The sequence below is a fragment of the Myripristis murdjan genome, chromosome 23 (assembly GCF_902150065.1).
Source record: "Myripristis murdjan chromosome 23, fMyrMur1.1, whole genome shotgun sequence".
In the NCBI taxonomy this organism is placed as follows: domain Eukaryota; kingdom Metazoa; phylum Chordata; class Actinopteri; order Holocentriformes; family Holocentridae; genus Myripristis; species Myripristis murdjan.
Genome location: NC_044002.1, coordinates 11657321 through 11729409, shown reverse-complemented (window position 1 = coordinate 11729409; position 72089 = coordinate 11657321). Strand labels below are relative to the sequence as shown.

The 72089-nt window shown below is 41.3% G+C and overlaps 1 protein-coding gene across 4 annotated transcripts; it reads right to left on the bottom strand.

Moving 5' to 3' along the window:
* Positions 1 to 13111: 13111 nt before the first annotated feature.
* Positions 13112 to 31163, bottom strand: nrf1 (nuclear respiratory factor 1). 4 transcript variants are annotated; one of them, XM_030045447.1, is made up of 12 exons: positions 31013 to 31163; positions 28598 to 28718; positions 28084 to 28228; positions 27128 to 27242; positions 26817 to 26943; positions 26109 to 26249; positions 23225 to 23383; positions 22021 to 22236; positions 21749 to 21847; positions 21145 to 21302; positions 18839 to 18963; positions 13112 to 14334 (listed from the first exon to the last, which is right to left on the bottom strand). In XM_030045447.1, the coding sequence occupies exons 2-12, from the start codon at positions 28673 to 28675 to the stop codon at positions 14174 to 14176; spliced, it is 1524 nt and encodes a 507-aa protein (XP_029901307.1). In that variant the 5' UTR covers positions 28676 to 28718; positions 31013 to 31163; the 3' UTR covers positions 13112 to 14173. The 4 variants fall into 4 exon arrangements, with proteins under 4 accessions (XP_029901307.1, XP_029901309.1, XP_029901310.1 ...); XM_030045449.1 differs by having other exon boundaries at positions 28607 to 28718; XM_030045450.1 differs by having other exon boundaries at positions 28607 to 28714; positions 31013 to 31150.
* Between the last annotated feature and the right edge of the window lie 40926 nt (positions 31164 to 72089).

The following is a 72089-nucleotide window of genomic DNA, read 5'->3' as shown; positions in this document are numbered from 1 at the left end:
AAACTAATCCTGGGATGGGGGCTGGGAAGATGCGCCACTAGCCTATATGCTTGGTTTAATTTCTGAAATGCAGCACTGGTCTGTATTGTATGGATCATTAGTGAGAAACCCAACCCAGTGTTTTATTTACTCCCGCATTAATGATCTATTTGTTCTATTCCTTTTTGTTCTGCTATTTATTGGGAGAGAGCAAATGATCCACCAGGGTTAAAAAAAAAAAAAAAAAAAAAAAAAAACACGAAGAGTAATTAATAAATGGATAAAAGAATGCTTTGTAATATAGGCCTAAGTTATTATGCAGCAATAGTTATTATTTTCCCACAGCAGCTTTCATCTGTTATGGCAAAAATATGACGGTGACGGTCATCCTCTCTCTCTCTCTCTCTCTCTCTCTCTCTCTGTTTAGTCTGCAGGTGGTACAAAGGTAAACTCTAAACCTATACATGCAGCATGGGCCTGCAGGCCTCTGTTTGAGTGGAGGCCTTCTGCAGAATCGTGAGAAATGGTATCTGGGCCGTATTTGGGACAGAAATAATTTATCATGGCTGCACTGAATACAAGACGCAGTGGCTTTACTGTGTGTAAAGAAGCATAGTGATCCTATAATACGTTTTAGAAAGATAGGGCCCATTTACAACAATCACAGCAAAGCTATAGGAATATTTCCCATAGTTAAAAATATAAAGGCATAATAAAGGTCTCTTTAAACTCACTGTCCACAGACACACTATGAATACGTATGGGAATTTTACATTGATATTGTAGCATACCATAAACTAGAGACAAAAATATAGAGGTTGGAACAGAGTTTGTTTTTACATATATATATAATTTTGTCTTAACTAAAATGTACAACGCCTGTTTTATTTCCATGTAGCCTTTTTGATACGCCTTTGAATGTTAAAAAAAAAAAAAGGGGGAAAGAAAAAAAAAAAAAAAAAAAAAAAAAAGAAACAGGCTATTCTGAAAATCATGCCGAATGTGGCTGTCCCGACCCGAGAAAAGCGTGTGTCTTGTTAAGTGGAGCAATTGACTAAAGAGGGGGTTGGTCCAAATTATTCGCCAGGAAATCGTTTAATCCGGAGAGACAAAACCAATCCTCATCTGCTCAGCCTGCTGCAGTCCTCGAGTTAAAACACCAGCACTCTTAAGGTCGCATTGCTTCCAGGGAGATCCACCTTAAAGAGAGGAAAAAAAGGCCCTGCACCTGAGGTAAGAAACACCGCATGGAGGGACAGAGTCGGCCTGGATTATTGCTTTGGTCCGGGGGTAAGATGCTTACAAACTAATTGTCTTTCCACTGGGTAAATCCTCGGACTTGCAGCACAAACCAGTAGCTGAAGTGGAGGGAGACTGGACGGAGGCTGTGCGGTTCCCGCTTCTACAGGCGGTGGCAAACCGTCCACTGTTAGAAAAAATGGTACACACTGTACCATTTGGTACAGTGTAGCGCGTTTAAAGGTTATTGCTGTAGTTTTCTTCATTTTTTATCCACATCTTCACAAGGGTAACTGTATTTTTTTTGTTGTAGTTTTGCCACATAGGCCTACCATTTAAAACGGTAGGGGGATTTGTTCCCACTAAGGCTAAAAATGCATGGACTCATGCTGTAAACAGGCACTTTGGGTAAAAGGTGCTCCAAATGACATAAATATGCATGTGATTTTCCCGCTGTGCCATCAGTCACTGCAGTTGTAGGCCATTTTAAAGGTAAAAGGCGCACCTGGTGATATTTTATTTATCTCTGTAGGGCTGTAGCTTTATCCCTGCTGTAACCTGTTGTTGCAGCAGCGCACTCTTGTGTCACTGTACCTTTAAAAAGGTGCGCCGTGCATCTGTCTTTCTTACTGTGTGGAGCTGGGCGCGCAGGTAAAAGGGAAGGAGGTTGAGTGTGGAGGGAGAGGGAGCCGGTAGGCGAGAGGAGCGCAGAGCATAGGAGAGGAGAGGAGAGGAGAGGAGAGGAGAAGAGGGCTGAAATTGACATTTGATACTCAGGAAGTTCAGGACGCCGCTTGGATTTCTTTTGTTTCATTGTAATTCTGCAGTTCTGCTGCGGGCAACACAGACCGGAGGCTTGTGTTGGCTCAATACAACTTGAATAGTGGAAAACCTTAAAGATAATAATAGGTTAAGGACTATTATACCTGCCGGGTCCTTTCTTCAGTCCACTTTGTAGCTTATCAACCAAAAATATGACGCACGACGATGGATCGAGGACGGGGTATGAACTGCATTTTACATTTTTAATTTTAATCACTAGGCTAGACACTGAAGTATTTATAGACAAACTGTCCTCAAGGAAGGCACGCAAAGTTCCGTATCAGCAATACGAAGGCCGAGTAATGATATGCCACAAATATAACCTAATTTACTTCCAAAATAACCGAATATTGCTGCGGTTGAGCTCTGATCATGTCGCAGTCCTTTCATTCTTTTAATAAAATTGCCCTGTAGGCCTAGTCTGGGGGACTTAATGGAAACAAGGGATATTTTTAAATACAGTAGAGGCCTTGGTCTTGTTTAGCCTAAATGTAATCCGGTGCAGAATGTATTTTTCTTCACTATCTGGCTTATCGCACAAAATAACCCGAGCACTTTGAATTAGGTTTGGGGAAAATGCCTATCTAAAGAAACGAATTACATTAAATTCTTCTTGCCACCGTTAACTAACGATGCTGTGGCCATTTTAATAGCCTGTAGTCACTGTGGATAACGCTGTGTAGGCTTACAATGCCCCAGCAGGTGTAGTCTTATAAACCTACTGCACCTGTTTAGTGCGTTTCTGCATCTCACTGGAATAAACAGCCGAGGAAGCTGAGGTGGCCCAGGTCAAGCCTCGGGCTGGGAAATGTTGATTTCACTGTCTGTATTTTTTTCTTCCCCCTTTTTATTAATTTTAAACGAACTGTAGTAATCCCACAATAGCCTATAGGCCTATTTTAGAAGAGTATAAACTGTTATTATGGGAATAGGCCATTCTAAAGATTCCATGGGAGATTAAAAAATATTATAAAGTATGATAATGTCTCTTTAAATTTCTTACTGAGACATATACACGCCATACGTTCCTAGAGGAATATCATAGAGATACCAAACAGGTTTTAAATAAAAATAAAGTAAAGTCAGGTTATATTTACTATTTGGAATTCAGCGTTAGGCCTACATTAAAGTCACGAAGGACAAAAAGAATATTATGGCAATAAAGTAAGGTGGTTGTTATTTATTTATCTGAAATGTTTATTTTGTACTTCTTGTTTTTTTTTTTTTTTTTTTTTTTTTCACGTAGGCCTGGTCCAGTTTAGCCCTGGCATATTTTCAAATATTCCAGATTGCATGAGAACAATTTTGCATCAGTGATAAATCCTCCTAAAATAACCGTGAAGTTGAGGACTTGGAGACTCCCTATTCAGACAAATGCGATTAACTGAAGGGGCTTTGGAGTTGCCTCTGAGGTTAAATTAACGATGGCTGACCAGAGACAAAAGGCACCTCAAGGCATGTAGTGTTACCCTCTCAACAGGATGAAATGCACTGGTAAATTCACATGCTGCTTAATAATGAGGCGAAAATGGTTAGTATTTTCTAAGCGTAATAAAAATGACTGGAGATGTACATCGACTCTGCGGTGCTGAGTTTATAGTGACATTGTATAGGCCTAACCATGTTTTCCATCACCTATGGCGTCGTTCTCAAATAGGGATGTGCATTTGTTTTATGTTATATTTTAATATTACTACTACTGTTTTTCTTAATAAGATAGACCAAATTGAGAACCACATTTTCATCTATATTCCTATACAAACAGCATTTCATGGAAAATTCTATACCACTAAAAAAATTTTGAACGAATAATATAAATTCCTAAATTCTCATTTAAAAAAAAAAGGGGTTTCTCATCTTGAATAGGTTACTTGCAGATGGGCCTTCTATTTTGACAGCTGGTCTTGATGGCACACCAGAACAAGAGTTTGTATGCCATCTGTAATAACCCATAGAAAACAAGTATTTACAGAGAGATCAAGTAGAAGTAGCACAGCAGGCCTGCTAATTGTTATGGTGGCCTTATTGTAGAAAGAACCAAAATTTTTCCTATACTTAAGAGCTTAGAACAAATACACAACTAGAATCAATCATGTAAAACACATTACTATATTAGATTTTTTTTTCACCCAGCTTAAAATCTTTAAGTGATGATATACTGCAAAAATAAGAGCAAAAAAATAATAATTCTTAAGTCATTAAGGTATGGAAAAACAGGACAGACAAACCTTAAAAGGACACAGGTTCTTTTCAACTTGGCTTTTTAGTGGTATTGATTTCTCCAGGAAATGGCAATGGGAGTCTTGCTCAGGGAGCCATTTGGGCGTCTGAGGAATCACTTAGTACATGGTTTGATCGCTGGAATCAATGGGAGCTCCGTGCACTGCAGGGCCCAGGGTGAGGGAGCTAATGGCTGAGCCAAGGGTGGGGCTGCTGGGCCGGACAGAGCCCTAGAGCCCAGGATGCCGAGCTTCCCACACTCAGATTTTCTTCAGCTCGGAGATGCTTTTGACAGCACATCCAAGGTCAGAGGACAGACTGAAGGTTGCTACATGTAGTAGCATTTATCATTTGTAAAGACTTATTTTTCGTACTGAGTTGTTGATGATGAGCTGAGAGAAGGATATGATCTGAGAGGGAAATTGTCTGGACTAAATTTTTAGTCGCTCTTTTGTGTTTTGCCTTGTGTACCTGTTGGAGAGATTCTTTGAAGCTGTAAAATTGTCAAGTGTCCGCATCTCCGTCTGATGGCAGCCATTTTCCTGGGTGTGAGGTTGGTGTAGTAGAGACAGGAATTGGCTACTCGTGATCCACTGTCTTGATATCAGCACAACAGCATCATGCCAGATACTAGTTTAGGTTCCACTGAGCTTATATATTAAGTGGGATGGGCTGTAATGAACTGGTGTGCAACAAAAGCCTCAAGCTGGCTGTTTATTTTACTTAAGTAGAGTTGCAATATTTTCATATGCACTTAAGAAAGGTCGGTTTGTTATGACAGATGAGAAGTAAAGAAAAATTCACCCAGTTTATCCAAAATGGACATAAAGGGATGTATAACTTATAAATGTCTAAATAAATAGATTTATTTCATTGGATCTGTCTTAAGTGAAAAATAATCCATATGCTTATCTCCAAAAAAAAACAAAAAAACACCTCCCCTACAATTGTACTACATTTCCATTAGAAAAGTGTAAAGATGAAATGAGCCTAATTCTTACTTGCAGGGTAGTGGAAGAGGAGGAGGATGAGGAGGAGGATGTGTCACAGTAGCTGTGGCACATCGCTGTCATCTTGGCATGAGGAACAGTGTAACATGGGTCAGTGTAACAACTGGTAATCTGCTGGTACTGGTAATCTGAGGTCAAGTTTAGGGTGTCACTCAATAGACAATGTCAAGAGGGACAGAGGCAGGGCCTAAAGAGATTACCCATAAACTCTAGGGGTTCTTGAGGACCACCAGCCTGTCCTCCAAGCCACATTTCACACGTCCTCTCAGAGGATGAACATCGGCGGCTTTGATAATGTTTCATTTGTCCTTGTGTCTTTCTGAAAACTCAGAAATTGGATGCATTATTTATCAGTGGCATTCAGTGTTTGCCCACTGGAAAGTCATTTTGTAATGCAGTATGAATGAAATATAGAATACCTGACTTTATTGTTGTTATTGTCAATATGTTTCAGTTGGGATAATTGTTAAAAATCAGTCTTTTTGGTCTGGGGTTTTAATTTGTCCAGTTTTGATGGATGTGGATGCAAATGAACCAACAATATTTTAGATTTAAAGTTTTACATTGCTCTATACAAAGCGTCAAACCCAATAAAGGTAGGAAAATGCATGAACTGTGATTTTTGATGCGGGATGAGTAGGCAGGATCTCGGGATTTTGGCCAAGGTCTTTTTGGATTCTGGCCTACTGGTGCTGTATTGCAGAATAATCTTGCAAGTAATTCTTGCTGTGCTGTTCATGCTTCCAACAAAACTGACAGTATTCAACTGGAGGATTATTTCTCAATGCAGCTGAACTGACAAACCTATGCTGTAGAAAAATGATAATTAATGTGTTACACGTGTTTATAATTGTCTTATATGCTTATTAATATTTTATGGCTGAATAATCTGTGCATGTGCTTATCAGTATATAATGGATAAATAGTCTGCATACAAGCATGTGCCTTATAGTTTTGTAAAATTGCAATTTGTTGCCATCCATTTCCTTGAAATCTAAAGAAAGCAGTATAGGCGATTAGCCGTAAATAATCAGATGAGGACATTCACGCTTTCCTAGAATTGACTGGACTTATAGTTAGCTCGCCATGTTGAGACATGCTAGCCTTTGACCTGTTACTCAATGCCTGGATCAATCCACTGCAGTGCGGTGTGTCTTGGGCTAAGCTGCGTCACTGCAACAATGTGGGTATATTGCTGAACATGGACGCTCCTTTACCTGCTCTAGATCATGTCTCCTAGTGCTGCTAGCTCTCCTTCAGTCCCCTTCGCTTTTTCTCTCACCATGCTCCTTTCTTTCTGCTCTCCTTTTGTGGGTCCGTGGTCTGGTCTGCATAGTTTTGCTTTGCCGGGCTGACTATCCTAACAGACTGACTGGCTGGCGTAGGTGTTGGGGTGATGATGACTCCTGTTCTGTGTATGGCACTGGTAGAATTCACTGTGAAAGCTCACTATCAGTGAATTACCATAGGGCCATAAACAGAGCAGAGAAAGAACCACTTGATGATGCCCATCCATAGCGGCTTACTGTGTGTGCCTCCCATTATCCTCTCCTGTGCTTGTGGGTGGGGTGATTGTGATGTAATGACTCTGGCGTGGTTGCATGAGCTGAGTTGCACACCTCTCGCTGGGTACTTCAACATCTCTCTGGTCTGATGTATCTCTGTAACAACGGCTGCTTGCATTTGGATGTCCCAACCACTCCTCTTCTTTGCCCATTTTGGCACTAGCACATTTTTGCTTCTGTATATATACTTTGAGCAATTATGTGTAGTGCCAATATAGGACAAGATAGACTTTCGCCGCTTTCATATCGCCTTGGATTGCAGTCATCGCTGTATTAGCACCACCACAGCTTGGTATCTGTCAATCAGGGGTTACTCATGGTTGATCCTTGAATTCTCCTCAGTCCTCCCTTGTAGGTCATTTTCTATTTCCAGTTATCCCGCAAAGTGTAATCTGAACCTTAATATCTGATTTGACAAACAAAAAATCCAGTAGACGTGGATCACTTTTTAAAGACTTTCTGCTGACTGTTCTTGTGCTTCAGTCTCATATACTATTCTGTCATAACATGATGCAGGACGATTGCAGCAGGACACAGCCTGAAAGATGCCTGAGTCTAGCAATGTGTGTGCATGATTAAAAAATATCAATTGGTACTTCGCTTGTTTCTCGCTGTCAACACATTCATCTTTGTTGAAGATTATTTACCATACTTAACCATTTCAAATTCAGATTCGTCTGATCTATATATTGCTGTACCACCCAATGAATGATGCTTACTATTCAGATATGCCCAAGGTGGCCAAGCAGCTCTCTGGCGGTGTTTGGCAATGGTAGAACTCACACTGGTGAGGTAGATGGATCCGGTGGTTCTAGACTTGCCAACTACTGCTCGAGAGTGTCCACCAACTGAGTCCAGTGTACAGGAGCAACCAGCCTTTCTGTCTGAAGTGAAGAAACCTCTAAGGACATGTAGTCAGTGAGTGAGTGGCTGAGGGTGATGAAGGGGGGGTGAAACTATGTGGTCCTCCCCTGCGCCCCCCAGTCTCAAAGCTCCAGTGACTCTTTTAAGGTCAGTCTTTGCTCAGGTCAAGACCTAGAACACATACCTGACTATGGTCCAACAGTCTTTTCACCTACACTGCATAGTATTCGATCCAGGTGCATCCATTGAGTGCACAAAATGTTAGAGACCCTTACTGTTTTCAAGAAGCACTCTGATGAGGTGACTCCAGGTGAAAGCAGTGACCTCTAAGTGATTGAATTCAAGTAGATAAAGAAAAGAGAACTACAAAAAATCGATATCTCCTGCACAGACAATTACTTTCTTCAGGTGCCGGTCAAAAACTAAGAGAAGTTAGAGAAGGATTTTTAAGCTTTGACACAACATAAGATGTGGACTGCAAAAAAAGGGGCTGCAACTCAAGATCAAGAATATGTCTGTAACATTTCGCACACTTGGTGAATACATGATATGTTTGTTATGATAGGATGCTTCTCATCTGATATTATGGGACCCCTGTTTATAAAGTGTAGTACAGGCTGTCTTTTGGGGTGAAGTCTCCAGTATAATCAATGCAAAAATGCATGTCATTAATTCCCAAAAAGCTGCTCTGTGCATCTCTCACAGGATAGTGCTTGACCTTCACTAACTTAATTTATTAGTATTAATGCATTCAATGGATAAACAGGCTGATAGCTCATAGTTTCTGCCCTGCTGTTGACATTGGATGTATTTTTCTGTTTATCAAATAGTAAGTAAAGTGAACAGCCTATGATTTCCCAATATCCAGATTTGTCCAATCTGAGACTTAAAATGTCTTATTCTACCAATTCATTTGACACCAGGTTTGGCTATATAAGTGCATTTCTGCACCGTGAGCCTGTACCCTTTACAGGTGGGACGGTGAGAGGGACTTGATGGTCACCTGCAGGTATAAAGGGTCACCTATTCTGCCTTCACCAACCAACAGGGGGTGCCTCTCTCAGCTCCATGGCATAATTGGCAAGGCGTGTGGTGTCATTTTACCCTCCTCTTTCAATGCAGCCTTTTTCCCTCCTCCCTTCCCAAATGTGCTTGGGGAAAAGGGTGGAGATTGAGTTAGTCTTTCTCAGATGTTGGTTTGGTTTGCTGTAACAGTCCATTGACAGTGTGGCTCGGAAAGCTGCTACATACTGAGCTCCATATATCTGGGTCAGGGTCTGTTAATGTAGGTGACAGGGGGATCTGGGGATTAAAACCTCTTTATCTGCCTTTGCATAAATCCTACTTTATAGCCTACACTTCAGCTTCAGCTAATATGATTTGTATTGTTACTAGCATGCCCCCTAGGCTTGCTATATTTGATCTGTGCAGACATTGTCACCGGAACTGTCCAGAGGCTTTCACTGCTTTTGTATGGGTTGGCCATTGAAAGAGAAAGAGTATGTAAGTGCTGAGATTGTGGTGATACACGGTACGACTAACTCACATAAAGGAGCTCAGCTCAAGACGGTATTCATCAGACAACTGATTCAGGTGGACTGTTGTCAGGTTGAGTCTCGTATTGCAGAACATGCCACACACAAGCGACATGTTCATGAGCACATGCAACCAGAAAGCACATTCCTGAGTTTTGATAATTTGATGTGAATGTAAGTGGTGAACACGTTTTACTCTATACTGTATATACATCTGTTGACCTTTTTATTCCTCAAATGATGTGCTGTTTTATCATACAAATCCCCATATCTGTGATGCAAATAAATACTTTCAAAAGACTGATCTATTGTGTCAGACTCCCTGTAATGATCTTCTCTGCAGCAAAGTGCATTGTGGGATAGCCCTTGTCAATGCGAGGCCTTCTCCAGATGGGCCAAGCATCTCAGGTTACACCGCATTTTTCAGCCCCCCCCCCTCCCCACCTATCCCACAGCCCCCCACCCGCCCCCTTTCTCTCTCTCTCTCTCTCTCTCTCTCTCTCTCTCTCTCTCTCTCTCCCACACACACACACACACCCACACACACACAGAGTTTCCTGGGTGGGTAGAGACAGTGCTGTGTCTGTGTTCTAATGCAGGCTGCAGAGCATTAGTGAAATGAGATTAAGTCTCATCGTTCTTACGCAGTGTCTGGGCTGGAGGTGGACAGAGGTGTGAGTTGGGAAGGTGAGGATGCCATTATTAGACTGGTATGGGTGTGGGCGCTTCATCAGCAACAAGGCTTATGATGATATTAGAACAGGAGCTGGCATCAGGTGATTCTGTTTGGGGCCCAAATGCCTTCATTTAGATTGAGATGTAATGCTTTCTTCTTTTCCATTAAGCATTTATACTCTTCCATAAAAGGAAAGTACTGAGGTTAGACTCAGGAGGCAAAGCTCTATTAGAATTCAGTTCTAGGCCAGTAAGGGAAGACATGAATTTGAAATTTATTTTGTAGACAACCAGTATGAGATATATAAGTACTCATCTGTTAGCAGCAGTAAAATTTGGTGGGTTAGGGAGTCCATCTCCTTGTGTGAGGGTTCTCAACCCGTGGCTCCAAACCCCACTAAGGACGAGGGCTAAGAGATTATCTTGTGTTAGAGCAAGTGGGGGCTTGGGCTTCAAGCAGCATGTGTACATGTGTGTATGCCCATTTGTGTGTGCATGTGTGCGGGGGTGTAGGGCCTGGGATGCACGTATTAAGAAACGATTAGTGGAGATTAAAGCTCTGCCCTAGAGTCTGCCTGCACGACTCCGAGCAACAAGAATGACCAACCCCTCCCTTCCCAACCTCCCGTCCCCCCTGTGGAGCCAGGCCACTGAAGCCCAGGCTAGGGCCTTGTCCGCCGACCAGGGAGAATCAATAGCATTGCCTCCCCTCTAGCCAGTGATCCCACTACTGAAGATACTGTCCCCAGGACAGAAGGCACTCACAGTGTAGCCTAAATGCCTGGATTGGATGTTTTTAAAGGCATTCAATCAGGTTCAAAGTCACTTGATGGAAGGCGTATGTAATGATTTGAAGACTGTGGTGTGGTGTGCTGTGATGCATGGTGACGTAACCGCAATGCAGCACAAGCTGTTACTTTTCAGTAGCGTGGCTATTAGACCTACGAGGAATTCAATGCAGGTAAAATCCTTAACCAATAACAATGAATATTCTCCCACCAGATTTCAGTAATGAATCTGATGTCACACGATATGTTCCTGAGAGCATGTAGCCTGTCAGCAGCTACTACTTGGGTGTGATTTGTGCATGGCTGCAGACCAGGAAAGGCATGCTGGGTTATAGGAGCTCTCTGTGTCGCAGGGTCCACATAACTAAAGGGTTCTTTGTGATTGAGATTCCCTAATTAATGATCAGTTAAGTGAATATGGTAAAAAGTAAAGCTATATTTGATATTCAAAACTAAAATGATGACAGAAAATTATTTCTGTCTAAGAAAATGTAAGGGGCTAATTTGGGCTAAAACACAGGATTTGGCCATAAGCACAAAATGTGTGTGTAAGAAATTTGTACCTGTCACAAGGCTGGGACAAATCTGTCCTTGTCTTTCTGTTAGAGAGGTTCTGTAAGTGAGATCAAGAGCATTAAGGCATTTCCAAAAACAGTGAAATTTAAAAGAAAAATGTGCACAGTGAAGAGCTGACTCAAGACAGAAAAATATGAAAATATGAGCTAAATTTTGGTTCCATTCCAAAATACTACATTTTTATCTAGTTTTGACAGACAGTATCATTTGCTGAAGTTCACCAGTCCTATCTCTACCCCAAGGTTTAATCTTGGGTCCTCTACTGTTCTCAATCAATAACACAGAGCTAAATATCATGAAATTGCATACACCAACTTCATTTCTTTTTCTAATATCTAATTGGTTTCAGACTATGCATATCTGTAGATTGAATCATACAAAAACTGAAAGGTTAACCAATTTCATATTGGAAATATGGCTGTTCTGTACCAAAATATAAGAAGATTATGACTTTTTTTTTTTTTTTTTTTTTTTTGAAAGAAACACAAACTACTGACTTACCTCACTTGTTTCCTGCAGTATAGCAAATTAGCCTGTCACACTCATGATCATGTCACTCTGGAGATTTTGGCTAATACACAGCTTTTACAAGGGGCAATTGTAAGACACATACTTAATATTCTTATTTCACCATCCCAGATGTTTCAATACAACATTGCAGTGTGAACTTGTTTTTGCTATGACACACTGTACTATTTGTCAGATCTTGTAATTGTCTGTGCTGTTATCATTATTTATGATTTTGTAATTATTTTATGTATAGGTTTTTACCCTGTTCAGTCGCCACCTCTGCACTTGCCAGGCTCTACAACACTGCTTTAAAACAAGTCCATTTCTTTTTGAACCTGTGCCACTCCAACAGTGTGTGAGTGGGCTTACAGCAGTGTCTAGCCAATACCTGATCTAAGTTCAGCTTTAAAGATACAGTTGAAAACACACTTTGTGTAAGTGTGGCTGAGTGGATGGATGGTGCAGATATGGTGATGGAAGAGGGAGTGGAGTAGGCCTGCTTCCAAGAAAGCATCCTATTAAGGCCTCCTTAATCTGCAGTGTTACGTGCATGTCTGCCACGCACCTACAACTCTCCACCCCTCCCCGCCAGCTGCTATGAATGAAACACAATACAAAATCTTCTCCAGCTTAGACACAACACACACATATACCTGTACACACTCAATGCTCTTTAACTTTCTTTGAGCACATACAAGGGGTCCCATCTGAAAATGACAGGGCGAGAGGGGGCAAACATAAAACAAGATGGAAATGGGATCTTTTCATCTGTGAATGCAACCTGCTTCCGCTTTAATCTGGAGGAAGAGCGGGATATACACTGACGCCTGACAGATTAAGGCCTGAACGTCTCTCTCTCTCTCTCTGTTCCACTCTGCAACAGCAGGACTCTGCTAGCAAATCCAAGGCTTTAAAGCAGGGGGAGGGGCGGGCCCAAACAGCTTATGATGTAATCAGGGCCCTGTCTGTCACGGCACCAAGGGAGGGAGGAAGGGGTGTGTGTCTGTAGAGGAGAGTGTGGAGGTCATTGGGTTTTGTGGTAACTATATCATTAAGGGACAAACTGCCAAGAAATGAGGCAAAACTCAAAAATGGAACAAAGTTTTAAGTCGTTGAAAGTTGGTGTATAATGTGCCATTCATATTATGTAGCCTCCCAAAATGGTCTTTACATGTATGTCATAAAAATGTTATTGGTTTGGTGAAAATTGCAATGTTTATCATCTTATAACTGGAGATAGAGCCTTAAAATTCAAAATCTCACATAATTCCTCATCTTGGTCAAGCATTTTGGTGAGCATGGATGGCATTCAAGACATTGACAATATCATAGGTGAACAGCAGCCATTTTATTTGAATTTTTTTAATACAGACGTTTAGTGAGATTCAAACCAATTGTCACAAGACTTGTGAAGTGAGACGGTTCTTGGCAAGCAATTTATTTATTTCTTTATTTTTGTCCTAAGATTTGAAGTTTCACACATTGAAAATACACGTCTCCTGTTAATGTACGACCTAGTTCCGGTAACATACAAAAGGATGCAGACCATCCAGTCCTACGTAGACATACAAAGGAATTCATGTTGAAAAATAATGTACCAAGGGGTGCTCCTATCCATGCACTGTAAACCAGTGGGCTTGGGAGACAAAATGGCTGCTTCAAGAAGCCAGCTCAGCAATCCAGCAGTATAAAACACCTTGATGTATATCCTGAGTCTTCACAAATCTTGGCATGTGTGGAAAAACAGTAAAACAGCACAGGGAAAACCACACAACAAGACAGTATTTTAAAGTAATATTTCATTTGGGAAACTTCTAATTTTTGAAATGTCTATGAGTGCCGATGGCTTGGGTGTGTTCAACAGGCAAGGGTAGTTCAAGGTGAGCAGATGTGGAAACAGTGTAACAGTGATTCAGGTTATGGGAAACACAGGAAAGAGTGATTTGTGGCTATGGCACTGAATTGGTAAATGCGTTCTATAAAGACAGAAACAGTTAAGCACACAGACAGTAAAACAACATCGGGACAGTGATGGGTACATAATTAGGGTAAAGCAGTGGTGGCTTTCCTCCCAGGCTTTTTGGTTCATCTTTGTTTTAACAAAAAGGTTAATTGTAAAGAAATAAATACTAAATACTCTAACCTTTGTAACACAATTGTCAACATCACATAGCTAAAAAATGCAGCTAAATGAAAAAAAGTACATCAACAAAAGCAATATCTTTACATAGTAAACACGATGGATTGATAAATCTGTCACTTTTAATTCCCCTGCAGATGTACATCTAAAAATATATTTTACATTGTATACAGCGTGATGTCTTGGAAAAAACAGAGGGGGGAACCTTCCCTCTTTTTCCCTAGTCACTTTGGGGAAGGGTGGGCAAGTGTCACTGCTCAAGGGTCACAACCTCCACCGCCTGGCCATCCAGTGTGACTGTGTTATCGATGCGTGTGGCAACTGGTGCCATGGCAACCTGGACAGGCCGGTTACCCTGGGCGAGGCTGGTCACTACGGTCTGGTACATGCTGACTGGGATCTGGACCAGACCTGAGGAGAGGAGGGTGACACAAGCTGGCATTACATCACGGCACCATTTTTCACACTTACACTGGTAACCAATCAGTGGACAGAGATGATGTTGTGGTTAGAAACTTGTGTCTTTCTTAAAAAAATGTGGAACAACAACACTAAACAATTAAGGGGAATAAGTATGCTAACAAATACTTGAACAGATATTTGAACTGCCTTGTTCATTCTTTGGCCAGCGGCGGTCTTGTGAAGGGTTTGTGTGTGTGTGTGAGTCACAGCGGCTGGGAGGCAGTCAAGTCCAGGTAGTTGTGTGTTACAGAGAAGCAGCCATGTTACAGACACAGCATTTCTGAACAATGGTCCAATTGAACCTCAGCCCCTTGCTTCCCCCGTACCCAGCTGTGTGTGTGTGTGTGTGTGTGTCTCGTTCTCTCTCTTTTTGCCTGGGGATTACTGCTGCAGTCACGTGGGCCTCTGCCCTACCCTGCAAGCTGTCATAGTGTCACAGGCAAGGCAAGAAGGTCAGTATAAGGGATGGTGGTGGCTCATGCCGGCTCCCATTTACTGAAAGCTGAAAGATGCACCACTTTATTTGCACTTAACACACATTACGCATCCAACCCTTTCAAATATGTCTTTTGTGATCTATACGAGTAACTACATACCTGAAACACATCATGCATGGTAATCTTTATGCATTCTAAACAAGAAAAAAAAATCAGGCCTCTTTGTCAGGTTAGCTTGTCAATGTTGGCCCTCTAATGCTGGTTCTTGCTAAGCCCACTTCCCAGTGCGTCGTGACAGGGTTAAGTTGTGCTGATGCAGGTAATTGTGCTGGCAGTGATTATGGAGGAGGGCTTAGGGAATGAGGCATGGGTCTGGCACAGCGAGGTACGGACGCAGCACAGTTACTGAGTGAAGTACCTCGACCAGCCTCTCAAACATCATTACTACGACATTAAGAGCCATGCCTCGTGTGGCTGTGTGTGCATGTGTCTGTGTGTGTGTGTGTGATTGAATGCCTGTGTCAGTGAAGGGTCTCTACACAGGCCAATCAGTGGTGTCTGGGCCAGTGCACTTCAAACAGAGCTCTCGGGTCCTCTGGTGCACTATGGTGATTAGCTAAGGTCAATAGTCAGGAGCAGGACTGGTTTTGGCAGCTCTGTTGGTTGTTCAAGTGAGCTAGTGCGGCCAAATGCCTTGCTCATTATGGTTTGGCAAGCAAGGGTTTATGCACAACAGGCTGCAGATTTACAATTATTTAACTTTTATTTACATTTTGATAATAAATGCACCACTATAGCCCACTGATTTGTAAATACAGACTGCCACACTATGCATGCTCGTGTATTATAACACACTGTAACATGTGACTGAGTGTATTGGGTGTATATGGGTGTGCAACTTTTGCTTATATTGATGCTGTATTGGCCCATTCTCTATTGTAAAAAAGATATACTTAATCTCAATGAGACAGGCTAGATTTGACAAAAATATATAGTAAAATTGCTCAGCCATTTTGAAGGGTAGCCATTTTACTTACTACTTATGCCGTGCTATGGTCACAACATTTTTGGTCTGTTTTGGCTCCTTTATAGTTCAACACATTGCTGCTGAAAAACCCAAGTGTCCTAACTGACAATGAAACATCCAAAACACAAACAGGTGAACTGTTTCTCTATCAACTGCAAAAGTTTGCTCAAAGGGTGTATGAATTAACTGCACAGTAGTGATTGGAAACAAGAGGCCATACTGAGGTTTAACACTAAGACTTGTGTGGGGGGGGGAAAAAAAGAGTTCTGATGTTCATTTCTTTAACTGTGGATGTAATACTAGCTAATCAGCTTTGGTGCTTAAATACATGTTCATCCTACAGATTCAGGGTACGGAAAATGAGAGGAGATGGTGGTGGTCTGTGTGTGTGTGTGTGTGTGTGTGTGTGTGTGAGAGAGAGAGTGTGAGAGAGAATGCGTGCATACAGCGATGTACATATGCTTGCTTGACTTTTGAGAGGGCCTATATTCATGTATACGACTAATAGTGAGTTTATGAGTGTGCATGTGTATGGACAAGCAGGAGAACCTGGTCCAATGCACTGACAGCTGGCCCAGTGATTAGACCATGGACTGATAATGGAGTGGATCAAAAGCTCTTTAGGAGGGCCCCTCAGGGACCTGCTCATACCCCTAGGCTTGTGTAGAGTGTGTATGTGTTTGTGTGTTCCCACTGTAAACCAGCACTGAATAGACAACAGAAATATGAACAAGACTGACAGCTTGACCGTATGTGTGCTGCCACGCTACCTGCCAATAGGTAGGACAAAATGATTAAATCTTACCATTTTACAATTTGCTGACAGTAAGACAGTCCAAAGTCATGGCTAACACTGTTAAAGCTGAGAGAAATTACACAATAAGTGTATATGATTTGGCTAACAGATGATCTATAATGTGTTTTTGATGGAATCTAAAAACCGGGGACAAGAGTGAAGCCTATAGCTACACTACATTTGGCAATAAGCGTCGCTTTAGTGACGTCCTTCAGAGGGAGGGTTTGCTGGTGCTCACTGACAACCGTTAGCTTTGAGTTCCGCCCTTAGGATATTGACTGAACATATGCTTAAAATGGTTGCTGATGCGAGCCAACAAGCGTATAAGGCTGTCACACAAAGTGCAGGCTTGGGACTGGTTCAATCCCAACAGACCTGCGCTGTCACATCGGGACATGCAGAACACACACAGGAGGTTGAAAGTAGGGTCATGCAGCTAACATATCATTAAAAGAAGGGAGAGTATTGCTACGAGACACACACACACACACACACACACACACACACACACAAACACACACACACACACACACACACACACACACACACACACACAAACATACACGCACACCAGCACGCCATCTGTCACATCAGCACAGAGTAGATTAGAGTGTATGAGCTCACAGGCCACATCACACTGGTGTTGGAGTAACTAGGGAAGCTTACACCCAATAACGCAAATTAGAAATGCCATTGGTTGGTAAGCACATACAAATGCCAATCAGTGAGGATGACATGGTGACACGAGGCCAAATTAACTTCTTGATGATTGTACTTCTCTCCATAGTTACTCAAAATTCAAATCAAAAAGTCCTTAACAAATAGCTCCAAGCCTTTCTTGAGTGGTCATTTGAGTCTGCATTTTATAATTTCCATATTCATTCTCTCAGTCGACTGATTTGAATGATGTAGAAAATGTGTTTTGGTCTGGATGGGAGTTCACATTACAAAGAAAGTAGTCCATTTTTTGGGAAAAAGTGAACTACATAATCTCATAATGACCATATAACATGAATTTATTCAGTTCTCCACAGACTTCAACTATCTTGTATATCAAACTGGAATCAATGCATAGTGTTTTCCTTTGTTTCAACTTTAAACCCATGTTTTACTGTCTGCTCATAAAATACATTAATGAGTACCAAATATTATCAGTAGTTTCTGTAATATGCAGTACGCCTGTGTTTATTATCACGGGATGCCATTAAATGACACTACATTAATGGGAGATAGTTAAGAAAATCTCAATTTTGGTGCCTCTACAGTGCTCGTGTAGTTAAAAAAAAAAAAATCTTTCCTACAGTTTTTTTTTTTTTTTAAATAGCAAATCACACCTTTTTTCACACTTCATGAACCAGACAAAGTCTGCAAATTGCCCACACAATCTCTCAGAAAGAAAGAGAGACCTCTTTCTCCCTGAGACGTTGCACTCAAGGGCATTGCTGCCTTGCATTATTAAAATGTTCAAACCAATCAGAGCAATGTGTCATATCATTTAGACTGTGCTGCTAAGCATTCTTCTTGCCTTCATTTTCATTCACTGGTGAAGAGAAATTGAGGTAAAAAAAAAAAAATTGAGAGAGAGAGAGAGGAGAGAGAGAGAGAGAGAGAGAGAGAGAGAGAGAGACAAATGTCCTGGGCTAAATTCAAACCCAGGACATTAAAGTTACATGGTATGCACGTTAGCCCACTGATCCACCAGGATGCTTCCCAGAGGCACTGTCTTGATCCAGTGTACATAAGCACATGTTCTGGTGTTCAACTAATATTTTGGGTTACTGGGAAAAAAAGTCAGGCAACTTCAAGTGACAATGATCTCCAGTTTTACGCTTTCACAGATTTGTTCCTCCACGAGTACAACCAACTGGGACAAAATGATGAGAGCTACCCTCTCCTTTTGATACTTTTTTTGGTTTAAATTTTAATGCCATGAAAAACTACAAGCTGTACCACAATGTTTTAGAAAACCTGCCACCGAATTTTGGTTGCAATGAAAACAATCAGTTGGTTTGCTGGGTGTGCACGCTAAAAAGTGAAAATGTTCCATCTTAGAGAAATGTCACCTTAAGGACAACTGATGCTCAACACCACCTCTCTCTGAAATATGACTGTACAGTCATTTGCTGCCATTCATCATCTAAATATTGGGCCATTTGTGGTGTGTTTGTTTGATGTGTTTTGGGGAATATTTACCTGTGGCATCCTGAACCCCTGCCAGTGCCCCAACAGCAGCTGCTGTTTCTCCTGCCAAGACAATCTGCCCTCCGCCTTGTAGAGTGGCCTCTGCCAACGTTGCTACTGCATGGGCTGCTGCCTCACTGCAACACACACACACACAAAAAAACTCGTTAGATACAGTATAGCATAACTATAAATAGAGGCAAATACAATGTTTTGCACCTTTTGTGCAATCAGTCAATCAGTGCAATCAGGTTAAAAAGAAAACACACTGAGTCTCACATCAGTAAACACAGGCTAACCCAGCATCATGTACACTTTTCTCTTTTACACACACACTTTGGAACAGTTGAAGCACACCCACCCACACCCACATCAGGTCTGGTCATAAAGCCGGCGGTTATTAGAGAGATGTGAGGCGAAGGGGTAGGAGTGTATGAGCTATAAGAGGCTTTTCCAGCCTGGTCTTACAGAGAATCTGTGCAGTTTTACTAACCAGATCGATCCAGCAGAATTAACATTAGGCTATCACAACACCTTCAACTTCAGTATAAACTAATTGAACTGTTCAGAGCTGTATAATTACAGACAGATAAGGAGGGGGAAGGTGGGAGAAGGCAGACAGAAACAGCAGAGAGAAACAGTGCATTCACATCGTGTCAGCGAATGACAGCAAACCGGATGTTCATAATACAGCAGAACAACTGATAACTCTGACATAAAATAGTGCCAACTGAGCCTTGGGAGTCAATTTTACAGACTTTTACTGTTTATCATGGTATCAAAGACACACTGGGGGCAAAGCAGAATGATGTTCTTGCACTTCAGCAAACTATCTAATGTTAGCCAGTGTGGAATTTATAGCTAATACTCCGTTTAGCATTACAAATGATGTAACATCAAGCATAATCATGTGCTATACCGCTGCAGAATTGCCATGTGAAGAGACAGCAGGAGAAAAAGAAGCTCTTTTGCTCATCTGGAACAAGGAAAACAGAGACAGAATGTTCCTCGACCTACGGAGCAGACGGCCAGAGCAGCACAGCAGAGGTAAACAGCAGAGGGGGAGGGGAGGGGAAGGACTCAGGTGGGTACAGGTAACAAGCCCCGATGGGACACATTCGCACACTAGTGAGATAACCACCTTGATACAACTGGAGTGAAAAACCAGCCAGCATCTCAACATCCCACAGTCTGCTCGATGAAACCATCTACACTGGACTGTGTAACGCCTTGATGACAATTTGAACGATCAAATTTGCATCTGGGCGAAAAAAGTGGGACTCGCCCCTGCAGATTAAAGTACTCAAACCAAATATCATGAAGGGCTGAGAGTGTGCAGCACTGCATTCCAACCAAAGACCACACCACGCTCCGCTTCAGCCAGAGAGGAGGAACACGTCGGTGATATCACCTGCTGTGATGGCTGTTTGAAATGAAAACCTGCAGACTTTCAGCCCTGCATGGCACAGTTTGAGACCCCTGGTTTTACACCCTAATTGAACATACAGTAGGTCTGCATGACCTGGCCCTTCCTCCAAGAAAACACAGTGCATCAAGAAACTACGACATTTTAACACAATTAAAACAGAATTTAAAGCTTAAAATTCTACATACGACTATATCCAAGACCTTTTAAGGCACTGAGTGTCTGTAATATGACTTAATACACTTTATACTTTTTACCATGCAGGCACTGTATTATTGAAGTGCAATATATTGTAGTCTTATAAATAAGCTAGATGACACAGGTTACAGAATAACTATTATGCTAAACAGTTTTATGCCAGGCAGTGTGCACATGGAGATAGAGTTGGCTAACAACCAATTTATTGCAAGCTGCCTCTATAAAAAGGTGCAGGCTAATTAATTAGGTGCTGAACCAGGAAGAAAGGTAGTTGAATCATCTCCAGGGGACTCCAGTGACCTGCCCTGACAGTTGTCCCTTCCTCATGGCCTTCCAGTTATTAGAGCTGCCAGTGCAATTATGTAATCCTATCACGCTACCCAGTGTTTCCTGACGGCACTGTTAGTAACTGAAGATCCAAACACAACGTGCTGAATATACACTTCAAGGTTTTTTTTTTTTTTTTAATTTTCTGGTGATGAGAAATGAGTGTGGTCATATGATGAACTCAAATGACTACACTCCAGCTCTAGCAGATGTATTTGAGAAGATCCTGCTCCAACATCCTGTTATAAACTGGAAATACATGTAAGTATAGAAGCAAGGCACCATCAAATTCTGTTTTTCTTGTGACTTTAAAAACCCAGATCACTAAAATAACACCTTCCTCTCTCTCCCCCCCTGCTGGCATCACCTGTTGAGTGCCATGGTGACAGTGGCCCCGGGCTGAATCTCCTGGGAGGCAGCGACAGCGGCTTCAGCGAGGGATGCTACCGCCTGGGTGGCCTCTGAGGCCTGTGTGGTTTGGATGGTCATCTCCCCGCTCTGCAGGGTGGCCCAGTTCTGCTCCACCTGCAGAGGAAACAAGGCGGAGAATGAAGAACAGGAAGTGAAAGAGTTAATGAAAGACATCAAGTGAGATGCAAGGGAAGAGGAAAAGCAGAGTGTGACAGAGGTGGGTGTGACAAAGACTGAAGATGACAAAAACAAGCTGAGCTACAATGAGACTTGCAAAACAATTTTATATGTACTGAAGTTGCTGCATTTAATGTGTCTTGTGTTTTTATCCCCTTTATGCCAGATACAGATCTTATTTACAGCTACAACAGCCAGAGCATAAAAACTCTCTTCCATAACATTTTCAAAAGTGGGATACGTTTGTGCTATCAACCACAAATTAACAATTAATTCACCATTGTAATTAAGTCTTGTGCTACAGGTGTAATCAAGGTGTGCAAATATGAAGGTACGGAGCATTTAGAAGCGCATGTTGGTGTGCGTGTCTTTGCATTTTGTACCTCTCCATCAGTCACAGTGGAGTAGTTGACCTGTGCCACTGTCACCCCGGGCAGCTCTGAGGCATCTGCCAGGGTGGCAACCGTGTGGCCTGTGCCCACCTATAAGGATTAAGGCAGACAGCAAATGAAAGGAGAAAGAGTGAAAACGTTTGAAAAACCGGCTGATGTTTAGAACCGCAAAGTCCACTTGTCATAACACATTCTTCTATTCAGTTTTGACATGAAAGTTTCTTTGTGAGTAAAATCAATTTGAAAATGCCTGATGTATGTACCTGGATGAGGGAGACTGTTCCATCGGGGTTGTTGATGGTCTGTACCACGGTCTGTGAGGGGACAAGGTGGGCGATGCTTTGAGCGGTAGTCAGGTGGTGCTGGGTGGTGGTTGCCGTGGTTACTTGCTGATCTTCAAAAGCATATAGCAGGTCCTCACGGCCATGCTGCTTGTAGCAGTTCTTCACAATTGTCCTTAGCGCCTGCGTCCATGACACCTGAAGAGGTACAGATAGGAGGTGTTACTCCTGACGTAGGATATGGTGTCTAACAAGCATGGATTCTGTACAGTCCCAAGGGACATTTGTGTCAGTGAGAAATATATCTAATTAATGAACATTTTATTTACATGTGATCTCAGCTCTCGGCTTCCCTAGTTGCTCAGCTACCATTTATGTCTTGGATAGCTTAGGGTCAAGTGAGGTTAAGGAGACTGTCCTATAACCACAGATCCCAGGTTCCACAACACCCACGGAAACTCTGCCTGCTCACTCAATGTAAGTCACTTTGGATAGGAATGTAAGCTAAAAAGCCAAAAATGTAAACAGCCATGGAAGACATAAAGATCCAAATCCTCCATTTGCCCACTGGGTAAGAAAATAATTGGTAGCTGGCTAAACATGATTACAGAGTTTCTCAAAGCTATCATTGCCTTAATCAAATTTCTAATCTGCTCTGTAAACACTGAAAAGCTCCAGTCACAATTCCAATGAAAGAGACCCACGGAGCATGTGAAAGTGGGGAGAGGATGCATCCATGTGCCTGTTTCAGCTAGCAGTCATCAGTTTTGTTTTTTCTTTATACTGTGCACCAAAGATTTTTTTGGAAGCCATGGTTATAAACTGCCAAATGATGAAGGTGAAGGTGATGGTGAAGGGGGCTTAAAGTATTTGTGCCCAGGAAATTTGAGTAGGTTAGTCCCACCTTGGGACCCAGTCTGAAGAAAACACACTGCACCTCTTGTTAACAAAAATAGGCTTGTTACCCTGTTACCATAAAGAATCAGTCTTTACATGAAGAAATGTAATTTTACATTTTTTTTCCTGCATCTGGTCAGTTTCTCTTAGCAAGCTCCACAGGCACTGATACGGTAGCTGACCCTGACCTCTGACCTTCCTACGACTCTAAGGTGATGCAAACAAAAACAGCATTTCCCTTCAGGGATCAATAAAGAATCACATCAGTACATTATTATCTCTCTCTCACCCTCTGTTTCTGCTCCTCTGTGCGGACGTCACTGCGAACGTTGGCCCAGGGAATGTCCTCAGGCCACCAGACTGGCTTGCAGCTCTCCTTGCCCCAACCGGGTTTCCCTCGGCCTGTCGAGTACTTCAGCATCTCTGGGATGAACGCTCGCAGCTGGGCCTGAGGGGAGGAAGAGATGCATGCAGAAAAGAGGCAAGAGGTGATACACACACTGAAATTCTAAAGGAGAATGCTGCAGTGTCTCCGCAGTCAGTAACACACAAATACACACATACACACACACACGCCCTTGGGCAGGCAGCAGGAGGTCTGTATTGATCAGATACCTGCTGCTGGGTGCTGAGGTGGTCAGGACCCACAAATAGAAACAGGCTTTCTAAAAGGAGAACAAGCCGCTCAAGTCTATAAACAGACCAATCTATGGCTGTGGCTCCAGCCTGACCTGAGAGACAGACACCACTGGAACATCAGGGGTGATCGGAGATGACTCAACGGTTGTCAACATGTCCCACCCAGGGCTTGAATACACTCAGAACAGAACAACTCATCAGTGTTGTTAAAAAAGGAAAAAAAAATCAATGTCAAATAAAAACATTTCATTAACTTCTGTGTCACATTTTGGATCTGTGTAGGGGCCAAAGTCATTATTTCATCATTGTGTACTGAAAGAATGACTCAGTGCTTGTTCACTGTATTTAAGTGGAGTGTACCATTCATGAACAACCACGGTGAGGGGGACTGACCTCTTCAGTGAAGGTCATCAGAACCAAAGACTGTGACAAGAAGACAATTGCATACTGATTGCTCTGTCCACCATGTTGCATGAGAGGCCTCCAGATTTTTGGAGAGTGCCCAAAGGGTCTGTGTGTATTGGGGCAGGGTCTAATCCAATCTGATTTGCCTCTCCGCTATGGCTCATCCACCAGAAATGCACACACATGGACACACTTCAGGTGCAAACGCAGTTGTGCTCATATCCACTCACCCGTTCTAGGAAAGTGCACGCACTTATAATTCTAGCGCACAAACACTTCCAGGACTCACACACACACATACACACAAGCTGGTGCGGGGTTTAGTGCCAGTGTCCTCAGTGTCCTGGTAATATGCAAGCATCACCGGGGGATTATATTGCACAATGAGGCACTGCAGCGTCTGCCCGCCTTGACATCATGGGCTAAATTTGGTTCTGGGAGAAATAAATCTCCCCCCTCCCCTCTGAGCCCCCTTCTCTAACACACACACTTTCCCAGCACAGTACGTGCAGAGATGGGACGAGGTGGTTCTTCATTGAAAATCGGTGGTCAATAACTTGCTACACCAGCTTTGGACAAACACATTGAGTGGGCACCGCTTTGAATGGAGTTCACCTCAGGCAACACTGACCTACTGACACAACTTCTTGGATTAGCCACAGAAAGAAGACAGGGTAACATCAAGGATGCTTCCCCTTCCACCTGTGGCTGTTTGGGGTGTAGATGTATGTGGATGAATGCATGCATGGGCAGATGGCCTAATTACAGTGGCTGGAGAGTTAAGTGGCATGTTGTCCTCACACCCACCACCCCACCCCCAATCCTAATCCTCCGTGCAAAGGTCCAATCAGCATTTAGAAAGGCAGCTATGTTGCTGGTTTCCTGGCCCCAGCAAGGCCTGCCAAGGGTAATTATGGGCTCAGGATAGCCCCGGGATCACCTGCTACAGCTGCTCCATGTCCTGAACAGGGCAGGGATTCTACTTGGGTCACCAAACCTAGCCAGCGAAACCTCACCTGGGATAGCTCTATGATGGACTCCTTACAAAGCTTGAGTTGTCTACGTAGATGATAACAGAGCCCTTCAGATATATGCAGCAGCTAAGTGTCTTTGAAGTACATTATAAACTACTCAATTTAAAGCCAACTTTTTCCTTCTGCCCTGTTCCACAGGTGACCAAGTTTTCCCAGAGGGATTGGGCAGCATCCTGTCCAAACAAATGAACACACATACCTTGAAAAACCCCACCCCCACACCTTTCCACCCAGCTTGGCAGAGTTAAGTGAGGCAACAGGTTACTCCTGCTAATCTCATCCTGCAATCTACAGAAAAACAAGCGGCTGGTTGCTTCCTGGTTCAAACCAACACCTGCACTCTGAGGACCCATCTGGCCCCGGGATTGGCTGCCACGCTCCCAGGGTTAGGTGCTGTCTCTGAGGGCCACTGTCATGCTGACTGCTCTGATGATGATCCAATGAATGCGTCAGCAGTGCTGGGATGGCGGAGTAAACAAGCCGACTTCCCCTGAGAGGAGAAAGGGCTAGGGCTACCACTGGTGCTAATGTTGCAGTGAGAGGCCGACCCAGAGCAATCGACTCCCAGCTCCCCCTCACTGCTCAGTGGTACCACACCCTGCCTGGTAAAGGGAGGATGTTCTGCAGTGTGGCTGCACTCTGCATAAGAGGTATAACCCTGGGAACCATTTCTGATATAATGATGATGCAACTAAGCATCGAAAGGTACTTCATTTTTTTCAAGAAATAATCAATGTGTATAAATACATTTACTAAAATGAACCATCTGACATTGGTGTCATACAGAAATAGCTGAAGCCGAGCACTTGACCTTGATGCATAGTTAGCTAAGCTCTTGCTAACACTCAACAAAAACAACCTTAGGGCTGTTTTTCATTTATTGCCCAGTGGTGCCCTCTGCTGGGAACATTCACACTGTGTTTGTTTGAGACATCAACATGTGGATCCACAAGCTAATAGTTGTATCTTGGTGCAAATCGTTGTGGTCCACAACTTGGGAAGTCTTGGCCCAAATAGGAAAACAGTATTCTGAGTATTAAAAACTCATCCACTTAAAATTTTGTTGCCTGCAACTGCTTGGTAGCTGGTACTTACCTGGGTCATCTTATCCACAGAGACAGGGATGCCGTCAATGGTGAGGGGGGGCAGCTCTGAGGCCAGTTCTCCCCCAGCAGGGGCGTGTTCAGCCAGGGCATTCTCCAGGTCCTCCAGCATCATGCTCTTATATTTCCTCACCTGGGGCACAGAAAACAGAAAGTGTATGGCAACTATGGCATTATGGCAGGATAGGGGGTGCACTTAGGAAAAATTACTCCAAAGCAATAATGCAGCAAATTTACAAGAAGGGGATGCAGGCTTACAAATCAGTAATGAGTAAAAAGAACACTTCTTTTAGTGTACACTGTGTGCAGAGGCACTCATTCTATTTATAGCAACAGAACCTGAAGCAAACAACATGAAAAGCTATCTTGCTATTCCTTTTCTAGGTAAAACACATGGAAAGAAGGTGAAATTTATTTATTTATTTTGAACTTTAACTGAAGTTGTTTGTGGAAAAATAAAACCGTTCCCCATTCCTATCACAAGGTTTTATATAACCTTTATTTAAAAAACAAACAAACAAAAAAACCCCCCCGCATTTATTCTGGTACAGATTATACTTTAAAACGGCAGTGCCACTGGCAACCATTAGCATGGTAATGTTGCAGACATTAAGAGAAGTGAGGTCATTTCATCATGCAGCAATTAGTTAAGTGGCCGACCGCATTCAAAACACTTAACCCCACTGACTGCAACACTCACCACATTCTCCAGGGGGGCAGCACCAAACACCTTGAACACAGGGTTGGGTTTGGAGGGAGAGATGCACAGCACTATGGCCTGTTGGCCCACTCTAGTGGTGTACTCATCCAGAGTGGCTCGCAGTTTCCTGTAGACACACACCATTGTTTACTTGCCAGTTAAGAATAAAAGCCACAAACTACAACACTGAGTACAAAGGAGAGCAAATAAGTTGTCTAATAAACAATAACTGCAAGTGCTGAAAATGATATATTATGTCACTGTAGTTTAGGTGATGGCTGTAGGTTGGATGCCAGGACTTTGAAGCTCACCTGAGCAGACGAGTCTGCTGCCTCTTGCGGATGGAAGGGTTGGATTCAAAGATATGTGGCCTCTTTCTTTTCTTGCCGGTTGCCACGGCAGCAGCAGCTGCCATGCCCACTGGCCCTGAGAGGAGGCAGAAACAACAGGTTTGTCTGTTCATACGGCTACAGCAGAATGAACAGGAGGGTTATGCTCGAAGGCTGAAATTGCCTTTTTTGTTTTCTGCTCCAAATGCTTATAATAGCTCTCTTATATGCTTCATTACTTCTGCACCCTCTCTACTTGCACTTTGTACTATTCTCAGTGTCTGTGGGTCTACTATGAGACACAGACTATAAATACATTTGATTTCAAAACTTGGACCATAAGGCTTAAAATGTTGCCAGGCTAATTGTGAAATTGAGGCCCATGGTGTCTTCTACTGCCTTGTCAACTTCAAATGGAAAGGGGTTCTTGAAGGTTTTCTGTTAACTGATGTAAAAGTGTCAATTACAGAAAATTGATTCAAAAACTAGTGAAGGATTACAGCCTCCACTAAGAAAGTCATTGGTCCCACCTGCTGGTCAGTTACAGGCATTGCAGTGGTCTTTTGTCTATAGAGTAACTCACCACAGAGACAAGGTTAGAACACACTCTGCTAAAATAAATCTAGAAGATCCAGGAGTAAGGACAGAGAGTACTATAAACCATAATTTCTAGCCCTCTGAGTGTGGCCATGGTATTTTTTTTTCTTGGACTGGCATGAAAGGAAGAGATAAAGATTGTTCCAGCTAGTGTAGAATGCTTTTGAAATTGGAAGACTGAAGAAAATAATAGCACAGAGAACCATAACAACATGTTCTTCTGAATCAGAGTACAAGAGACTCAGGATGCAAAAAATGCAATTATTCCAGTGTAGGACATACTGTGTTCCCAGACCCTACCACTAAAATACACTCACTTCCCTCCCATGAGCTGGACTCACCTGCAGCCGCCAGGTGAGCAGTGACCTCATCAGTGCCAGCTGAGTTGAGGATGTCCGTGTCGTCATAGGGGTCGTCGTCTGGGGAGGACGTGGAGTCCTCCTCGGCACTCATCATGGCTGTCTCAGTGAAGGTGGCCACATGTACCTATGTGCATTGATGATTAATACATGTTACTCTTATCATCACCGAGAGGTAAACATCAATAGATTCGTCTGTTAGAGTTTAACAAGGGGTGCAGTATGCAAGCAACAATCTATTCTCCTTTAGCTTCAGACACAAGTCTAGTTAATGACGGACATGCATTTAGCAATTTCTCTTTTTTGTGTAGAGAAAGCTTGATGAAGTTTCCAGTTAAGATCTAAGAAGCTTGCTGGCCGGTAAAAAGGTTAAAGCAGGCAGTGAAATTTGGGATTTTCCACAAGCTTGTTTGCGATAAGAAAGGTGTTGACAATCTCCTCTGCCCTCCCTTGTTATAACTGTCTAGTTTTTGGGTTATTATGCTGTAAAGTGCACCTGCTGGACCTGTTGGCTGACGGCGTGTGCCTCGATAGTGGTCATGTGTTCTGTCTGGTGAACGCTGTGATCCTCCATTACCTGCCACCTAGTCTAGACTGCTGGGTCCACGGCACACTGACTGAGGAGAGAGAAACAGACACATGCAGCATAACATAACTAGAAATGTTTATTATCCATCTATCCCATCATGAAGTTTTGAACATACTAATATACAAATCCTACTGGATGAATTCCATAAGGAGTCTATGATTACCCACTCATGAAACAGATGGGAATCAAGCTTCTAGGTCCACAATTACAGCATACATAGAAAATACAAAAGGTACAATGCTAGCTGTTCACAATATCTATTATCATTTAAAGAAATATTTGTAATCAACCAGCAGAAACAATCAATCATATCTATTACAAACACATGCCATAATATGAAAATGTATAGCTTGGACCATAATGCTGGGGGTGGGGGGAGACAACATTTCCAATGAAGGCAAAAATTGCCAGATAACGTATTACAGCACAGTGCATTTTGCATATCTGTGTAGGCTCTTGGGCACCATTTAATGCAAGCTCATAAAATTGATGAAACAGACCATTAGAATCAAGGAACTGAGGAAAAAAACATGACCACACTTGCACAGCTGCAGTCTTCATCATTCATACTCCACTGTTCACAGTATAGGTTTTGATGCATCAGTGCACAATACTGGTCATGCACAGTTGTAAATAATGCCCCCCAAAATAGTGTGAGGGCAGATACTGCTGCTGTTCCTCATTCATTACTATGTAATTATGACAGTCTGAAAATACATTTTGTTCTTTCAACTATTCCCTTAGTTATTAGACTGGGGACACTGTCAGTAACACCAATGATGTGCCACTAGAGGGCTTCATATTGCATCATCAGCTTTATTTGGAAAAACATAGTTGTAACCCAAACTGTGCATGGCATTATTTCCCCCCTCTTTATTGTGTGTTCATTTGTAGGCCTTACAAAAACTTCAGAGGGGGAAGCTGAATGATTCTTCATTCATGACTTGTCATTGTTAAGCACTATTCATAGAACAGAAAAGAGCAAAATATAATGTACCATAGTTTCAAATTCTGGCAGTAAAAAAACTGCTAGACTAAGTAAACATCTGCAGTTTTGACTAAAAGCTAGCACTATTCTGGATAAACTTGTTAGATCAGGGAAACAATCAAAATACAGTTACAACATTTGCATACAGGCAAGTGGCAACTTGCAGGTGCATGCGTGTCTGGAGAAGCTGACAAAGGGGTGAAATACAGTGTTCATTCATTTGCTACAAGGTGAAAATGAATGGCTCCCATAACTTCATTTACACACTCAGGTCCAACTTTTATTGATGATCCACAACTCAGTCAATATGAATCTACACAAAATAAGACAGACTATGCTAAACAAAGGACCAGCAGAATACAGATTTATTTATTTATTTATTTTAAGTTATATAAACTGGACTGTCTTGTCTTCCCCTTGCTCCTAAGTGGGAGCACAAGGTAAACTGGCTTCTATTACCACCTTGTCTTGTTCCACGGTGGTGGGCATCTGATTTATTTTATGCAAAATGTATTTAACCACGTTAGTCACATTAAGATAACTGTAGATCTACTTTTCTAATGGCACATGGACAGGCTGCAGCATGACGAACCTTCATAAAAGTTACATGTAGTGAGTCAAAATGCAGACATTAATCGCAGAGCAGAGGCAGAGGTCTATTTGCATCTCACAAACACATATCTCCAGCACCAGCTATTTGGGCTAACTGCTGATAATCGATACACGGGACTGACGAACGGTACACGCCTCGACCAAATCCAGCGCCTACAGTTTAACATTGCACCCCTAAAGCTTTCACTGGGCAGGCAGAGCTGTTTGGATTAAAAAGGTATTGCAGTAGCGGTACGGAGATGTAACTTTAGCTGACTGGTCGGCTGGCCAGCTGAGCTAAGCTAGCAATGCCCTACATTTAGCTAATTAGCTAGCTAGCTAAGCATTTGGCGGTGTAGCCTTGTTCATCTGAATGGAGCGTAACTACTGTCGACAGGACCAAGTGTTTCTGGCTGTCAGTTTGACGAAAATGAATCAACAGACTGTGCACTGACGGTTAAACATTAGAAACACAGCAGCTAGCATATAATCCGCGCAATATCAGACAAACAGAGCGCCACAACAGGCCACAGCGGCCTGCGTCTCCTGCATCGCTATTCTGCAGTATCTGAGCTTGTTGTCGATACGCGCCTAGAATATGATTACCCTAAAAAGAGACATATCAAAACTCTGCTCCAGTCAACATCTAAACAATCTGCATCTTTCACCCCAATGCTGCCGGGTTCGATGATGCGGCTGCGCCGGGGCTGAAATAGATGGAGATTGCGCGGTAGGGCACTAACCTCAGAGCGGCTGCGCTACTTCGGGCCTGCGCCGTACAGCGGGGCTGGGAGCCGAGCTCTAATGGAGGACAGAGAGGAACCAGCAGGAAACACAGTGCTCAGCTCGCACACAATACTGATCTGCACCACTGCTGCCTTCAAGTGCTCGTCCTGAGCTCCTACTTCCAGCTTTCATAAGGCAGACATACTGTTGGTCATTCAGAGGTGCTTTTAGATGGAAACTGACAAAGGCGCTCTTCGTGGAGACCGCTGTTTTATTTGCCTTATTTGACCGACAAGGTGGTTATTTTGGCACAGCACAGCGGCAAGGCATCTGAGTGATGTTTTATCTCTTTATTGCTTGATGTGTATTAGGGGTTGTATTATCTTTTGTGGCAGCATGAAGTCATTCTAGGTGAAAAAACTAATTGAACTTGTCTTTTCACCTGCAGGATAACATATATGCATAAAATGCAAGACATACAAAAGTTTAACAAAGACTGAGAATGGCACTATCACAATCCAATTTATTTACAAAGAATACAACTATAGTCTATAGAATGTAGCATTAATTATATACGACACATCACGATTATGGACACGGTTTTTATGCTTTCTGTATGACATACATGTAGCACAGTAGCATAGCGTGTAACTTCCCAGTCACATCGTCCATCTCCCGCTCAAATGGTTACGACTATTTCCGATAGCACTTGAACGCCACACAGGAGCTGCCAAACCACGCCCCCTATACAGCGGGCTTCGGCAAAACACAGCCAAACCGACACTGAAGTTTTTAAATAAACTCTTTAAACTGCAACTTACAGAAATAAGACATAATTTAGTGATTTTGGTGTAAGCAAGTGCTTGTGCGTTGTTTTTGGGGTGTTTATCCTCTGTTGTGGGACATCTTTACTTTAGTGTGTGGGAAAGCACAACTGGTTATAGACGAGCGTTTGTTACCTTAATTAGCAACACCTGTTCAGCATGTGTACACACTGGGCTACCGTCCATGTGAACCTGTTGACTTCTAAAAGAGGTTAGTGGACTGCAATATAGTTTAAACGTGTTTTATTTTGTGTGGTAACAGAACAAGTTCGGTTTACCTTGTTGTACAAACAAACTGGACCATTAGGTTCACACTTTGGCCAACGTAATTAGCAGCCATAGGCACTTTGAAACTAAGTGGTGTGGCAGCTTGGGACAGACATGCCCTCACCAGCCGATAAAATCATTCAGTAGCCTTTCCTCTTTAAGTTAAACGTTTCTGAGATCCAAAAACTTTTAGGAATGCCATGGAAAGTTGTCTAGGAAGGCAACTAACAAGGTCAGCTCAAAATGCCACCCTATATTTGCTTACAGTGGGCAACATATGGTGTACTAATGGTCCAAATGAAAATGAAAATTCAGTAATCCAAACTGCATTTGCACTTTGTGTGGATGTGAAAAGGAGACATATCACAGCTTCAGTATTCATAACTTATCCGCTCTATGTAGTACACCCCCTTCCACTTTTCTGGCGGATTAAAATTCTCCTTACCACTAAATTCATATTAATTAACATATTAGTTTAAATCGATTCACTTTACCAGCTGCTTGAAGGCTAATTGAAGCAGAGAGTTGTAATTTCTATTGGTCTTAATGCCGCCTACCATACTGGCAGCTCTGTGGTGGCTGGAGTGTGTTTTGGATAATCAGAGTGTGTAGTGACAGCAGACTTTGGGCTTGCTTTGTGGAGGAGGAGAAATGTATTTCATGCATATTGTTTAACAATTTGATTTTATTTGTTAGGTTGTTGTGGGTTTCTGTGGCTGTGGCGCAAAAAAACAAACAAACAAAAACTAAAAACAATAAAAAGAATTCATAAATGCACTGGCTACCTCCTCTTAGTTCAGTGGTGTGAAAAAGAGGGGCAGAGGTGGTGACTGCCATTAAAATGACTGAAGTCAATAAATAACAGTTGCATGTAAACACATAATGGGTGAATTATCTAATGTTACTGTATGTTATGATTTGTAAATCAGAAGTTTTCTTTCAAACTTGTGCAGAAAATCAGGAGCTCCATTCATTTTCATTTGGCTTTGTTGTTAACAGATAGTGGTACAATGTAGAGAGTCATTCTTGCTGATTAACAAGTAATTCATACATTCTAACTTTTTCTTTCTGTTCATGCAATGAATAAACATTAGATCAACTAGTTAACAATAATACAATTTATTTCAGGACTCAAATGCAAGACAGAATAAGACAAAACCCAGGCAGGCAGAAAAAGGCAAGACGAAAAGACAGTGATCTGCAGTGCAAGCTATAATGTTATCTCAAAGAGCACATCCTTATGATGTGAACACTGTTGTTAAGTAGTTTCTTCCATGGTGACTGATTGAATGCACTGAGTGATAAAAAGTTGAAATGAATCAAAATGTAGCGGTTGTCAAATACAGGATTCACAGAGACGGAAAGAGAGAGAGCTCAGCCAGGCAGGGAGAGAGTAGGACAGTATTTGAACTGTGAGCTGTAATGCTATTTTCAACAACTTCTGATGTCATTTATTCAATCTAATTCACCCCATGCACAAGAACAAAAGTGGATAATGTGTCAGTGACAGTGTATTTACATGGTGGTTGTCAGTACAGGCATCAGAGAGACAGACAGGGACAGAAAGAGAGGAGCAGAGCCCAGGGCAGGCAGCAAGAGGAGATGGAAGTGCACAGGTAAGCATTTGAACTGAGATGTGATGTTATCTTGCAGAGCAATAATATGGTTGTCAGTGACAGTGTATTACATAGTGATTGTCGATCTGGACATCTGAGAAATACAACATATTCTGAATTAAGTGTTTCACTGTTAAATGGTGTTTTAGCAGTGTTTGTAGGAGTATACATTCCCAATAAAAACCTGCACACTTGCACATATATTGGTATTGAGTGTGTCTGTGTATGGTTTATTCATTTATGCGCTATAAATTGCCTTTGATGCAGTAAACCTCACTAAGTTTGTACTCCAAATAGGAGAAGAGTTTGCTAAGGATCATTTGCAACTACAGATGATGCTATCCTGGTGAAAAGCTCAGTGGTCATTTAGAAGATGGAAAAGCTGAAGACTGAAGCCGGAGACTGTGAGAAGGTAAATGTCTGGGGAGGGTGTACATCTCATTTGTAGGAACAGAAAGTAGGAATAGGTCTACAGATAGGCATAGGTCTACAGATGCAAAAAGCCTTAAGGGGGCAGCCTTGTGCTACAAACTGTACTTGGCGCTAAGCCTCTCAAGTTTGTCATAACAGGAGATGGCAGTAAGGCATCATTGATGCTGGCACTCTGCAGGTGCCCTGGCATGCGTTCAAGATGATGGATGTTTTACATTAGTGTGTGGTGACAGCAGCTTATGTTTGTGTCTCACTAAATGTCAGCAAGTATCATATTAAAAAAAGCTGGCAGGAGAGCTTCAGAGTGTGACTCAGCATTTTACAGCTTCCATACTGTGTAACTGACCTTCACTCCACTGTCTCACACCCTGCGTCTGTCGTCCTTTGGAAAGTGTGAGGAGGGGATGCTGTGTTGGTATCGGTGGTGTAATGGGAGTTGTAATGCTACATGGTGGGCCCTGGATAGTCAGTGAAACAGATGGGTATCCTTCATGCTGAACCCTCTAACCCTTTGAGAGGAACGCATTGGATTTTGCTTTACTGAAATCCAGTAAGAGAATACAAATTTGTCAGCGTTAGTAATAGCAGGACATTATATCAGGCATTCATTTTATTTTGATAGTCCACTGTTAACTCTCAACAGACACTCAGTGTCCACTTTATTAGGTCCACATGTACAATCTAATGCAGTTAAATGCAACAGCCCTGCCATAAATTCTACCTTTTTAAGAAAGTTTTTAATGTTTGATTTTTGTTGACATTGTGGAGAATGTGTACTTTTAATTCTATGTTTATTATTGAGGTTGTAGTTTGCAGAGGTTTTGTACTGGACTACATTGTATTGAGAGGTGTTTCTAATTTTTTCCCTCCCTATTTATGTACATAAGGGGGACAGAATAGCAGAAACATCTCTCAATAAAATACAGTCCAGTCCAACAGCAGCACTAACTATGAGCTCAATGCCAAATACAGAATTGAATGAACACCTCTATTACTGTGACAAAGAAAACCTGAGCATTACAGGCATCAGAAAAGGAAACTTTATGGCGCAACGGTTGTATTGGATTGCATGAGATTGTACAGGTGGACCTGAGAAAGTTGCCACTGAGTGTATATCAGCAGTTATTCAACAGTGTGTCATCTTACAGGAAAAAGCATTATTTTAAGTCTGTTAGGCATTTTCAGCTGAATATCAATGAACTATCAACAATGTCAGCTACCTCTCAACTGATTGTCAACCACACCTGCTCAAATTAGCCAACAATCAACAGCTTGTTGGTAAACAACTTTGGTTAGTAGTGAAGAGAGAAATTGGTTAGACATCTAAAAAAGGTTAAAGTTAGGGTTGAAGCTGCACCATGCAATGTCTGACTACTAGAGGGTATTTGTTTACAAATGGAGCTCAGACTCTGTTTGTAAATTAACAGTCATTCCTGCCTCTGGATTCTGGATAAAATAAATTGAAAACGCTAATGTAAAAAGACCTAAGCATCTGTTTTGTTTTGTTTTTTATTTGTTGAGCTGCAACTATAGCTTGTGGTTCATTGTTATTATTATTATTATTATTTTTTAACCATATGCCAGGCATGTGTATGCACATCTCACCACATTGCAGACTGTGTTTGGCACATAGTCTGTAGCACAATGGAATTTATTTTTTTATGTTCTTATGTAAAGATATTTATCACAGTAGCTTTTAAAAAGAAGCTATTTAAAAAAGCTATAATTTTTTTTTAAAAACAATTTTAAAGTGTTAATTTAAAAATGATGTTGTTAATATGGTGAAAGACAACTCATCTGACCACATCACTTTTTGCAACATCTCTGTAGTCCTGTTGAGTGGTTTACACCACTCAACACTCAATGTGCATTTGTCTTTGTAACATGGCTTTATGCACTGCAGCTGACTGCAGCCCAGCTCTAATATGCCCCTCTCTTTAGTTGTTGACAGGCTGTTCTCACTGAGTCTGATCATGTCCTGCATTAGGAACAGTTGCTCTTATGTTTCTCCTTTACATAGGTAAGAAAATGCATGAGCATCACAGTCATCCAGTGTGTGCTTTTAACCACAGCTTTTGACCATATTGGCATGTCTTCCTCGTGGATCTGAAAGCAGATTTCACTTCAGTCACTGTTCCCATTTAAACTCCAGCCAGTCGTTATTATTTTTACTTTTGTCACCCGTTTGTGTAATTGTTTGGGAACAAGACCCCATGCCAGTCACCACTTTGCACAGAGTGAATGCTTCAGATGGTGTTAAAAGAAGACTTCATTACCAATACAAAATGTAACCACAACGTTGTCACATAGTTAATAACTACCAAAAAGTCTCAATAGGTTATGTTGCAGGTTGGTCAGGTTGGCTGGGTTGCTGATTGCAGTGACGGTGGCTCTCGTGATGCATCTGAAATACTGACAGGGTGGCTGTAAACTGTATGTTGGAGTGAAGACGGCTAGTGATGACTGTCACATTGTGAGGAGTCATTTTACTGTTTAAAAAAATGCATGTAATATTGCTTAATGTGGCTTTAAGTTTGGCCATGTAGCAAAACCTTGGTTAGGTGGTTAGGGCCATGGGACAGTAAGGTGAAGCAATTCCATGTGTAGGAATGTGTTTAGAAATAGCTGATAGTCAACAGATTGTGTACTTAGTTGGTGAAGTTGATTGATTTTTTTCAGGAGGGGTCTGTCAGTGGTTGTTTGAATCCATTGCACTTTGAGATTATTGTTGTAATCAAGAGTGTGATCACACATAAAATGCAGTATATCACTTGTCTTTTGAGACAAATCTTATTCACAGTCAGCTGTCCCACTGTAGAGTCAACAGTGGACTATCAAAATAAAAAGTAACTTTATAAAGTCATATGGAATGTCAGGGTTTACCTTTGACCTCTGCACATTTGAACTTTTCAGCCAAGTGCCTGTTGGTCATGAGGCTGGTGACCCATTGTGGTTCGATTCATGGAAGATGGACTGTATTGGTATAGCAAATATGTTGTACCAATACATAATGGGTGATGTTTTTTTTTTCGTTCAAGTTGAAAAATTTCAAATGACGTGAATCTGGCGTCTGTTCACGTCTTAGCATTGACTTTGTATGTAATCACGCCACATTAAAAACTCGCTTTGCTTTCTTTTTTTGTCTGAACACACCATTAGCTACTTGCTAGCTGGATTTTGTGTTTCTTTTTGTGACTTGCTCAAGGGCATTGCAGGGATTGTGTAACATCAGACTTGTCCGTTTTTTCTCAGTGCTTTTCCAGCACCTACATAGGTGCTGGTGTGATGCTGCTGGAGTGGAAGGCTTGGGACTGTTAATGAACCAAGGTCCTATTATTTGTTCCTCTCCTGCTTTCCCTCCATGGACTATGGTTGGGTATAGATAAGACTTACTGCCTGGGGGTCTGGAATCAATAATGGCTATAATTGGTGAGGTGGAAGTGAGGATAATTGAAGGTAATTGTCTAGACAGTTGCAAGCCTCGGAGAGGTCAGGACAAAGGAGAGAAAGAAGGAGAACTGGAAGGTGGTGGGATGGGGGTGGTGTAGAAAATGCAGCAGACTTCCTGTACCAGCACCTGTGTCTCTTGCTATGTCTTAGCTGTGCTCTTGCAGAGTGCAGCCTAGCAGTAAGTATTTGCTCAGTCTATATCACAAAATGTAGCAGCAACAACAGAAAGTGTCCAATCCATCCATTGTTCTGTGCATTCATGCTGTTTTCCCTAATGAAATTGTGGTATCTGTGTTTTACCGCCCCCAGGAAATGACCATTAGAAACTAGAGAGGGAAATACAAACTCAACACAGCAGCAAGTGATAGTTTCGTCCAGAGAAAATTGCACTCGTGGTCTGTAGTTTATTCATCTGGCCGACTGTTGCTGTAATTGTAATCTTTTGGGTTTGCAGTAAAGTTTTAGTCAGCTGTCATGTAATATTTTCTGAGTACCATCCATCAGTTTTTGACAGCTTTTAACAGTCAGAGAAGAATGCAGTGCTCATTTCTCATCCTTTGGCTGCAGTTTTTTAAAACCTTAATTTAAACATGCTCTCTTGGTAACAGTCTGATTTTCTGTCACGCTAACATAAACCTTTACAGCCACAGTCTTCTACTGGTGGTTTCTGGGGAGCCACACTATTGTAGATGCTGGATAACTGCCTTGCTCAAGGGCAACTCAACAGTAGTAACAAAGGGAGGGGGCAACTTTATGCATTCAGGCTCCAGTTTATTGAAGCCTTTAATGTATACAAAAACATTTGGCTTCTGCAAAAGCAATAACTTAACCTCTGATTGGTGTCGAAGATTGTCTTACACATATTACAAGTTGTACTACTAATTGTCTTAATTGTTGAACTTAATTTGATAATTTGTCCTCCTGGTCGGCGCCTTTTGCACCCCTAATTGGCCAGGAAGGAGCCCCATCTCTCTGAGGGGCCCCCGCAGAGAGAGGGGGCCCCTAAGTTATCAACTGTTTTGGGGGGGTTTTTGTCACCTGCTGTGAGGGTTAAGTCGGGATATCATCCTGTTTTGTTTAGTGTAAACTTGTGTGGCCTGTAAAGCCCCTTTGATAATGTAACTAGTGATTCTGGGCTTTAAATAAACTTGAATTTGAACTTGATTACTGATTTTGAGCACTGAAAACATTTTAGTATTCTCAAACGAGTATGATAGAACTAGGCCTCAGTGTCTCTGCCCAAATCTTCCTAGCCGGCCAGGATTTAAAAAGCCAACTCTTCTCTCCACTTGTGTAACCACTAGGGTGCTACTGCTTAAAAGCAAGCCGCCTGTTGTGTGAGATGCTGTGAAGATGTTAACGGTAATTGGCTAACTGGCCTAGTGTGCATTGCTTTGATATCCATGCCTGCCTCGGGTCCATACTGTGGGCACAGTGAAAAGGTGATATTTCAAAGAATATACTGTTTCCTACCCATTCCTCCAAAGAAGCTTCCGAAGCCCATGATGATTTCTGAGTTCAAAGCGTACTCTCCCTTTTGGTACTTTTTTCCAAGGCTTCTTGTGGTGCAGGTTGTGTGCAGTATTCTCTATGATCAGCTGGGGGCACTGCAGCACCATGCATGCGACTAAAACCAAACTGCTGCAGAAACTTTATGGCAACTCTGCAGAGTCATGCTCACTGAAAGATATGACACATTCATTCATATTTCACTCCAAGAATAGTCTAAGATTATTTCCATCTAGGAGTTTGGAGCAAAATATCTATGCTGTGTTATCTTTCCATGGATGTATCTGAAATAGAGGTGTATCTGACAGTTGAATTTACTGTCTGTTACATCTGCATTTATTTTTTGTCACCAAATAATTTAATGAAAGATGCACTGAGTGAAACCAGTGAAAGCTATCAAATAATGGCATATCTGTGTTGTGTGGGATTTGATCACTTGTATGTGAGTATTTTCTGTGTGTATGTGTATGTATTTGTACGCACTGTACAAGATATTGCGTATGTACTGTACATAATGCATGGCAGTGGTATATGTTAGCAGTGAGCTCTAACACTGCAGGAATATGTGGTCCTTTGATGACATTTAGTTGTGTTGACACATGTTATCCTGCTCCACAAAAAGGTGAAACTGAGTTCAGGTCTTCCTTAGTCTTTTTTTCTAAATATGTTACTTTGACTTGCCTGTGTTTGACCTTAGAAGCACGTCCAAACAATCTTGGTAAACAGAGGAAGTGCATCTGCCTCTAGATCCTTTGCACGAATAGTATCAGCCATAGTTACTGGCATTGAGTATAGACTGTTATACACATAAGAATATTATTGCTACAGTAGAAAACTGGGATACAAGAAGACAAGCCTCATAATGTAGAACTGATTAAATGTCTGGACATATTCATTCTATGCATTAAATGAGAAGGGTTCTGTGTAATATTATTAAGGGTAATTGTAGTTTTTCCAGACATCGTTTAGCCTGTAAAATACCTCAGAAGAACATTATATTAAGAGCCTATAAACACAAGTCAGGTATGTGATTCAATAGGCCAAATGGCTAAATTGACATAATTAAGTGTAAGAATTATTTGCTGAATTGATTGGTTCATTGATACAACATCCATCACCCACTTTGATGTACTGGACTAGCGCCTCAAGGTGATTCCATAACTTGAGAGTAGGTCTGTCACTGGTTTGCTGAAAGACAGTTGGTCCTCTTGACTACAACCCTCAACTCCCAGAAGCTTCAGTGCAATATGTTGTCACTGATGAACGCCCTTTCTAATTTAACTTGATATTTGGATGGAAGTGCTGCTGTTGTTTCTCTCCTAATCTATCAGTCTGTTGGAAGGGAATGTGAATATATGGAGAGCAGCAAGGGTATCTCACATAAAGGGACTAGCAGAAAGACATTGGATAGATTTTTTTTGTATGTCACATATCAGGGCTGGATGAGATATTGGTGTTGTGATATGAGACTAGATATTGTCAGGGTTTTAAAGACTGCATTGCTGTAAACTGAACTTATTAGACTGTTTTAGGTGTTCTGTTATTTGTTTTTACCTGCATGGTCATCATATGCACATTACCAATAGTCATTCCTTCAGTATTCACAAAATAGATAATGACATATTTGATACTGTGATATGTTGTGATAATCTATTTCCTCATTTAAAAGTCACATTCTGTCTTTTTTAATCTTCCTCCAGCCCACCAACCCACACCCCATCAATGTCCCTTCATCTTCCCTGCATCATTTGTCCCATTTGTGGTACCGCGTGTGTGTGTGTGTGTGTGTGTGTGTGTGTTTGTGCCTGATTATAAGATGACTACATTGCATAGTTTCAAAACAGAGTAAATGAGAGATGTTGGAAAGGAGTGAGTAGGCTACGTGAGTGGGAGAGAGAGGGAAAGAGAGGGAGAGAGAGGGAGAGAGGTGTTTTCATTATACACCATCAAGTCAAGGCTTTGCCTTTATTCTCCAAGTACAGCCTGTTGTCAATAGAAACAGGACTTTAGAGGAGAAGATAGTAACAGAGGACAGAAAAACAGGAAAAAATAGAAAGAAGCAAGGGAAAGAACAAAAGGACGACAGACTGAAACAACTATCATTGTGCTGTCTCTCTATCAAGTGTTTCTTTCCGTCCCTTTCATACCCTTCAGGCTTTGCTCCCATGCCTAATTGGAAATGTAGCACAGGGAATGAACATGCTTACAGACTCATCATTACAACATTCAGCAGATGCAAAAGGTATTATGCAGAGGTCCAGGACAAGAGCAGTGGAAAAGAGAGGGGAGAATCGCAGCAAATGAATGCACAAAGAAGGGCAGGGGATATAAGTGGAGGAAAAAAAACATTGTGTCATGAATTTGCATAGTTTGATAGAAAAAGAAAAAATGTTGCAGATGTACCTCAGTATCTCATCTGTGCATAGGGCTTGTTGAGGATAATTGGGCCACTGTCTGCCTATGTACAGCCATGGATTTAACACCTAGAAAAGAGGGGGGGAGCAAGACACCTTGTGAAACAAACCACTAGCTCTCGAGAAATGTGACATGCACTGAGCTGCACTGCAGGAAATGACCACGAGCGAGAAACTAGCTAGAGCATGATGAGCAGGTGAGGGGAGGAGAGACAGAAATGACGTGTTACCAACAGAAAAAAGGTCCATCGCAACCAATGTTCTTATCTTGCTGTTCATATTTTCAGTCATTATAGTCTGCAGCCCCACTTGTCTTGTAAACCCTGACATCACATCTACATCATCCTCTTGAGAATCTCCTGACCTTGAGCAGTGCTTCACTGACTCCCCCCACCGGCTACATTTTTCACTTGCTCCATGAAGTCTCGTAAGCCTAGTTGGATTTCCATTTATTTTCAAGATACTCAGCATGAAATTCTATTAGTTACAAACTGTGCACTAGCACCATGACCTTAATTCTTGTCAAGCTGTAATACAAAACAAGTGGTAGTAGGTTCACCTGCCAGCTCCTATTTTGACTCAAATGAGTATGCTAAATGCTGGAGGAAGTGCATATTTTGACACCAGTGACTCTTTCTTGTCACACTTAAAGGCACAATGTGCTCTCTTTGACTTAATGAGCTTCATTAAGCCCCGATTCACTTGTCTTTGGAGATTTGAGTGTTGAAGTTTCAATGCAAATTCAATAATGGCCACTCCTGTTTCTCATTTTGTTATGCAGTACTATTAATAGCATTGCATTGCATATGACTAGTGCTATAAGGCATTGTTCAAGACTTTATGAATGTGGACACTGGTACCTTTCCATATTCTTCAAAAAAAAAAAAGTCACAAAACAATTCAGTGCTGCTTTCCTCTACACTTTGCAACAGAGTGACTTGACAGAGCAAAACTTGGCATCAAAATTGTCTTTCTTGAATATACTGCATCTCCTAAGCCATTTGTCCCACAGTCAAGTCTGCTTTCCGCCAGAAGCAATGGCATTATCTCAGCCAAGATTCCCTGATGCTGATCCATTTGAAGCCGGAGAAAAAGAGCTGACGAGGAGGGAAAAGTAACTCTGTTTTTAAAGGCCAGCCACTCAGGTGTGTGTGTGTGTGTGTGTGTGTGTGCGCGCATGTGTGTGTGTGCTTGCGCTTGTGCTTGTGCTGTCCTTTCTCTAATTGACTGGCTGTGGCTACGTGTTCTGCTTCCCTAAAACCCCCATTGATCCCATGGCCGTTTCACAACAGGCTTATTGCTTTGCTTGTACCTTCCGTTCCAGCCGTCCGTAACACCTCTGAAGAGGAGCGGCGGAAGATGTGGGGATTGTGGGTGAGGGGGGGGAATAGAAGGAGAAAGGCAAGGAAAGGGAGAGGCAAGTGGAGGGGAGAGAGGTGGATGGAGAATAACGAGAGAGATATCGAAGGGAACAGAGTAAGCCAGAGGATGGATGTGTTCGATGAGGAAGGGTGAGATGGGTGTGTATTTTGGCAGTTTATGAGACCCCCCTCCCCCTCTTTCTCTCTCTCTCTGAAGTGGAGTCAATGAAAACTGTTTACATTATAGATCAAATGTGATACTGTAGGACTGCATTCTGCCCCGGGAACCTACTTCATACAGGGTGCAGGGATCGATACCAGCATACACGTATTGCTGTAATGAAATAGTAAAGATTTCCAATGATAGAGGAAATATGTAACAAAGTGTTGCTCGAGCCACAGTTGGCATGTTTGTAATTCCAAATGCCAGGTTTCTTGAATGTCTAATTTACCGTTTATAATATAGGCTTAAGTGGAGAATGTGAATATGTTTACCTATAACGAGACATCCTTGCCAGGGAAATGGAATTGCCTGCAGCTACAGGCTAAGGTCACCCAATGTGATAGTTTAAAACTTGGCTGGCTTGGACTGCAAGAGTAAGCAGAATTTTAAGGGAAAAAAAAAAAACGGTCTTTTTGTACTTGGTTAACAGAATTCGCATTTGGTGTTATAGTCCTTGAAAAGCTGAAACATAGCCAAACTCATATTAGACCTCTGAGGTCCTCTTCCTCTCTAATGTTATACAAACTTTGACCTCTCTTCCTCTAGGCCTGCTCTCCTGGTTGGAGGCCAGGGTCAAGGCCATTAAACCTGGCCCCACCGCCTCCCCCCGCCATGGGTCCACAGGAAGTCCGAAGGTCTAGAGTCAGCAAAGCAGCAGTCTGGTCCTGTCAGCAGCCATCAAAGACTGGCGGGTGAGTGTCAGTTTAGCACCTTGAACATAGCGATCATCATCATGATGCTTGCTATGCTGATCCCTACTAATGGCTTGTCATACAGTTGAGGCAACTTTGTATGTCCAATTTGGCCTTGGCTATGTTTTCCCTGAGATTAAACAAATCTGATGTTCTCCACTGCTTGGAGGAAATGTTTTGTGACTCTTGTGCCAAGCCATTGACAGTGTGTTGTTACATGTCAGAAATATTTAATTGCCTCCAGGCAAAATAAACAGATTATTTCTGAAATCCTGAACCATTGACATTTTGCAAATACAGCATTTCTGTCAGACAATGATTATCTGTGAATTTGTGGATAAGGGTAGACTGACTTTAGAGATGCAGTGTTTTATTTAGATGGCAGCTGAGCAATTAATGTGATCACAGTGGTGACATGGCAGTAATATGCATAGTGGCCCAGACACGTTTGACTGCTGTCATTTCTCTGCCCAGCTTAGATGGCCATCTATATCCACACTCTATCACATATGGTTGGATATTGCTGTGTTGAGAAAAGATGAATAGGAATATAGGTGTCATATCCACTCAAGAGCAGCGTAAACACCAAGTGAGAGCCTTAGTTGATGTGTGTGATTTGTTGGTCAGTTAGCTTTGATGTTTGGTGTTCCTAGAGATGTTAACTGCGTGTGTCACCATTAGCATGTTATTAGCCTGTCTGACGTGTATGATTAATTTAAAATGACTCAGAACCCAATTTCATGAGTTTTTGTATTCATGGGGATTCATGCGTGTCTGTATTTAATTTGTGAGTTAAGCCCAACTTCCTTAACTACTTGTACGCCTGAATCAAATTTTTTCCAGCTATATTTGGGCTGTTTTTTTACTCTGTGAGAGTAAAGCATTTTGTTGGCCTATATGTGCTGTGTGCCTCTATGTTACAGTAACACTATGATGTTTGCATTTCTCTGCACTCCACGTTTATGGATGCGACTGTAGCCACTCTGCTCTATACAGCTTTGTATTTGCTTCCGTACATACACTTAACTTATATGCCATTTGTAAAGCCATCTGCATTCATAGAGCCATAACTTCCATTGAAGGAAATGTTGTATGGCTTGACACCTCACTCATTTTTTTTTAATGCACATTCATATGTCTGACTTAAAATATGTTGTAGACTGTAAATCCTCCTCTGCCACCTGTATTCTAAATGCACTTGATCAAAACGTGTCCAAAATGCAAATGATGAAAACATCCATGTGCATTGATCCCCTCCCTACATACTTAGCGCTGCAGTTTGTTCTACAGAGTCTTACTGCGAGTCAATGCATTTTTAATGTGGACTTATTTTCAACTGAATAATTTAGTGCACGGTCAGCAGCAGGGGTGATCCAGAATCCATCTGATGGGCAAAAAGAGCACAGGGGGCATATCCAGCTCAGGAAGTTTGGATGGGCATGAAAATGTGCAGCACCATACAGACTGGTTTGATTGAATGCACAGGCAGGCTGTATGACTTAGCTGTTAAGCAGGAGGCATGTTTGGGAAAAAATGGGGACTCCTTGCACACTTTGGTTAGGAATAAAAAGACGTATTTAAAAATTAAAAGCAATAGCCTGTGTTTTGGCATTGATATCGGGAGTGAAGGCCATTATCTTGAGCACTCAGTATTATGGTATATGAATCTGTGCCAGTGTCTGTAGGCTGTGACTTTGGCATAAGGTGAACAGGGAGTTTGGCAGCCTTTGCCAGTAAAACTTAAATAAAAAACATCCCTTTTTTTACATGGAGATATAACACTGAATAAGAGGGATATGGATGTTTACCTCACTAAAATTCAGTGTGTTAGATTTGACTAAATCCCCTGATGATTATCAGAGATAACAATGTGCGCATACCGGGCATCAGAAAAAATCTTTTTTGAACTAATTTTGTGTTATCTCCTTGTCGTGCAAGATAACTGACAGAGATCTAGAGACTTAACCTATTTCAGGGCTCAGTACAATTATGGTGTTAATCCAGTGGTTGATGGCAGGGTGAGATTCTGCCTCTAACACAAAACGACTTTCGGTATATTGCATGGAAAAAGCTGCAGCACAGTATACAAACCATGCGGGTTCTTTATTTTCTTCATCTGACTCAATCCTCCACCCAACACACACTGCCAGGGTTGTATTCATTTGTTTTATTGCATTAGAGCATTATGTAAATATGTGCATTGCCAGTCTCCGGAGGGCAAGTGCGCCGATGGGGCTAAATAGAGCATTCGAAGAGGGCAATTTAACAGCCAGCGATGAATGCCCTGTAACATATGTCAGCCTGTCACACGCACAAGTGGACATCAACGGCATCACGTATGAGGGCGGGTGGACCCATCTGCGGCATGGGTAGTCTCGGGCATCCAGGGGGCTCTCTCTCTTTCTCATTTACTATGGTCGGGCACTGAGAATGAACAGGAGGGTAGTGAATGGGCTGTTATTAATGGGGCCTCACTTGGTGCAAGCAGGCACCCAAGGCTGCTGCTTAGTGGCGTGCCCTCTGCCGACGTGAATAACAAAAGGCAGAGTGGGATCATTAGGCCCACGGACGCCCGAGGGGCCCACCACTTTAATCACGTTTGCCTAATGAAGGCAGCTACTGTGAATTGCTGCTTATTCATGATGTCTCAGAAATGCAGTTGTAATGTGGTATTAATGTTGCTACTGCCCTGCCAGAGGTGGTGTGTGTGTGTGTAATTGGAGAAATTGAGATGGTGTCAGCTTTCATAACTCATTGACAATGGCCCCTGTGTTGGTTGGATATTGTGGCAATGTTATGACAAGGCCTAAGGTCATGTTAGATTGATGATCACCCTGGGATACCCAATCTTTTCACATTTTACCGACATGAGTCGGTAAAATGTGAGAGATAAGAATTCATAAAAATACTCGATACGATACGAAAGTGTTGGAATAGGTTGTGGTATGTTAGCATATGAATTGAGGGTCACAGAATACAATGTAATGGTAAAATGACTTTTAAAAATAGATATGAAACTGTTAAAATTAATTACAGTCTGCCACAACTAGATTTGGACTGTTACTTCACTCTCTCCTTCAATCTTGTGAGTGATTTCACCTCACCTATTCTCTGTGGAATAATCTCTTTGTGCAGAAATATTATTTAAGCCCCATATCTTCTCCTGTGAGGGCAAAAGGCTTTGAATGAATTCTGCTACTTGAAAGTGTGATGATTTGTACAGGATCTCATTTGCTGCACACTGGCTCCAACAGATGGATGAGTAATATGTTGACTTTGCACTGCTACAGTTGAGCCTTTGCCGACGCGACACTGACTGTTAAGGGTGACAAAAAAAGTTAATGAGTGTAGCTGTGTATAAAACCCCATGTCTCCTATTGGCCCTCATGCTGCCCTGTAGTGGCTGTGTACTTACCACCACCACCGCACCTCATTTCAAATGCTAAGATTTGTATCTTAATGCGTAGAGCTGGTAGCTGGGTTTGTTTGCTTTCATGTAACCCCCCAAAGCATGTGTGATCAGGTGCCAAATGAGTGACCTTTTTATGTTTGTCTTCCTCAGAGGGTGCTGTTCCAACTCCAAGCGTTTTCCCCAGCTGTTGGGCTTAATGAAGTGCCATTGGCGAACAGCGTGTCACTCTCTCATCTTTTTGATGTTCTCACTAGGCCTTTGTGCTAGCCAGAGCGACAGTGGGCCCCTCTACATGCCAACAAGTCTGACATAATCTAAATTAAAATGGCTAATCTTGTTATTAGGCCAGCCCTGTTGGGCCACGAGCACTTCTAAGCATCCGTTCTCCCTCTCCTTTTCTTTCTCTTGCTCTCTCCCTCCCTTCTTTATGTTTATCAGAGCAGCCGAAAGGAACCAGAGGGATTTGAAGTGATTGTGTGCTGTCCTTCAAGAGTGTACATTCATTTTTACACCATTGTCTTGATTACTGTCTCCTCTGAGGTCATTGTGAATCTGCATTTTGTCTCTGCCAAGGCATCTGTCTTCATGCTATTGCAAGTTGGGATTAATCCCCAGAAGGAGTCTTAGTCCTGAATAAATCTTGGTTCTATTTGGTTCAAGTCTTCAAGTACATCTAGACTGTCAAAAGGATTGAGAGCAAAGGCCTCTGGTCCCAAACCCCACCTTTTGTCCCTCCCAGGTCTGTGTAATCCAGCCAGACACAGAGCACAAGTGTAAGGAAGCCTGCTGCATTTTCATCCAGATTTGCATCACTATTTGCATATGCAAAGGATGAATCGTTGTTGTCATTTTAATGAAGGGAGAAAACTCCCTCACAGGCAAATACCACAAAAAGAGACTATTTCGATGGCAGACATGCCTTCATGATCAGCTTTAATAGGCTATTTTACTGGGGAGCTGCATCGAAGTGAAGCACATTAAGAAACAACTCAAAGTGGCTCATAAACTGCTCGGATCCTCCAACGCTTGCCGTCATCATCATCCCAGACAGATAAAAAGCATTCCATTTGCTAGTATTTTCTTGCCCCCACCCCCTTCTTCCCCCAACTCCCCTTTTTATATTTCTGAAGTTCGGAGCGATGATGATCTAGTAAGTGCGTTAACAGATCTAAATGTTTTTTTCTGCCTCGCTTTAAAAAAAAGTGCCCTTGGGGAATTAGCCTATTCTCATCCATGGGAGATGTGGTCTCTCTATGCTAGACTCTAATTGAAGACCAGAGTGAAAAGCATTTTGAGTGTGCTCTCATCGCCCTCTCCTTAAGTAATGTGAATCCATCTTCTTCCAGAAAAATCAGTGTCTCATTTGTGTTGTTGCAAATACCTTTACTGTTCAGGCCCACAACGCACTGAGCCATGTGAAGATGGCTGTGTTTTTTTTGTTGGCCAGCTATTAAACGCATAACAGTTTTGTGCAAAGTCAGGCATCATAGTGTTAGTTTATTTTGCTGGAAAAATGCAACTTTGTTGTCAACTGGCTTGCCATTCATCACATATCTATAGGTCTCCAAATTGCCTCATTTAAATGCTTTTCACATTATTATCCAAGTGCTAAAATGTGTGTGTGGAGTTCAGCTGGATGATGCATGGCTGTCTTTTAACAGGGTCCAGCAAATTATTGGACATTAGCATCACAAACCTGACTGAGGCCTTCTTGTCAAAAATTCAGCATCTGTCTACACGTGCTTAGAAATGATCTATCATGCAAGTCTTTCCAAAGCCTCCATATTCAACAAAAGTTCCACGTTCTTTAATTTACATTTGTTTTGTCCTCCTCAACAATCTGTCCTCATCTTATACAGAAGCAGCAAAAGAAGTCATGTGACCTTAATAAATAAAGAAACATTGCCATTTGTCAAGCCAAAAGCTGCTGAATAGCTGGAACAGATTTAGTATGCAAATAGGAGCAGCCGTGACGGTAAAGGGAACAATGTTGTTTACACATGGACTTCCAAAGACTGAAGATCCCATTAGGGGTTAACAAGGTGGCTTGGTACCAATCTTTTTTACAAGTTACTATTAAATCTTCTGTTGTAATCACAATGTATGTGTGAAGGTGCGACGCATGTGGTTTTAGGGTGGGAGTCTTCTCCCACAAAGACCTTACTTATTAACTGCTTTCTCTGCAACATTGCAGCCAAACTACATGTGCAGACCTGAGGTAGGAGATTTTTTGCCAAGCAGGACTGCAATCAGATATTTTCTTTATAAACTCAGATTTGGTTTTTCTTCTTTGCTTTCATCATATTTGCTTTTTTGTAGATTTTTCCTCAGGCCAGTATATCGCTTTCCAACTTAAAAATATAAATTAAACATTATCTGCACATGGGGCAACCAGCAAATTGTATTGCATACTGTACGCAGATAATTTTCAGTGTAAAACTATATAAAAAAACTCAAGGAAATGAACAGTGAGTAGCATCACATGACTTTGGAAAGCTAAGGTTGGCCGTTAGGGTGACACTTTGGCTGTAATTTTTATGGATGTAATGCCAAATATGAGAGTGAGTGCATAATGTGTCTTCTATTCATCTAGACAAGTATCATCTATGGTAGCTCCTTAAAGTTACCAGAAAATGCAACATGGTTAGTTTAGTCAAGCTTAGCAATTGTAATAGCTTTACAGCTACACAACTAAGCATCTGTAACTGTAAATTGTAACTGTAAAATGACAGTTAAACAAAGCAGTCAGACAAAAAATTAGTAAATAATAACACCATAATTAAATGCACTTAAATGTGTTAATCTATTGCCCTGGGACTGGGCAGAGAGAGCACCCCCAATATTTACAAGCAAGAAACGGGTCTATATAAACTGACAGTTTGGTTTGAAGCAGTTACATGCTTAGTCAGCAAACAGCTGGGCCATATGTGGCAAGTGTTTTCTGTGAAGAATTGCTGTACTCATGATCAAATATGTTCTCTCTGAAGAAAATAAAGTATAATTCAGTATATATTTGAAAGAACACTAACCTTTGCCCTGTCCTGCAAATTTATGTCAAATGTCAGTAATCAGAGACAAATGATGGTCAGATGGAGACAATATTTCATGTGAAATAATGTGAATAGCACAATACACCTGACATTCAGCTGGTCTTAATAATTTAATGCATTAACTGCTAGTGTTTACTATTCTGGATCATCAACCATAATAGTATGTCTGCTTTTATGAAGGGTGGGAGCAACAGGGTTTCAAAAGTCAGTGTTATAGTGTCCCATAAGTCTGCTCATTTGCATTTAATAGATGCCACATTTTAATTGTCACACTGCTTAGAAGTCAGTCTCCGTTGGTCTAGAAATGAGAGAGCTTCAGCATGCTTACTTCAGAGATGACAGTCTCTGGTGTGGCTTCCCGAGAGAGGCAAGATGTCAGTTGCATGACTGTTGAAAAATTATACTGGACCATAATTTTTAGACCATTTTACATGACCACCCGTGCACCTTCCGGCTTCTAGGTGCCCTGGTGTTTCAGTAGTGAAACTGGCAGAATTTGGGGGCCCAGCTGCTTTGTAGAATAGAATAGTTACAACAGAATAGTTGTTGCAACATTACCTTGGGTCTTTCTTTACATTTGTTTTATTATTTGAGGTAATCCATAGACCCTCTGCATTTTGATTTGTGCACCACCTAAATCCACAGCTATTTTTTACCGTAGAATTCTCAGAACTATTATTAAAAAACCATGACACCAGGGTGCCCTTTGATATTATTAGCCACACTACAGATGCCCCCCTAATATGATTGAGCCCTGCACAGAGATATGTTAGGAGTTTCTATGTTTCTTTTCCAACGTCATCACAATAAGAAATCAAATTACCCCATTGTCTTTTGTAACCTCTTAACCTCCTAGACATTTGTCTTTCTCTCTAAATTTATTTCAGCCTGTCTCGACTGATCATTTTGCCGCGGCCATTACCAATATCAAGCCCATATTCTGTTCTCTTGATATTCCTCCCACCCTTAAAGAAGTCCTGCTGCTAGTTTGTCCTTTTATTTGAGTTATAATCAATTCCTCTTTCACATCTGGCACTATCCTAATTGTTTTAAGTCTACAATAGTCCAACCGCTTCTCAAAAAAAACCCTCACTAGACCCCACTATCCAGAAGAATATTTTTTGCCATCCCCAAACATCCAGAAAGAATAGTTAGATCAGGTAATTTCATTTGTGACTGGATGTGGTGTCTTTGAAAAATTTCAGTATGGCTTTAGAGTGGGCCATAGCACAGAGACTACACTCCTTAAAGGGCTCAATGATCTTCTTTTAAAAATGTACTCTGGCCACTCATCTGTTTCAATCTTTTTAGATCTCATCACTGCTCTTGCTTCTGTAGATTATTCAGTTTTAATTGAACATCAAATGTGTTGGCATCCCTGGCACTGGTTCAGACCGGTTTTGTTCGTATCACTGAAATAGGACTTTTAGCATTGCCATCGGTGATAGCAAGTTTTCCACAGAATCTTTGTTTTGTAGAGTACCTCAGGGGTCAGTCCTTGGCCCCCTGCTCTTCTCTATTTGCATGTTACCACTAGGACACGTAATTTGCAGATACAATATTAATTTCATTTTTTATGCAGATGACAGAGCTTTGTCTTTCCAACCCACCAGTAACAACCAATTAATCATTCTCTGGGCATGCCTAAATGAAGTTCAAACCAGGCTGTTGCATAATTTTTTTCAACTGAATACAGAGGCCATTATACTAGGCCCAGACACCACACATATCACCACAACTTGGTTCATTCTCCACCAGTATTTCCTCAAGCTGCAGAAATCTTTGTGTCACTTTGGATAATAATCTCAATTTCAATCAGCATGTTAAAATCATTGTCCAGTCTTGCTTTAAGCATTTCTAAAGAATCTCTAAGATTCGGCTCCTTCTGGCACCCATGAACCTGGACATTGTCATTAATTCATTCATCGCATTCCTTTTAGACTACTGTTACTCGCTCTACTCATACTCAAGCAATCACACCCTTTCCATGCTGCACTTAATTTGAAATGTTGCTGCCAGCCCTCTCACTATTCTTAGCAAAAGAGTACATATACAGTCATGATCAAAAACAATGTCTACCTGTGCATTTATTAACCAGTTAAGATTGTAATTAACACTTTGGAAGGCCTGCATGAGACTGGTCCCTGAGTATATCAATGAATGTTTAATTCCATGTGAGCCCAAGTGTAGACTGAGATCTTGCAGTGGGTCTCTTTTAGAGATTGAAAGATAGGTTGAAAACCAGGGGCGAGCGGGCCTTTGCTATCAGGGCCCTCGTTGCTCTGGAATGACCAGCTGGAGGAGACTGGGCCACCCTTAGCTTGGTCCTCTTTTAAATCTCTTTTTAAAAATGGACTATCTGAAATGCGCTTTTACTTAATTTAATTTGTTGCTCTATATGCCTAAGTATAATGCCTATGCCTTTATTGTTTTATTATTTTACTATTTTGCCATATACCTTATTTAAATTTATTCTTACTTTTATGTTCTTGTTATAACATTTCATTGTAGTTGTATTGGATTCCTACTTTTATTTTGCTGTTGTTAAGCAGTTTGTAGCTATTTTTGAAAGGTGCTATACAAATAGCACCTTTAAAGTTTACTATTATTATATTATTATTATTTTTGTTGTTAATACTATTTTGCACGGAAAATAGGCATGTGAGATCAAAACATTCTAAAGCTGTACAAATGATGCCACATCTCTGCCTCTGAAGTCCTTTCCTGATGTTGTTCTTGAGGTTCATTACAGGAACAGTTACCTGTGTGTGCCAGGTACATTGCCAAACTGTATATGATATGCAGTTTGTGCAACGTGATGGACAGACACAGGCAATTATACATTATTCAATCACTGCCTCTAAAAATAGACTCTACCATCTGTTGAGCCCCCAGTATGAATGAATCCCTGTGTACACTATTTCTTTCATAAATAACATGAGCCAAGTGAAGGTATTTTGTAATTTAATAATCCAACTATGTTGTTAATTGGTAATCAAATGAGAGGCTTGACCTTTATTTAATCCCACTTGTGAGTGCATTACCTGCATAAATGCAGGTGTGTGTCACAGAGAGAGAGAGAGAGAAAGAGAGATGAGAGAAAATGAGAGGGATGCTAAGACAAGGAAGAGACTTACAGGTTTAGAAATGGAGGGACAGGGCAGCTTTTCACTTGGCCCCCATCCAGCCCTCATATCAGCTGTCGGGTGAGCTTTTTCAAAAGCAATTTATTTTTAGATATTTCAAAAACTCATTTGGAGGCGATTCTCACTCTCTGGCAACAGCCCCCCCTTCAGCTCCCTCCCTCCTCCCACTGCGCCAGTCTTACCCACCTCTCTTGTGGGCACCCGACGTGTCGCAGAGGCAGAGCCCATTCCTTGGCAGGCAGCACAGTTTTGATTTAATTCTGAGGGCCATCTGTAATCCCCTGCAGGACACAGAGGCTCGCAGCCCCACATACAACCCCTCTCTATCTCTCTCGGCCTTTCTTTCCCTCTGCTCTCTCTGGACTCTTTCACTCTCTTTCGTTCTTCTTCACTATCAGCAGTTCTTTTTCTCTCACCCGCCACCCCCACCCCCTTCTCCTGTCCTTCCCTTTGGGGGACTGTCAACTCATCTCATACATGCAGGGATAATGGGTTTGTCGAGCACCGAAGACTCGACACAGGTATCCACAGCAGAAAAAAGACAAGGCTGAGATCGACAGCCACAGCTATAATACACTGGGAGTCAGCATTGTTGTGTCTAGTGAAATAATGTGTTGTGCTTCATTTAATGGTCCAATGAGTCATCTTCTTCTAATACATATCCAGACCACACATTACCTTGTAGGTGTATGATCAATAATCAGCAAGTTAGCTACACCTGGCTTTATTCTTATGTTTTAAGTCAGTGCAAGAAAGTGTTATTTTTTCATGTTTAATCATTAGTAGTTGATTTTGAAGAAACAGAAATCTATCCAGCAAGATATGACTGGCACATTAGAGGATTGGACTGTAAGAAAGCCCCACTAGTTCAAAAACTTTCTCATCTGGTTTGTAAACCCTGAACAGATACAAACTCTCTCCCTGCATGCTGCACCCCTGAACCTTATTTGCATGATCACTGGGTAAAGTGAACAGGTTTTGGCCCTCTGGAGGCCATTTGTAGTATGACAGCTTTGTCCTAAATCTCCCATGGATCTCTGTGATGCTTTACAAGCAGTGTATCACCTTTATGTCTTTCAGTACCATGGACAACTTGGAAAAACTTGCTGAAAAAGGAGTTGTTGGTGCTTGAAACATAAATGTCAGTATTTTGACCTCGCATAGAACTCATAAAACTTTGGAAAGCACATATCTGCAATAGAAAAGTTACACTAGCTTGGTGGAAAATATCTTTCCTGGACAGTGCTCTTCACAGGTTCCTATACAGGCTGATTGGAACTTACCCTGTGAGTGCCTGGCTGTCAGGGTGAAGCAGTTTGGCGGTCGGTTGACTCTGTAAGCTCTGGTCAGAGATAAGCACCTGGCTAGAGAGCTTTTCCATTTCCTCCCAAAGCACCCAATCAAGTGGTGGCTGCAACTCAGCACTAAAGATACCTAAATACTGCTTGCTTTTCTTCTCTCTCCCTTTCCCCTCTCAAGTTCTCTCATTTTGTCTTTTCATTTTTCATATTCTATTGCACAGATTCTCACTCATTCTTTTTTCTACTGTCATGTCCTAAAGAGCTTCAGTTAGCTTGCACATCATCTGAGACATTTTAGATATCAGTCTCTCCCTGTCAAATGTTCTTGCAATTCACCTGTGCTTAACTTTCCAGTGGCTTTTTGTGCGCAGGGAATATCAAGTTTATGACATGATAGACTAATTTAAATCCACTTGCGGAGAAATGTTATCGCAGTCTGGCATATCTGTACAGCTTCGGCTGACTGTTGAAGTGGTACTTAAGGGTTGCAACACCTCTGTGTGTATTAATTAGAATGATAAAGGGGCCACTTCTTCTGCAGATACCATAATCCTTTATATCCTGTTTTAGTCAGAAATATCTGGCCTACAATATGCTTTGAGTATGTGCCTGTATGGCGTTATTTTTTAACTTAACTTAGATTTAAGGTCAAATATAGAAAGATGATATTATATGTGTTTATTGGATGGGAAGAGAATCAGATCCCATTCCCTTTTTCTGACATGTCAGGAACTTAATAACCATTAGTTTGGTCTGTTTTCTGGCTTTAAATGGTACAACATTAAATGACATCAAGTGAATTTGTGAAAGCAACTTTTGTAAAATCTACTGTAATATATCAGTAAAGCTTATTTTACTTTGTAAAGACTATTTGGGACACATTAAGAATACTGTATTAGTGCACTTTTCACACAGTACACTGATGAGGTGAATCCAGGTAAAAGCTGTTATCCCTCATTGATCTCCCTCATTAAATCTTTAGTAAACACAAAGGAGGAGATATTGATAAAGAGAAGCAGACAGGTTAGATAAGGATTTTTATGCTCTCTGACCGTCGAGATGTGGACTGTTCAAAAGAGGCTGTGACTCACTGTATCAGAAATATGTCCTCAATATGTTTTACAGTAGTCAGTAGTCAGTACAAAATACCATTTGATTGTTTTGCACTGAATTAATTGATTGCACTGAATTAATTGAATTGATGAGTGGGAATTTTTTTGATTGACTCACATTTGCCCTGAGACTTATCTGTGTTTCCAGTTTTAATTATTTATCTGCTGAATAAGCCCTAGAGTCCCATATGCTGTATAGTCAAGCTTTCTTATTTGTATTACTATGTTAGGTTTGTTTTCTCTTTCATTCCTCTCTTCTGGATTGTAGTAAGTTATTTTACTCCAATATTGGCTTAAATTGAGATTCCTGACCCTGACACTTGTCTTGGCCACTGCCAGTATTTTAAAATGTCTCTTTTAAGATATAAAATTACAATTTAACTTTTACTGTAATCCAAAATGGGGATAATATTTAGTATATTCAACTAATGTGACATTTGCTCAACTTGGTCTCAGTTCCTGTGTGCCTGACTTCACTCCTCCTCTCCACCCCTTTTGTTCCTCAGCGTCGGCAGGTGATGTGCTAAAGTGCTGAATCAGCAGTGATGATGATGGGCCGGCTAAGCCACTTTGTCACTGTTGTGACCTTCGCTGCTCCTTTCATGTCCATAAAAAATAGCCTCGGGGTATCAGCCTGGTCATACAATGGCAACACAGCACAGGAATATCAACAAGCTTAACCATCCTGCATGGTGTGTGTGTGTGTGTGTGTGTGTGAGAGAGAGAGAGAGTGTGTGTGGGTGTGAGAGAGAGTGTGTGAGTGAGACAGACCTAACATTGCTGTAACTGAAGCATTTGCAATTCCAATTCTGTTATCCGTCCTTTCAAAGCATGAAAATCATTCTAGTCCTGGACTGAGGAAATAATATGACAGTGAAACATACCAAACTGATGAATTCAAAATGCGTTCTATATGTGTGATCACTGCTGTGTGTCAAAATAACAATTCTTAATTAGTGGAAAGGTTGCATTTATGCTTTTCTGTGACTGCATGTATGCTCACACTCACCTGTTTGCTTTTATGTTGAAGTTATGCTGTTCTCTGCACAGTAGCCAGTGACCTCAGTTATTAATGTGTTTAAATATGTAATTCATTGAGTACCAATGGGCTGTTGGTCGAGCTGTAAGTGCCTGTGTCATCCACTAGTGCTGGAGGGGTTGTAATTCTCTTTCTGTTCGATACACACAGTCACCCTTTGATAAACAAGCTGGTCTGGGGGATTTGCTGCAGAGGCAGGATTTTATTGTGCGCGGGTGCATGTCTGTGTGCAAGTACACTCATTTAGTAACTGATATGTAATTATGTGCATGTGAGTGTACATCCAAACACAATCACTGATGGAATCTTTCTCAGTGTTTTGAACCATTAACCCACAATATAAAACTGCTTACACATAGTGCTGTACTCATACATTAGTAGTCCTTGATGGGCTTTTTCACAGTCAGGGTCAGTCTCACAGACCTGTGAGGCCCCATCACACTCAGAGCCCAGCATGATAGATGAGAGCTCTTATTGTTGAGCCCAGCTAACAACACCCTCCCACCATCTAAGACACACACATACACACACAATGTTGCTGTCGCAGCATTGCATTGGCACACACACACACACACACACACATAAAGTTCCAAGGGCATCGATTCAACTCTGCTTCATTAATATGTATTGGAAATTATTTTCCACTTTGTTAAGGCAAGTCTTACTTGTCTGAAGGTTAGGTCCACTGGGTGTGAGTGTGTGCATGTGTGTGTAGTCTGAGCTGCACCATACACAGTAGATTTGCAGTAATAAAAGTACCATGGGTGTTCAGTTCTGGCTCAGCAGAAAGGAAGAAAGGAATTATGCTTCTTGCTACTTAATAGCATGTTGTTCAGGTTGGTTTTAGCCCATTGTTAGGAAGCCAAGAACTTGGATAATTACATTAGCATTCCTTTGGGTTTGATATTTCAGAGGTAGCTGGTGGGTCATAAATGATAACTTCACTGACAGTGAAAGTTCGTCTTAGACTACAGATTAGCTCTTGGAAGTTTATTAAAAACTGTAGCACATAATTATTCATATAAATTATACTGTTGTTGATACTTACCCTTGAAGAATGCACCACTTTTTTGGCAAGAAAACTCGTCAGCAAATTGTTTTGTCAAGTGTCAAACACTCTTGCTACTAATGTGTGCCAGCAACCATGCATATGGAGTGTGGTTAACCGCTAGCACACAATGTAGTGTAACATAAATATACTGGAAATGCAGAAGTTGTATGCTTTTATGTAATTCATGGTGTGCTTAAACTTTTATGTTGTGCTGTAAGTTTTAGATCCTGTCCTCCAAAACACCAAAGCCATGGTGTTTCATTCAAGCCTGCCAAATATGATTTATATCCAATAGCATCAATCACTGTGCCTATCTTCTAATAACACTCCTGTGATGCACACCCAGGGCCCCACAGCACTCTAATTCTTTCTCTGATTAGTGCTGGGGGTGGGCTTGACTTGGCTCTATGTGCTATGTGTGTGCTGGCCATTGTTTCATAATGGGGCATAATATTGGCAGCCCTGGTATAAAGCTGGCCTCGTTGGGGAGCCGGTGAGACCTGGGGCTAATTTGATTAAAGCCAGCAGATCCCTCTCTAAGGCTGCTCATTACACTGGGCAACCAGGGACTCAGTGACGGGACCACTTAGCATATTTAATAGCCAGGTAGTGCTAGATTTAGGTTAAGAACTATGAGAGGGTGGGGCAGAGGGGGAGGCAGGGTTTAGAAGTGTTAGGGAGATAAAAACTTGAAAGATTGATCTCATGTTGAGGACATAGCAAGTATTAATGTCATTTTTCATCTGTACTCACAGTTTGCCCTTAAGGTATTATAGACCCCTTGTTGATGAAATGTCATTTGTAATTTTAATGTGGATCATGTTTAAAATATGGGGTTTGGATGGATTCATAAAGAACCCCAAAATGTAATTTCCCTCTCTAGAACAAATGAAAATACAACACCCGCATAATGAAATATACCCTTGGATCTCCAAAATTAATCCATGGAAAACGCCACTTAATTTTTCAAAAGAGCAGGATATCTTGGCCCTTTTTAAAATTGAAAATATCACAATGAAAGATTTTTATTGCAAAAGACATCACATACACACACACACACACACTTTTGTGCACACACAACCGTATAGGCTTATGCACAGAGAGGACGATTCTCCCTCTGCATCCTTTTAGAAATAAGAGATTTAAATGGACGTGTCAGTGCTGGGAAGATGGATAGGTCTCAGTTAATGTGTTTTTTCTCACTCGGCTAGGAATTAACTCCTCTTCTCAACTCTGGCTCACCCGGGATCGGCAGAGTAATGAACCCTAAAAGGAAAGCGCTGAGCATGTTTATCTTTTTTCTCTGCGTCTCTGCAGCCAAGAACCCAAATTCCTTGACTCGACCCATGACTTATTGAGGGACTCAAAGCTCAAAGCCAATTTCACAAACATGTCCTCCATCTCCTATTTACTCATAGGTGTGTGCACTGAAGGGAGAAAGGCTTTGGTGTGTGTGAGTGGGTTTGTCTGTGCATGCACACTTGTGCAACAGTACTGTGTCCATTCAGTTGCACGTGCATGGTTTGATACATTTGTGCAGCTGGGGGAGGCTTTGCTTGCCTTGCATAAAACAGAAGAGAAAATCAAGCACCTTTAGTTAGACTTGTATCCTGGGGTCCCCTTCTCCCCTGACTGATTCAGAGCAGACATACATATTTCCTCTCCTTTAGCTGATCATTGTGTGTTTGAAATGCAGGGATTTTCTCTTGCAATGTCCAATTCCATACTCATTTCAGTTCTGGATGAAGGATCAGGAGAAAGATTCGACTTGTTCTATAAACACAGACACCCATAAGAACTGCCCTCTAAAAACTAAAAGCCTATCGGCTTCATCTCTGGAAGAGGAGGGCCCTGGCATTGTGGTCATAACCCCAGAAGGCAGCTCCTCACTGGGCCTCTGTCCTTTGTGTCCTGAACATGATTCTCTGTGTCCTCAGCCTCTCTCTCGTAGCTTGACGTCCATGACAATTTATGCCTCAGGAGAAGCACACACAAACCCACAGACAAGGGCACAGATGAAGTTTGGAATATACACTCAAAGGCACTCGCTGCTCAGGTATACTCACATTCTTATGTGTTTTTTCTTGCCAAAGTGTTTTCATTTCCATCTATTAATGATATGGGGACCCACTGGAATTGCCCATTTCTCTGTCTTTCCCTCCATCCTTCCTCTGTCAGCATAGGATCCCACAATCCTCCCCTGTTTGCGGACACATCAGATTGATATTGATGTTAATTAGTGGGCTTCTAGCTAACAAGTCAGCTCCTCAGCACTATCTAACCATCCATTAAAGTTGTGTAATGTCCCCATTGAATAATTTTTCCTTTAACAAGATAACTATCCATCAGTCTTTCTCAGCTATTGAAAGGTAGGTAATGAATGGGTTCTACAGGTAACCATAAATAATGCAACATGCCTTATCAAGGGCTAAACTTGATCAAACTGCCTGCTGTGCAACCATGCTGATTGATCCACTGTGCTGAGGTTCTCAGGTGCCTAAGCATTTTGTTCAGTGCTATCACGGTTGATGGATGGTACAGTATATATCTGGTGTGTGTGTGTGTAATTCCATGTGATTCTCCACTTAACAATGTTAATATGATAAAGACACTGTCCATCACAGAATATTGTAAGCTACAGTGAATACTGAAGTATTTTTTAAAAATTTTATCCAGAGGAGGTCAGCTGGGGACTGATGCAGGTTCACATTCAGATAGTTTCACACAACTGATGCAGCTTTTCTGCTGTTTTGGCCACTGAGCAGCTCTACTGGAGCATTTGAGGGATCAGTGCCTTGCAGAAGAGTAGCTCAGCAGTAGTTTTTGACAGATGAGAGAGTGCTATTCATTTGCCTTACCAGCCTACAATTTCCCAGCCTGTCTGGGCATTCAAGCCAGTGACCTTTCGGTCACAAACTGCTTCTTTAACCTTTACTGCCACTGCTGTTCTCATAAAATCGTATAACCAAAAGGTGTAATTCCTGACAAGTTTTAGGAAACATCTTATTCTCTTTTGAAAATGATTTCCAACAGCTGCACATAAAAGGGTCTTTAGAAATAAAATGACATCTCATACACAACAAAACCTTACTCATATAGCTGTCTTTGTCTTCCATAACACTCCCGTGGTCTGGGGATGTGCCACAGTTAATCCCACAGGATGATAGCCAGGCTCCGTGCTTCTATTTGATTATAATCCATCTCCCACATCGAAGATCAGCCCCACTGATTGCTTTGTGCAGTGTTTGACAAGATTAAGCCCCTTTTCTCCCTTTGTCAGACATGAAGATTGTGTTAGATTTGATGCTTCCAACCGGAGACTGCATTTTAACTGGTGCACTACTAGAGCAGTACTATGATCTGGACAAATTAAGTCATGCCAGGCCTACTACATTTCATATTTCATATAGTTGTTGTGTATTTAAAGTAAAAATCTTTATTAACACTTACATTGTTAGAACAATCATATTTTGTTATATTTCATCAAACAGTGATATTCAATATATTCCAGTTAGTCAGTGCTGAGGAGTTATTTACCTTTTTTATTGTGCCAGTTAAGGCCTCGTGTGCTTCCTCTTCAGTTTGTGATTTCATATGTTTTCCACAAATTGTTACATTTCAGCTGTAGATTGTGCATGGCTGGATTTCCCCCACTATCAATAACTGGCAAAACAAACAAGTAAAATTACATCAATGAATATATTTGTGACTCCTCGACCCCTAAATATTTTTATAGGAAGAGAGCTCTTGAAATATGAATGAGAATGAATGAGTCAAAAAAAAAAAACAAAAACAAAAACTGAGTTGCACCCTTTGTACAAAAAACATGTCTTGTGGCTTTATTGCATTGCAGCATATTAAGGCTATTGCTGGTGACGAATTATATATCAGCTTCTTCAGGCTGGACTTATTGTTTAACACCGGAGCAATTTGGGAGTTGCGAAAAAAGCCCCTGCGCTGTAAGGATAGTTTTATGTAGCATTATTTGGCCCTGATACAGATTCAGGCTATTACATTTTAATATCTGCTAATACTGAGTACTGATCCAATATTTTTGTAAGTAATGAATGTAATTATTTAGTTTTCAACACCACATTTTGTAAATTAGACTAAAGCTCAAGTCAATCGAGTGGACAGTAAAAGTCAAGGGAAACATGCCGCAGATGTCTGAACTCCAAATGACTGTATTGAAATTAAATAATGTCACATCTCACAAGTGTTCACTTATTGTATTGTTACTCAGAAAATGTAATTTATTGCTCATTACTTACCACTTTCCACATGAACAGGGGTTACACACATTTAGAAATGGGTCAGACATTAATCAAACAAGCCGTTGCTGTTGTTCTGCTAACAAATTCTTCCACAGCTGCATATATCTCAATATGACATCATGATGTTTACGCTTTGCCAATATTCCACAAGAATAAGAAAACTATACCACCATACAAAGGGAGTGCGAGATACAATGCCAAAAGCTCTTCTTTTTTTCTTTCTTTTTTTCTTCTTTTTTCTACATTATAGATTTACTGTGATTGCCAGAAGTCAGTTTTGGTCTCCAGTGAAAAATCTTGACCACACACAGAAAAGGACAATCAAAACTTTCCAATGATTGAGCATGCTGCCAATCTACTGCAGCTTTAAGTCACATCTTTTATCTCTTATGCACAATTTTGCAGCACCCACGTCATGATATACACCCTGGGATCTTTAAAATTAATCCAGAGAAAATACCACTTAATTTTTCAAAGGGCAGGGTATGTTAGCCCCTTGAAAATGTCTAATGAAAGATTTTTATTGCACACACACACACACACACACACACACACACACACACACTTGTGTGTGCACACACAGCCATATCAGCATATATACAAAGAGAACTGTTTTGCTAATTAAAGAAATTAGAGAATCAGTTTATTTTCACTTGTTATAGTTTGAAAAAAACAAAACAAAATACAACTGATTCTACTGTATAAGGTATTTTTTTTCTGTACTTTCTAAAGGGGCATTGAGTAATTTATAACTTGTCGACTCTTGGCAACCAAAGCATTACAACATCACTGACAGATTAGCACGGCTTACAGTAGTCTACAATGGACAAAAGTATTTTTTACCAAATAGATGTAAGGTGTAAGCTAGTCAGTTAGAGCAGATATCTGTCAGAGCTGTCTTGTCATATATCATGAATCAAAATAACACTGTTTGCTGTTATGTCATTTGCTTTTTTGGCTTTAGAATTAAATGTGTTGACGTTCGTTGGTCAGTCGCTCCTAGCAAAATAACAACCCAAACTGCTCCAGATTTATTATTGTCATTTTTGTGGTACAGGGAAGTAAAAATCTGACATTATGCCCCTTTAAAATCAAACTTATGTAATGGTGATAGCTTCAAAATAACACAATTTTAATTGTACTTTATAACAACAAATTATTCATAGAGCAAAGATGGTACATCTGAGTTTGGAATGGAACATATTTGCCGATAGCAAATATGAGGCTGTTGAAGACAGGTAGTTTTGGCGGGGATTGAAGGCATAAAGCTGGGGATAAACAGGCAGACAACAGTAACATTTAGCCTGGCAGACAGCGTCTAAAACTTCCTTGAACTTACATCCTTCAAGCTCTAACAGGATAACGATGTTGTTGTAATTGGTACTCCAGTTGACCTGCATAATATATATGTTTACAAAAGCCACCAAGAGAACACTGGCCTGTGTATCCACGCATGCACACACACACACACACAGACACACACACGCACACACACACACGCACACACACACGCAAAAACAAAGAAAAGTATAAAAAAACATTGTGTAATATGAAACTATTGGCTAAATATTTTTTATGGAGCATCAAAGTTCAAAATTGAAAGGAATAAAGGAGACACCAGGCCCAAACAAACCATGGAACAAACCATTCTGGCAAATGGGTTGCAAATAGAAACCTTCCATACTTGAGTAAACAGCAACCTGAAGCTCCCTCATCTGTTTATTTAGTCTCTAGAGGTGTGACTGTGCTCCAGTCATTCACCTTTCATTTCATCCTCTGCTTCCATTCCTCTATTCTAATCAGGCAGAGCATCATATTGGATTTTTGACCAGGACGGGGACTTCACATATCTATTATTATTTCTTTGCTTATGTCAAATGGCTAGAGTTTCAGAGGGAGAGAAGGCACATGGAAGCAAACGGCAAATGAAGATAAGTCCTTGTTGTGCCTTCTTGCCTCTATCACATATCTGTTGACACCCCCTGCACTCTAAGCACCGGCTAGCTGTTTATTAAAACACGCTGACAATATCACATTCTGAAAGGGCCATTGCACTTACACATGACCAAACATGAGAGAGACAGACAACATAATGCAAAACTCACATAAACAAAGGGGACAAAAAGACACTGCCATTAAATGGCAGGAAGATAAAATGTCTTGCTGTGATATTAACAGGTGAACTTTGCTATGAGGAATATAAATGCAGTTTTGGGGGTTTACTGCATATTTGTAGCCACAGGCTATAACTACGGTTGCCTGGTGACTTTTTCCTCACGCCACTCCCCTCATCTCTGACCCAAAAGCCTCAGCAGTCACACAAAGGGATTGGCTGAGATTACTGTGCTACACCACATCAGAAACGACTTGCCCAGGGGCAAATTTGATTGGTTAGAACACGGCGTCCGTGGCTATTTTCCATGTGGAAGAAAGGAAGCCCACAGCAATGAATCAATGGAACAGGTTCATAATACATATTTATACTGGCAGTCTGTGGAACATTTATACCTTTACACTTTTCATTTATGTATTGCGTCTTATCTGCTCACCTCTGGCTGTGTTTCCCATTTATGTGGGCAGATTAGCCTTTGTTGTGTATTACTATTATCATATTCAGTTTTTCTGGCACACCTTATGGAGCAGAGCTCCAGGGAATTAATGATCGAACAAGGTGGCAAGGAATGAAGAAAGCATTCGTCCTAATAGCAAACTTTTGAAAGACTTTTCCTTTTTTCAGTTTTATTTTTCTGTTCACCTGAAACTGCATGTGGTGTTACTTTTCTACTGAATCAGTTTATGTTACAGCCTATGGTGATGACAGATCAAGCAGAGTTTGTTTCATATCTTTATCATTACATCTCTGGCCATTTTCTCTTTCAATGAAAGTATATTGCTTATGTTCTTGGACAATCTGTAGAATTCATCTCGGCCCTGAACTGTGCACTAAGAAGTAATTTAAAAGTTAATGACAGAGAGGAAGGTGAACTCGGAGCCTCTTCGCTCTTTGATACAATACCACAAGAATAATGAAAGGATAAGATAAACCATCATCATTTCATCCTATCTTGAATAAAGTCACTGTAAAGAACAAGGGTCATTACTGGCCATTTTGAATGAATTGTAGTCATGCGCCGATAAGATCCCCACAATTTCCTGTTAGTTGACGACCTTTGAGATGATTTTCCTCTTCGGGTGTAATTTGATTGCTAATTGGCTAGAGTTGTGGGAAGTATAATAATAAACTGTGTAATTATTGGTCAAATTGGATATGGAGTGATAATGCTTCCTTACAGTTGTCAAGAGAACCTAGAAGGGACAGGCGTAGTGATTTGCACCGCTACAGCTTTTTGACTGACGTCAAGTCCCACAATGGCGAACAATGCTGTAATGGCAATGGAAATCTTTGCAGATACAATTGCTTGCTGCCATTATGCACCAGGGACCCTTTTTCTTTTGTGGAGAGGACACAAAATTGCTATGCTATTATCTAACTGCTCCCCTCCTCCTCTCATCATCTCTTCTTGAATGAAGTTGCCCTGAGAGCAAGATAAGCAGGGAGAAATAGTGAGTTGTTTTTTTTTCTTTTCTAGATACCTGGCAAAAACTGTTGGCTGTCAGTAGGAGTGATAAGGGAGGTGTCTGTATCTCCATCTGTGTGTCTGTGTGTCTGTCTGCAGAGCAGGGGAGGATGGGGAGCTGGGTGTCAGACCTATTTGGGCTTGTTCCTGAGCCAGTGATCCTGCAGAGATTGAAAGGATTTCCTGTTATGTGTGTTGCCCACAGTCAACCCCCTCACTCTCTGTTTCTCTCACTCTGCTCTCGTTTACCTTCGTACTTGACCCTCAGCCTCTCCAAATCCTCTCCCACTCCCCTTCTTTCCGTTGCAGTCTATCTATCCCTCCTACATCATTGCTGTTTTCTCCGTCCCTCACAACCTCTGAGCATCATCTGTCCCTCCCTCCAGACTCCTTGATTCACCTTCTGTTTTTCTACCCTTTGATTTCTATTCCCTCCTTCAGTCCACCCCCTCTCTTTCTGTTGATCCCTTCTTTCTTTTTGTTTTCTATCCCTGTATCCTCTCCCCCGGGGGGAAGTATGGGTTCGCTGAACATGAGTGCCTGGAACAAATCAGTCCATCGATCCCTCATATATACCCCTCCACCCACCCCTCTGATCGTCAGCAGAAAACAAAGTGTTTATTAAGCGAAACCTTCCTAATATGGTTCTACCTCACCCCCACCCCCGCCTCCATTCTTTATGCCCCTTTCCACACACGTGTCTTTGGTGAAAAGGCTGTTTCTGGGATTTCCCACCAGCCAAGTAGTTGTTACTACTTCCACTTATATTGCTGCATTTCTTCAGCTCCTACCTTATGCTACCAAGCCCTGTCCATCTGTCTTGCCACTTCAAACTTGGACTCTTGTATTTCCAAAGACAGTACACAAAGTGAGGTTTGTTTGATATGGACAAAATCTTCTATCACGATATGGATAATTTTATTTCTTGATAATGACATATACAATGTTTTAAATACAAATGAAACTCTTTAGTTGACTTGAATCTTTTGGCTCTCCCTGTCCTGTCTCTTATTCTGTAAGTGGTAGAGAAGCTTTGTTGTTTTGGAGTCCTGCAGCATACTCTGCAAAGCACCGTTTTATTACATATTTCTTACATACAAACCTCATCCAAACAACAGAAGCAGTCTTGGTTGGGCTGATTCCTGTTTTGTATTGGAGTGTTATTTGAGTCTACATGTAGCGATGGTGCATTCAAAGACAACTAGGAGCTCTGACTCAATGATGTAAAATACTGCTGTGAAGTGTTTTTTGTGACAACGGTGATAGAAATGATAGATGAAAATCTCCATTGATGGGCATTTTTCTCTCATCCGAAAATATATACTGTCATACCGCAGAGCCTCATACAAAGCTTTGTAGCTCTCTTATTTAAGGTGATGCAATGCAGCATAGAAGAGCCATAAGGAGATGAGTGAGGTGTAGTGGAGCGTTTATCAGTCATCTGCAGTCTATGGGGCTTAAAAGTGGGTCTGAAGTTAGTGGGAACGATTGCATTATGGGCTCATCTGAAAGGCTGGAATTGGACTGAAATGGAAAGTAGTGCTTTTTTGCTCTGAAAATGCATCACAGCTGATTAGATCATGAAGACCCTGGGGTGAGGATGGGTGGTTGGTTATATGAGGGTGAAATGCATGCCAAATATGCAGTCAACCAGTCAAGTGCAAAGAGGAAGTAAGAGTGAGGAACAAAGAGAAACAAAAACAGATGAGAAGAACTGTGAGAGAGACAGATAGGCAGCACCGAAAAGAGGAATTCCTGGATCACCTGATCTCTCCTTCCCTCTCTCTATCTCTGGTTGAGTCAACCCCATATTGATACAGTATTAGCTGGAGTCAGAGGTTCTGCAGCGCAGTGGCCCGCCTTTACTTTGACAGACAGACAGAATGGATCCATGCTATTCCCAGCCGTGGGGCTCCCAGGCCTCGCATAATCAATCAGCCATTAATGGAGTAAGTGGCTGTGGAAGGATATTAAATGTTAATTGCTGTAAGGTATTGATCACACCCATTGATCTCCAGGATAATTGCAATCAGTGAAAACAAAGATACATTATATGAGACTAAGCCCCTTTTTCCAGTAGCCAGGGCCAAACAATGATGAATGGACGTAGATATGAGATGTGCTTTTGTTGTGCACATCTTATAGCTGTGTGTCCTCTAGGGAACGTTTTGTAAGAAGTCCAACTTTTCAGCATTCACTTGAAGGATGAGTCATCTCGTTGTGTCTGGTAAATTTAGAATGACATGTTTTTATTAATTTTGCCCATCAATCAGAAGCTGTCCTCCAATTCATTTAGTCCTGATTGAGTCTTGTTCAATGGAGGCAAGATTTTCATTATATAGTTCTCTGAATGCAGTTAAGGCAAGTTCTTTGCCAGCAATGAAAGGCAGAGCAGGTCCTCTGCCATGCTCAGTTGCAATCAAAAGAATTGCCCAAGCAGAGTAAAAACACACCAATCCCAGTCTTAATCATGTGCCAGACTAAATACAAAGCACTGCAAATGCATGTTACATATGGTGTTTCAGAGCCAAGAGGCCATAGCATGTTAGTATATAATATAATTATATATGATGGATGATGCCTCAGAGTTCTGTTCTTTATTCCTTTTCTTTATGTACTTACTAGGTCTAAAGGACAATTTTAATTCTTAAAAATTTAAAAACATGTACGTTTGTTAAAATTGAAGAGTTCTATAAAAGGCTGCAAAATTTTGTAAAAAAAATGTATTATAATTTTATTTTCTCTAGTTCAAGTGTTTCATTACATCCTTCATTAGATGTGAATGTGTCAGTGCAGCTTTGTGTTTACAACTGAGTAAGATCATTCATCATGCCAGCAGGCTGACAAATGATACCATATTGTGTTCCACGCTGTGTTTTTAAAAAAAAAAAAAAAAAAAATTTCACTGTGTTGGAATCTCTAATTTGTGGAACTGTAGTTCTATGCAAAATTCTTGATAAGGTTTGAAAAATATTGCTCCAGCAGTTTGACATCCTTGGGCAACTCCAGAACATATGAGCTAATGATCCAGTGCAAGCCCACAACACTCACATGAAGGATCCATTTCTGGGAATATCTTATTGAGCTTTTGTTTAGACCACTGTAAATGATGTATATTCTTAAACTGTAGGAGGCCATGTGTTGCACACACTGAAGAGTTATGAATTTGCTCTATGGCTGTCTGCCATTGTTCCTCTGCAATCTCTTTATCTAGGTTGTCCTTCCATGCCGATTTGAAATGTTGCATAGCTGTTGTACATGTCAACTGAGGCAGTTTCTCCTATACATTTGATAGACCTCCTTTTTTGTGAGGATCTCGTAAAAGTATCAATTCCATTGAAGACTGGTTTGATGAATTAGGATATGATGGATTGTTTTAATAAAAATGTGACAGAGGTAGGCTCACCTGAACACCTTATCAATATATCTGTAAAGCTATGAATTCCTTTTCCAAACCAATGATCAAATTTTGTCTTGTTAAATGAGAGTGCAAAAGAATGATTTTCAGTGAAGAGGGCTTTAGGGAGAAGCAGCCTGCCATCCTGCTGATGACTAGCATGCTGCAGGTCGGCTGGCTAGGGAGCTGTGGAGGCTGGAGCTGGAGTTGGAGTGCAAGTGGTACTCTAAGAAGTCCATAAAGGCATCGTATTGGGGAAATGTACAACTCACCCACTTCTGTCTCTAAACCACCCAATCAGGCAGAAAATCTAGTCCCTCGGGTCTGGGCGCTACCAAGGAGGAAAGGTAAGGAAGGAGGTACACTAGACTGGAGGAAACAGAGAATAGGCTGGCAAGGACAGGCAACACAGGGGCAGGACGGGTGTGGAGATGAACAAGCTGACACAACTATGGCCGAACAATAGGGACAAAAGTGCTCAAACAACCAGTGTACTAGAACCACCAGGGAAACACAAACTGTCCCTGCGTTCCAATACTCATACTACCATACTATTTAGTAGGGAAAAAAATAATTAGTCTGTCCCAATACATACTAAACTACATACTTCGTAAGGGCAGCTGCAGTACATACTAAAAGTAAAAAGTATAAGTATGCGATTTGGAGCGCAGGGTATAAGTCCAATACAGAGAAAAAACAGAGTCCAAAAACATGTCTAAGAGAAAATGCAACAGACCATAAAGAAAACACAAACGTCCAAAGACACAGACTCATGACAGTATTTTGGAATTTACTTTGATATATATGTGTGTATATATATATATATATATATATATATATATATATATATATATATATATATATTTATATATATATAGGAAGGACACACCTTCTCATTCAATGCGTTTTCTTTATTTTCATGACTATTTACATTGTAGATTCTCACTGAAGGAATCAAAACTATGAATGAACACATGTGGAGTTATGTACTTAACAAAAAAAGGTGAAATAACTGAAAACATGTTTTATATTCTAGTTTCTTCAAAATAGCCACCCTTTGCTCTGATTACTGCTTTGCACACTCTTGGCATTCTCTGGATGAGCTTCAAGAGGTAGTCACCTGAAATGGTTTTCACTTCACAGGTGTGCCTTATCAGGGTTAATTAGTGGAATTTCTTGCTTTATCAATGGGGTTGGGACCATCAGTTGTGTTGTGCAGAAGTCAGGTTACTACACAGCCGACAGCCCTATTGGACAACTGTTAAAATTCATATTATGGCAAGAACCAATCAGCTAACTAAAGAAAAACGAGTGGCCATCATTACTTTAAGAAATGAAGGTCAGTCAGTCCGGAAAATTGCAAAAACTTTAAATGTGTCCCCAAGTGGAGTCGCAAAAACCATCAAGCGCTACAACGAAACTGGCACACATGAGGACCGACCCAGGAAAGGAAGACCAAGAGTCACCTCTGCTTCTGAGGACAAGTTCATCTGAGTCACCAGCCTCAGAAATCGCAAGTTAACAGCAGCTCAGATCAGAGACCAGATAAATGCCACACAGAGTTCTAGCAGCAGACCCATCTCTAGAACAACTGTTAAGAGGAGACTGCGTGAATCAGGCCTTCATGGTCAAATAGCTGCTAGGAAACCACTGCTAAGGAGAGGCAACAAGCAGAAGAGATTTGTTTGGGCCATGAAACACAAGGAATGGACATTAGACCAGTGGAAATCTATGCTTTGGTCCGATGAGTCCAAATTTGAGATCTTTGGTTCCAACCGCCGTGTCTTTGTGAGACGCAGAAAAGGTGAACTGATGGATTCCACATGCCTGGTTCCCACTGTGAAGCATGGAGGAGGAGGTTTGATGGTGTGGGGGTGTTTTGCTGGTGACACTGTTGGGGATTTATTCAAAATTGAAGGCACACTGAACCAGCATGGCTACCACAGCATCCTGCAGCGACATGCCATCCCATCCGGTTTGCGTTTAGTTGGACCATCATTTATTTTTCAACAGGACAATGAGCCCAAACACACCTCCAGGCTGTGTAAGGGCTATTTGACCAAGAAGGAGAGTGATGGAGTGTTGCGGCAGATGACTGGCCTCCACAGTCACCGGACCTGAACCCAATGGAGATGGTTTGGGGTGAGCTGGACCGCAGAGTGAAGGCAAAGGGGCCAACAAGTGCTAAACACCTCTGGGAACTCCTTCAAGACTGTTGGAAAACCATTTCAGGTGACTACCTCTTGAAGCTCATCGAGAGAATGCCAAGAGTGTGCAAAGCAGTAATCAGAGCAAAGGGTGGCTATTTTGGAGAAACTAGAATATAAAACATATTTTCAGTTATTTCGCCTTTTTTGGTTAAGTACATAACTCCACATGTGTTCATTCATAGTTTTGATTCCTTCAGTGAGAATCTACAATGTAAATGGTCATGAAAATAAAGAAAACGCATTGAATGAGAAGGTGTGTCCAAACTTTTGGCCTGTACTGTATATATAAAGAAAATTGGGAGGATGGTGACTTTAATTATAGTAATTTGCCCAGCTAATGATGTAGGGATATGTAACTATCTCTGCAGATCTTGTTTGTTCGAATAATTTTAAAAAGTTCTGTTTGCAAAGATCTGAAGATGTTTGAGTGGCATTGACATTGCCTATTAACTTTACATGGCAAAGTTTCAAACATCAATTGGGAACAATATACTTTTACTCATATTTAGCTTATGTCCTGATATTCATCCAAATGTACTTAAAACAGAAATTATATCAGTCAACTGAGGTTAGTAAAGAGATTGGATGAGGTTCAATTGCTAATGCTAAAAGCAGCAAAGATAGCGCACAATCCTGTCTAATAGATCATTTTAAATTAAAATAGTCAGACCTAAGCTTATTTTTCTGTACTGAAGGCATTTTCTAATCTAATGACCATTAGTTTTGCTGAAATTTT

Excerpts from the sequence above, each read along its gene's own strand:
- nrf1 (XM_030045447.1), bottom strand. The coding sequence starts at position 28,675 with ATGGAGGATCACAGCGTTCACCAGACAGAACACATGACCACTATCGAG. Across the intron at positions 26,944-27,127 it reads CAGCAGACTCGTCTGCTCAG|GAAACTGCGAGCCACTCTGG; the intron begins GTGAGCTTCAAA and ends GTGTGTCTACAG. Across the intron at positions 23,384-26,108 it reads CTGTGGATAAGATGACCCAG|GCCCAGCTGCGAGCGTTCAT; the intron begins GTAAGTACCAGC and ends TCCTCCCCTCAG.